This window comes from Odontesthes bonariensis, chromosome 5 (genome assembly GCF_027942865.1).
Source record: "Odontesthes bonariensis isolate fOdoBon6 chromosome 5, fOdoBon6.hap1, whole genome shotgun sequence".
NCBI lineage: Eukaryota > Metazoa > Chordata > Actinopteri > Atheriniformes > Atherinopsidae > Odontesthes > Odontesthes bonariensis.
The window spans coordinates 3,007,731-3,079,819 of NC_134510.1; the positions used below are offsets into that span (position 1 = coordinate 3,007,731).

Genomic DNA, 72,089 nt, shown 5'->3' on the forward strand with positions numbered 1-72,089 from the left:
AGAAGCAGCACCCTAAAGAAAATGTTGTTTTGATTGGCTGTGGTGGTCTGCAGACTCGACCTGAGGGTTTCTATGACTTGGAGATGCAGCTTTACGGCGTTCGCTGTGTCGTACCGACCTTAGTTGTGCCTGGTCAGCATGACGATCTCATCTTGGGCTCAAATATCATCAAACACGTGATTCGTGCTCTGAAGGGTGATAATGACTATTGGAACATGGCATCCAGACCTGAGCATCAGACTGACCCCGATATTGAACAATTCTTGTCGATGTTCACCAATGTTGAGCGCTGGAGAGGGAGTGAGGTTCCTGACAAGATAGGCACTGTCAAGCTCACCCAAGCAGTGACACTCCTACCCAGGCATGAACATTTAGTTTGGGGTAGACTTCCTGCTAACGTGCCGATGTCACCTGGAAGCACAGTTGTTGTAGAGCCAACCAACTCCAAAGCCATGCCACGAGGTGTTCTAGTGGGTCGTCTTGTCACACCTCTCTGGGGTGATAGATGGGTACCGATGACAGTTGTGAACCCATCTGACAAAGCTGTCACATTGAAGAGGAATAGCAAAATGGCTGATGTCTTTCCATGCTTGGCAATCGAGGATCTAGACGCTTTCCAGGGCCTACATGTGGCTTCAGAGAAACAACCTGACACACTGAAACAGCAACCCGACACCTCGCCTAGTGCCTCTCTTGCCGATCAGTTGGCGAAGAACCTGTCAGAGTTAGGCTTAAGTGACATTGACATAGACTCATGTCAGGTCAGTGAAGACTGTAAGTCTCGGCTCACACAGCTGCTAATTGAATATCAAGACATCTTCTCCAAGCACTCGTTGGACTGTGGTGAGGTCAGGGGTTACACACACCGCATTCATCTCACCGATGATCGCCCTTTTCGCCTGCCATACAGGAGGGTCCCTCCTGCCCATTATCAGAAGCTGAGGCAAGTTCTCACTGAAATGGAGGAAAAAGGGATCATCAGGAAGTCTTCAAGCGAGTATGCTTCGCCACTGGTGATGGTATGGAAGAAAGACGGTGGGTTACGGATCTGTACGGATTTCAGATGGCTGAATGCCCGAACCTTAAAGGACGCCCATCCCTTGCCGCACCAGTCCGATTGTTTGGCTGCTCTTGGTGGCAATTGCCTCTTCAGCACGATGGACCTCACTTCCGGCTTCTTCAACATCCCAATGCATGAAGACGACAAGAAATACACGGCTTTCACGACTCCCCTTGGACTGCATGAATACAATCGCATGCCACAGGGACTGTGTAACAGCCCAGCGTCCTTCATGAGGATGATGATTGGGATCTTTGGGGACATGAACTTCACGAAACTCCTGTGTTATCTTGACGATCTTCTGGTCTTCGCATCGTCAGAGGATGAGGCCCTATCCAGACTCCACACAGTGTTTCAGAGGTTGCGAGAGAACAACTTGAAACTGGCCCCTAAGAAGTGCCATCTGCTTCGGGAACAAGTCGGGTTCCTTGGCCATGTCATTAATGGTGAGGGTGTTGCCGTCGATCCTGCCAAAGTGGAGGTTATCACAAAGATGACAGTGCGAGACCTCATGGAGGATGATGAGTGCACGCCTTCTCTTCGGAGAATCAAGTCATTTCTTGGCATGGTATTTTACTACCAGCATTTCATCCCAAACTGTTCCTCCATAGCAAAGCCCTTGTTCGCACTCACAGCTGGACAGAAGAGACGGGGACGGTCAGCTAAGGATAGGAAGCTTCTAGGTGCTTATCGTAAGCTTACCCCTGCAGACTGGTCAGCGGAAGGTGAAAAGGCTTTTGATGAGTTGAAAACCATGCTGTTGGAATGTGTTGTGCTGGCCCATCCGAACTTTGACGAGCCATTCATCCTATCAGTTGATGCGTCATTGGACGGACTTGGAGCCGTGCTCTCTCAAGTGCCACAAGGAGAGTTCAAGGCCAGACCTGTTGCTTTTGCAAGCAAGACCCTCAGTGCGTCACAACGGAAATATCCAGCTCACAGACTGGAATTCATGGCTTTGAAGTGGAGCGTATGTGAAAAGTTCAGTCACTGGCTGAAAGGCCGTAGCTTCACCATCTGGACGGATAATAATCCACTCACTTACCTCCTAACGAAACCAAAGCTTGACGCATGTGAAATCCGCTGGGTGTCTAAGCTTGCATCTTACTCCTTTGATCTCAAACACCTGCCCGGAAAAAGAAATGTGGTGGCTGACGCCTTGAGTCGCGATCTCTTTGCAAAACCCATCGGTCAGAGACTGCTGAAGGAATCATATCCCACTCTGATGCAGGAAGCTAATGGGATAGAGGAGGTCTCTGTGCAGGATGTTTTCAGAGTCAGCTGCCAGTCTCAAAGCTACAGATCAGGGAGCCATCCAGCACCTATGGTGGCGTGTGATTCAGCCGAGATCAGAGCTCTTTGTCAGGCACACTGTGACTGGCTTGATGCAGCGGAGTCCAGAGCGCTCTGTCTGGCCCATCATGTCCAGCAGCTGTCGAGTGGTCAGGAAGCTTCAAGTCCTATGTTCTCTGCCCAGGAGCTGCAGCTGAGCCAAGAGCAAGACCCCTGCATCTCTAAGGTGCTGCCCTTCGTTGCAGCCAGGAAGCGACCATCCAGGCGTGAAAGGCATGGCGCTGACTCGAAAGTCCTCAGGTTGTTCAAGCAATGGGACAAGCTGGAAGTCCATGATGGAGTGTTGTATCGGGTGACAAGAGATCCCGTATCCAAGCAGAGAAGATCTCAATATGTGTTGCCTCTGAGTCTAAAGGAAAAGGCACTGTTAGGCATTCACAATCTGGCAGGTCATCAGGGTCAAGACCGTACTCTTTCATTGGCAAGGCAGCGATTTTACTGGCCTGATATGGAGAGGGATGTGAGGGCACATGTCAGATGCTGTCAGAGATGTGTGTTTGGAAAGTCACCAGAACCTGCTGCCCGTGCACCCCTGGAAAGCATCAAGAGCTCTGCCCCGATGGAGTTAGTGTGCATGGATTTTTGGTCGGCGGAGGACAACAAGCAGCGGTCTGTGGATGTCCTAGTGGTCACCGATCATTTCACCAAACTTGCTCATGCATTCCCTTGTGCCAATCAGACGGCGAAACAGGTTGCCAAAAAGCTCTGGGACAATGTGTTCTGTGTTTACGGTTTCCCTCAGAGACTACATTCTGATCAGGGCACCAATTTCGAGAGCAACTTGATTGCAGAGCTCCTTCATCTGGCCGGTGTTGCAAAATCTCACACAACAGCTTACCATCCCATGGGCAATGGGGGAACAGAGCGATTCAATCGCACCTTGGGCAACATGCTTCGTACCCTTCCCCTTAAAGAAAAACACCGGTGGCCACAACAAATCCAGACCCTCACGTTTGCCTATAACGCCACAGTTCATGAGACTACGGGTTATGCGCCCTTCTTCTTGATGTTTGGCCGTGTACCAAGGTTGCCGGTGGATATTCTGTTCAAGCAGGTTTTGAACGATCCAAGAGTTGCTGACTATGACTCATACGCCAAGTCCCTGCTTGCCTGCCTCAAAAGTGCAATGGAAATCGCTCAGAAACATTCTTCCACTGAGCAGCAGCACCAGGCCCGGCAATATAACAGACGTGTCAAGGGTACCTACCTGTCCATGGGAGATCGTGTTTTGGTAGCAAATAAGGGAGAACGAGGGAAGAAGAAGTTGGCCGACAAATGGGAGGATGGAGTGTACACAGTTGTTGGTGCAAACCCCAATATCCATGTCTACAAAATACAGGATGCAGAGGGACACACAAAAGTTGTGCACAGAAATCTTTTGTTGGAAGTCAACTTCTTGCCACTACCTGGGATGGACGAGAGCCAGGATGCCCATGCAAATGATCAGTCTTTGACCAGCGACGAGTCTGATCAGGAGGACTGCGACTGTGGTGATGATGCAGCCTCAGTGTCTGAGATGTTGACTCAAGACGACAGTGCACAGATCCTGTCTGATCCCAGAGATGGAGAAAGGCTTGGAGTTTTGTCACCTGAAGCCCCACCTGAATCTGAGTCGGCTGATTCAGAAGAGCTGGTCCAGTCTCAATCAGTGCACGATCCTGCTGGTGCCAATGCTGACTGTCCATCCATCTCACCTGCACCACAGTCAGATCCCTCACACTCACCGCATGCTAACGCTTTGGTTCACACTGACCCGCACGTACACACTACAGCTGATGGTCATGTTAGAACACGTGCAGGGAGAGTAGTGAAATCAGTGAACAGACTGATAGAATCCATGGTTCAGAAACCACTTTTGAGGGGTTCAAACATTTTATTTGGGAGCCGTGCTCAATCTCTCCTTGCTTTGCAGAGATGAATTTTGATGGTTGGGACATGTTTTTTTATTTTTTTTGGACTGAGTTATGAGCATTAAAAACGTGCAAATGTCTATGGGACAAGTATTGTGGGCCAAGTGTTGTGTGGCGTACCAGGCGTCGCATTAAGCTAAGGGGATTCAGAGGCCTGATCAACCTCTTTCTTCCCTGAACCTTGTATGTGAGGTAACTTTTAAGTTGACTGTGGACTAGGTCCTTTGGTTCATTTGTGCCAGATTGTCAGTGTTAGACATTGTACGCTCTTTTTAGTCTTGAGACTTTCCATTATCAGGATGTTGGTGAATTTTAGGAGGGGTGTATGTAACCAGGTTGAAATTATATATTTATGTTAACATATAAAATGTCACCAAATCCTGATCAATATTGTTTTCTATATGGTTTATATATGTTTTATTGCCCATATCTATGCCTAGGTGTTGTATTCAGACCACAGTGTTAATACCTGTACTGTCGCTTTAAGAGGTCGCAGGCTTTATGCCGTCATTACGGTGCTTCTCTCAGTTCGCGCCAGACTAGCTGAGAGGAGGTAATGTATTGTTTTGGTCCTCATTTTTGAACATTTATTTCGGTTTTTGAGCAATGTAAACTTGTTTTATGCGTGTATAAATGTTAGGTTTTAGGCTGTGAACATGCAGTTAATGTGTCGGTCGAATATGAACTCTGTAAACAGACTTTTTACAAGTAGACAAAGTTTCCACATGCCAGTCTACAGGGTTTTCTTATCTGCTAACAGGAGCTTGAGACCTGTGTGCTATGTGGAGGAGACTGCATGTTGCAGCGCCTTATGTGCTTTTCTGTTGACTTGTACAGGTATGTGCGTTATGTTTATTATAATTCATTGGGCATAGTGTTTACATGTATTTACACTGGTTGCATTAGGCTTGTTAAAGAAATTCATATTATGAAATACATTGAGTATTTTATAATTCATGTAATTCATTTTCATATTTTTTATTTAAAAGTATTTTTGCTGTTGATACTAAAAGAGTGTATCAGTCATGTATTTATATGCAGTTCGCGCCAGACTAGCTGAGAGGAGGAGCTTGAGACCTGTGTGCTATGTGGAGGAGACTGCATGTTGCAGCGCCTTATGTGCTTTTCTGTTGACTTGTACAGACAAATCCATCATCTTGCCTCCAGTAAAAGAGCAACCAGCAGCTGGTCGTGGTCCGAGTCTTTCTTCATTCAACACAACAGAACACAACGCAGAATATACAAGGGTTAACGGACGTGCATGCAAACTAATATAAAAACTGCAAAGGAAAATGCACGCCCGTTACATACCCATAGAAAAAATACATACCCAACACACAACCTGACTATCGGCTAACAACCATGATCAGTAACCCACACAAACCCAGACACATAATGGCTCGGCGGCCAGCAATCGGATAAACCAATGAAGTGAATCAATCCTGTGAAAGAATGAAAACAAGTGAATGAAACCTGCACTCACCCATTATGAAGTTAACTCTGCCAGCCCCATACTGTTGCCCCTGCTCAGCCAACTCCTTGACGTCGGGTATGGTTGGTAACGTTACGGCGGCTAGCATTAGCAACGAGGCTGCTAGGCTCGCTAAATCGGTAAGCATTAGGTTACTGAAGAAAGCTAGTCTTTTTAGTTACATTATACTATTATCTTTCTTCTCGGCTATAACCTTTGTTTACGGCCACTGGCCCTAACCTGACGCGTTAGCTTAGCTGTCAAATCACCGGTAGTTTTCACCGGAAGTACTGGCGCACACACAAAAGCTCTCTCCAGACATATCTTTCTTTCATTCCGCCCAGATGAAATTTAATGCCACTCTTCGAAAATCAGAGAAATTTAAGACATTTTAAGACCTTAAAAAACGTATTTTTTATTTAAGACTTTTAGATCGTGTCCCCTCATGCACTGCAGTGTTTGAGGCAATCTCCGGTCAAACGTCAAAGTGAACCCAGGGGGGGCAATGCCCGCGAGTGACCCCCGTGGCACCGGCGCTGCTGTAAAAGCACAATAAACGTCCGTTTTCAAAATAATCAACTCACCGGAGTGGTTACTGGTGTGCACTGGTAATCCATATCAAATTTCGTGGCGAAAAGTTGCTTCTGTCGTGTTTTAGTTAACATTTTGTACTGGATGTTCGTTGATATTACTCCGCCACCGCTAAGAAAATAGTGCGAGCATGAACGAGCTGCCAAATAAAGTACTAAAATAATAACTGAGGGCGCGAGCCTGACACAAGATCAGGGGTACGTTTCACGAAGCAGGTTTAGTGAAAACTCTTGAGTTGATTAACCCTGAAATGAGAGAAACTGAGTTTTCCGTTTCACAAAGGGAGGTAACTCAAACCCTAGAAAGAGGGGTAACTAGCCTGTTTCACAAAGAAAGGTAACTTAAGCTCTCGGTCAGTTACCGTAGTAACAGACTCTCTGAACCTAACCTGGTGGGGAACAGGTTTTAGTCAAGAAACCTCGAGTTTCTTTCTGTCTCCGCCCTCTTTCAGCCACACACGCCATTTGATTTCCTCATTCATTCAGTCAGCAGAGCGAGTTCTTCTACTTCTAGAAGTCCATCAGGCACAGTAGGAGGCGACTTTTTTCACCAACATGGCAACATGTCCTTCTGACAACGATCCCGTGGATGAAGGTGCAGCATTACTGCCCAGAGAATTAAATATTCGTCGGGAGATGGTTATCAGATGTTTTAGCATTTACAGACAATTATCTTTTTGAGCGGCACCATCAGAATCTGTTGGGACAAAAGAAAAAAAGACATAAAAGACAAATACATATTTGTATGAATAGGCTTAAAAAAGATATATATCAGAATCAGAATCGCTTTTTATTGCCAGGTGTGTGGACACACACGAGGAATTTGACTCCGGTTACACCTCACTCTCTTTAGTGCAACAAGTACAAAAATAGACATAGAACAAGATTAAATCAGAAGTGCAAATTGGTGCATGGTGCAAGGATGATACACTGAAGTCCGGTTTTAGCTGTTTAACACAGAGACAGCCTGAGGGAAGAAACTGTTCCTGTGTCTTGTTGTTTTGGCGTACAGAGTTCTGTAGCGCCTTGCAGAAGGGAGGAGTTTAAACAGTTTGTGTCCAGGGTGTGATGGGTCTGCAGAGATGTTACCAGCCCGTTTCCTGACTCTGGACTAGAGATGCTTAACTCGAATCTTTTGGGCAATCCGGGCTGATCGGATCATTTCAAGGAGGGAATTCGAGTTATACGGATCACTTGAGTCACTTATTAAAAAAAAAAAACCTTTCTGCCGTTTAGTGGCTATACGCCTCGCCTTTTTTTTGTCCCATTTATCAATTCATTTTGATAAATCAAAGAGCAGCCTACGGCTTCAAGTTCATTCATTTCTTTTTGTCAAGTAATAATTCAATGCCATTTTATCTGAAAGCCAGACACAACAGCTAGTGTGTGCATTTACACAGCGACAAATGTGGTAGCATTAGGTGAGGCAATGCTGAGTTTAGACCTACAAGTAAACAACATGGAATGATCTTGCCCTCCCTATATCACTAAATGATTATTTTTCAACGACTGTACAAGATGCATGAAGCCACGCTAACCGAGCTTGTAGCGAGGTACAGAGGCTTCAGCAGTCAGATGGGTTGACGAGTCGACGAGTCGACAATCCTTGCTGCCGGCAGAATCGAAACTTAAAAAGATCCGAGTTGGCATGGATCCGCTACTTGCCCGTCTGACCGCTGAATCGCTGGCTCTGGGTGACTCAGCGGTCAGACGGGCAAGTAGCGAATCCATGCCAACTCGGATCTTTTTAAGTTTCGATTCTGCCGCGTGACTCGACTGGCCGTGAGTCACCCAGAGCCAGCATGATTTGCCAGACTCAGGCACCCGCTTCCTTGACACAGAAACAACTCAATATACGATCTGACCGAGCAAGGATCCGTCATGAAGTGGCGCTGGCTTAACTAGAGAAAAAAATGCAACGCTACGAAGTTGGAACATAAGTCGTGTTTTTATTGAATAATAAGAGCCGAGCGCGAGCAGAGTGAGCCGTTCGAGCGAGCAGTTACGAGTCAGCGGGGATTCGTCCCGTCCGGACGGATCGCAAGTCAGGACGGATCAGTAGCCTAGGGGGCATGGCTCACTTAACCAACAAACGGGCTCGTGACAAACGGGGCGGGAGTTAGGTTTCGTTTCACTCAGTGTGTGTCTGTGACTGTGTGTTCGTGACTGAACACCATGCTAGAGAATGACTGTAGCCTAGTAGGCAACTAAAGAGGGATATATATTCCAGTTTCATCATTTCTCTCACGACAAAGGTGCAAGAGCGCTGTAACTGCCATTTGTTGACATAATGAAATGCTGTCTGGCTCAACTTGGGCGGATAATTTTTTTTTATTTTTTTATTTTTTTAAGGCGGATCAAATGCATGCCACCATCCAGTCTGCCCGGATGACGTATTTATCCGGGTTGAAAACCGGATAACCCGGATTTTGTTACAGCTCTACTCTGGACAGGTACAGATCCTGGATGGAGGGCAGGCTGACACCAATAATCTTCTCTGTAGACCTTATTGTCCGTTGCAGTCTGTTTTTTTCCTGTTTGGTGGTTGATCCGAACCAAACGGTGATGGATGAACAGAGAACAGACTGAACAATGGCGGTGTAAAACTGGATCAGCAGCTCCTTAGGTAGGTTGAGCATCCTGAGCTGCCGCAGGAAGTACAACCTCTGCTGGGCCTTTTTGATGGTAGTGACTGTGTTGGTCTCCCACTTCAGGTCCTGAGAGATTGTGGGGCCCAGAAACCTGAAGGATTTCACAGCAGACACTGTGTTGTTGGTGATGGTGATGGGTGGCAGAGTGGGGGGGCTTCTCCTAAAGTCCACTGTCATCTCCACTGTTTTTAGCGTGTTCAGCTCCAGATTGTTCTGACCACACCAGCAGACCAGCCGTTCAACCTCCCGTCTGTATGCAGACTCATCACCGTCCCGGATGAGGCCGATGACCGTTGTGTCATCTGCAAACTTCAGGAGTTTAACAGACGGGTCTCTTGAGGTGCAGTCGTTGGTGTAAAGGGAGAAGAGCAGTGGGGAGAGCACACACCCCTGGGGGGCGCCTGTGCTGATGGTCCGGGTGCTGGATGTGATGCTCCTCAGCCTCACCTGCTGCTTCCTGTCAGTCAGGAAGTTTGTAATCCACTGACAGGTGGAGGAGGGCACAGTGAGCTGGGTGAGTTTGTTGCGGAGGATGGCTGGGACGATGGTGTTGAACGCCGAACTGAAGTCGACAAACAGGATCCTGGCGTACGTCCCTGCAGAGTCGAGGTGTTGCAGGATGTAACTGCATTAGGCTGGTTTAAGTCATATTTATCTGATAGATTTCAGTTTGTTCTTGTAAATGAAGAATCTTCCTCACACACCAGAGTAAGTCATGGAGTTCCCCAGGGTTCTGTGCTTGGACCGATTCTTTTCACTTTATACATGCTTCCATTAGGTAACATTATTAGACAGCATGGCATAAATTTCCATTGCTATGCTGATGATACTCAGCTGTACTTATCTATAAAACCAGATGAACCCAATAGGTTGGTCAGACTACAAGCATGTCTTAAAGACATAAAGACCTGGATGACTCAGAACTGTCTGCTGCTAAATTCAGACAAAACTGAAGTCGTTATCTTTGGACCTGAGCGTTTCAGGGAGAAATTGTCTAGCTATATAGTTACTCTAGATGGTATTTCCTTGGCTTCTAGTTCTACAGTGAGGAACCTTGGAGTTATTTTTGACCAGAATTTATCATTTGACTCGCATATAAAACAGGTTTCTAGGACTGCCTTCTTTCACCTTCGTAATATTGTTAAAATCAGGAACATCCTGTCTCAGAGTGATGCAGAAAAACTAATTCATGCGTTTGTTACTTCAAGATTGGACTACTGTAATTCTTTATTATTGGGCTGTCCCACATATTCTCTGAAAAGCCTTCAGTTGATCCAAAATGCTGCAGCCAGAGTTTTGACGAGAACTAACAGGAGAGATCATATTTCTCCAGTTTTAGCTTCTCTTCATTGGCTCCCTGTTAAATTCAGAATAGAATTTAAGATTCTTCTCCTTACATATAAAGCTCTTAATGACCGAGCTCCATCATATCTTAAAGATCTCATTGTAAGATATTTTCCTAACAGAGCACTTCGTTCCCAAACTGCAGGTTTACTTGAGGTTCCCAGAGTTTCGAAAAGTAGAATGGGAGGCAGAGCCTTCAGTTATCAGGCCCCTCTCTTTGGAATAAGCTGCCAGTAAATGTCCGGGAAGCAGACACCCTTTCCACTTTTAAGACCAGGCTTAAAACTTTCCTTTTTGATAAAGCTTATAGTTAGGGATGGCTCAGGTGATCCTGAAACATCCCATAGTTAAGCTGCTATAGGCCCAGCCTGCTGGGGGGCCTCATCTGTCACACCTTTCCTCACTTTACTCTCTTTATGTATATGTGATATTATTGTGGTCATTAACTCGTGTTTCCCTGTTCCAACAGATATCCTTTGAATGGTGTTACAGTGCCGCCGCCGCGGCAGCCCCCTCCCCCCCCTTTCTGTCTTCTCAAACCCCAGCTGGTGGAGGCGGATGGCCACCCTTCCTGAGTCTGGTTCTGCCAGAGGTTTCTTCCTGTTAAAAGGGAGTCGTTTCTCTCCACAGTCGCCTCAGGCACGCTCAGGCCGGGAGATTGGACCGAAAAACAAAAAGTTTTCAGTGCAATCTGTTGGTTTTCTTAGCTAGGAAATTGTTTTTGAATTGGCTCTATATGAACGAATTGGATTATTTTATGAATTATGATTATTATTAATTAATTGAATTCCAATTGGCTTGAATTGGACTTACTATCTAAGTGCCTTGAGATGACATTTGTTGTATTTGGCGCTATATAAATAAAAAAATGAAAAATGTAGTGCAGTCCCATGTTAACGGCATCATCCGCTGACCTGTTTGCTCGGTAGGTGAACTGCAGGGGGTCCAGCAGGGGGTCTGTAATGTCCTTCAGGTACGCCAACACCAGTCTCTCGAAGGACTTCATGACTACAGATGGGAGGGCAACAGGCCTGTAGTCGTTCAGTCCTGTGATGGTGGGTTTCTTGGGGATCAGGATTATTGTGGAGAGTTTGAAGCATGAGGGGACTTCGCACAGCTCCAGGGATCTGTTGAAGATCCGGGTGAAGATGGGGGCCAGTTGGTCAGCGCAGACCTTCAGGCAGGAGGGTGACACACCGTCTGGGCCGGGTGCCTTCCTGATCTTCTGTCTGTGAAAGACTGACAGAACATCCTCTTCACAGATCGTGAGTGCTGGTTGGGGGTCAGAGGGGAGAGGTGACAGAGTGGCAGGTGATGTCAATGGGTCTTTAGTGTCTGAGGGGGGGGAGAGGTGTGAATGTGTCAAACCTGCAGTAGAACACATTCAGCTCGCCAGCCAGTTGATGATTCGCTGCAGTGTTTGGGGATGGTCTCCTGTAGTTGGTGATGGTCTGCAGGCCTCTCCACACTGACGCTGGATCGTTGGCTGAAAGGCTGTTTTTAATCTTTTCAGCGTAGCTCCTCTTGGCTGCTTTCACCTCCATTGTCAGCGTGTTTCTGGCCTGGTTGTACAGGACTCTGTCCCCACTTCTGTAGGCCTCCTCCTTGGCCTGACGAAGTTGCCTGAGTTTTGCAGTGAACCAGGGTTTGTTGTTGCTGTATGTGCGGAAGGTTTTGGTGGGCACACACATGTCCTCACAAAAGCTGATGTAAGATGTCACGGTATCAGTCAGTTCATGCAGGTCTGAGGCTGCAGTCTCAAAAACACTCCAATCAGTGCAGTCAAAGCAGGCTTGTAATTCCACTTTGGCGTTGTTGGTCCATCTCCTCACCGTCTTGACTACAGGCTTAGCAGATTTCAGCTTCTGCCTGTAGGTCGGGATAAGATGAACCATGCAGTGATCAGAGAGTCCCAGGGCTGCACGGGGGACAGAGTTATATGAGTTCTTAAAAACAGTGTAACAGTGGTCCAGAGTGTTTGTGTCCCTGGTGGGACACTTAATATGCTGTTTATAGGCCTGTTATATTTTATAAAGGCACTTGTGTCTTGGGGGTGGACTCCCTCCAGAGATTCCCTCAGTCACTGGCCTTCCGTTAGAGGTGGCGATGCTGGGCACCACCCGTTTTACGCGCATCTGCCTTCTTTCTGTTGGCTGAGTAGAAGTCTGTGTTAGTTTAAATAGGCTTAATTAACAGAACATGATATAGATGAGAAGACATTTATGTGTGTGAAAACAGCATTATGTTGGGGATAAAATGACTGCACTGTGAAATAGCCACTTAATATTTATTTTACAGTGTAAAACATGATCAAAATGAGGTACCTCCATGCCGAGGTCTCACCTGTTTGAACAATGTTTTTATATTTCATCTTAAACTGCGCTTAAAGTGCGCTTCTCCCCCGCGGGATTGCACCTAAATGAAATAAATGAATTGGTTACCATTCAAGCAGTTTCCCTGTAATATTATTGTGATTGCAAAGGACTACATTTAAACTTACACTTTTGCTGCTGCAGCGGTGTTGCACTTCTTTCTAAAAACGTGTTGAAACTCGCCGTATGAGCGCATTAAGATTTCCAATTCCAGGTTGGTGAAAAACGTTGCCCGCCTCTTTCCAGTTGCCATGGTGACTCGTCGAATCGGGGCTCCATTGATGCTGGCTTTTTAAAGTTGTGGTGCATGCGCTACACTCAAGGTGAACCTACTCAGAGTTGATTAAACTCACTCAAATCAGCGTTTCTGGAACCGAAAACTCAGAGTTTTCTATCTCAGAGTAGATCAACTCAGAGTTCAGGAATAGACTCAGAAACGGACCCCAGATTATATGGTGTGTTTACGTCCGTTACCTGTCATCGAAACATCTGTTGTGTAATTCAATGCAGTAAACGCAAATATAACAAGGCTTACCCGTCAGTCATACCAAAATCCCTCCAGCTCTTTATACAGATAGAGATAATTATTCTGTTGATCTGAGAAAGAGCTAGTTTAGCAGTGTAGCTGTATGTTAGCTGCAGATGCTAGTAAACAATGCTTTCCTATCTGGACCAAGCCAGAGGGGTAGACAGCATGTATGAGAAACATTAATAACTGCATTTAAACATTTAGTTTATATCAAAGTCATTAAACAATTGTACTAGGAAACTAGAAACATGATGGTGTGAGCTAGAGAAATGATGTAATTTTGTAATGAAAGATAAGAATGGCTCCTGAAATGAGGACATTTCAAACAAAGGGGCAGTAAAATTAGATGTTACTGCTTCACTCTGTAGAAAAAACTGCCTTCAAACTACTCTTGAGTTACATAAACACACCAGTGGAACTTGATTTGGTAGATTTTGTTTTTTATTTTAGTACTGTATTTACCATGTCAGTGTTAATTCTGGGCTGCCAGTGTTTGATGTCAGTGTTTATGTAAATGTTTGTGATTGTAAGTGTAACTTGTATCCTGTCAACATGTTATATGTGTGTGTGTAATTTAAGTGTCAGTTGGTGAGGTTGAAAAACATCTATTTGTGCTACCTTTGTGATGTGAGTATATGATGGATGTGATACTTTTGTAATGTCAGTGTTGAATATCAGTGTAACCTTGATATATTGTATTTGATACTACAGTAATATTGCATTTGTGATGAGAGTTTTTTGCTGTGATATCAGTGTTTATTTTAGTGTGTGATGTCAATCATTCATGCTTTTTGCCCTTGTGCTTTTAACATGTTATTGAATTGAATAAATACTTAATTAATCCCAAAATGGGACATTACCTCTGCAGTATAAAGATTTAAAACAGCTATTAGTCATTGTAAAAAAGTCAGGAATGAGCTGTTGTAATGGTTTTTGTTAAAGTGGAGCTAAAGATGCCTCTGTGAGCACACCTTGAGTTTAAACATTGTTATGTAGAGGATCTGTAGCAGTGTTTCATAATGCTGAACAGCGGCCAGACTTCCGGCGACGAGGCGGCAGGAGCCGGAGACGGTCCGGCGACGTGGAAGCACGGTGCTGAGCAGTGTTCTACCAGATTTGAGCTCTGTGGGCTCTGTGCCCACCATCACTGGGTGGCTTGCCTTCTCCCCAGTTGGCAGTCCCTTCCTCCTCCCCAATCTCTCCTGATCACAGACTGCTCGGCTCTCCCCTCCTCACCCTCTCCAACGATACTCATAGTGGGTGACTCCATGGTGAGGAACATCCATTATCTTACTGCTGCCACAGGGCTTTCCTTGGATGACGGTACCAGTTATTCCACACAAGATCCTGCCATTGTTGCATTCTCTCCCGGGCAGCATGAAATCGGTGATAGTGCATGAATGAACTAATGACACAACTTGCCAACAGTCTGAACTGACCAAGAATGATTTTATAGGCCTCTTCAAAAAACAGACCTTTTAAAAAACTGTGGAAGGTCTGTTCTTATCAGTGGCCCTCTCCCCACTTTAAACCATGGTACAGGGTGTTCAAGCAGATCTGTGGTTTCAAAACGCCTGCAAAGCGTTTAACATGGATTTTATTTATTCTTATTTGTTTTGGAACCACCACTCATTTTTTAGCTTTGACAGACTGCACCCATATCGAATATGTTAGGTCACATATGTATCCAGCATCCAACCTGCAACAAGCTGTGGTTGGAGCAATCGGGGTTCGATTACTTTCCCCTGTGAGCTATTTGATCGAAGAAATTAGAGTTGTATTCACAAGACTTTGCACTCACAGCTTTTAGATTCATACTCACATAAAAAAACATTCCTAACCCGAACAATTTCTCAGACTCATGTGTAAGACAGCAGAATTTTGTGTACAACTTTATCAGTACGAATGGTTAGAATCATGGATACATCTTTTTGGAAGCGGTCTTACTCCATATGCAATTGGCTCCACCTAATTGACTATTTACATTACAAACCTCCTCAGCCCCATCTTCTTCTGTGTCACCACAACATCACTTCAATCTCCACACACTTGCACCTAATGAGAGCTGTTTGCGGCCGGCACTCCCATCACGAGTCGCACCTGTGATGAAATTTCGGCTTGAATATCGACATGGTGTACATTTCATCAATCTTCGTTCGTTACGTCGTGCCTCCAAGCTGGATGGGTTAGGAGTCACCTCCCGCCACGGGCAGGTGCACAGTGCGCCAACCAGCCGTCATTAAGGTAAAACCAGACAACCAGCAGCAGAGAAATTTCAAAGAAAAGATTCTACAGCCTCTGAGGGAACTCGTTGGAAAACCATCAGAAGCACCTGCAGGTAAACAGAGCAAAACAGCAACCAGAATATGAAAACATGACTGTGGATACTGATGATTAGAACCACAGGATGACACAGGAAGCATATAATAGGCATGTGAGACGGTGAATGTGTGTGTGCATAAGCATGCAAAATACATTGTATAGCTCTTTGTATTCTGTTTTTATGATTATAACATTTCGTTTGAAATTATTGTGAAACACTTTATGATTTGTGTCTGTGAAAAGTACTACATGAATGAATTGTACTTACTTACTTAGATGGTTAGTCACAAAGTCACAAATGTTTACAGATAACAGAGGGGTAAAAGAGGGTTTTTTCTCTGTTTTTGTGTCTGAAATTGTTCATTCATGTGATTGGTGTTAGTCATTTGAATGATCTAAATATGACAGTTTCTAAAAGCTGGCCTGTATGATAGTTGAATTAATCAATTTGAACCTTTCGTGTAAGAAGAGTGTGGAATTCTGGGAACAGCTGAAGGCTATTTAGGTCTCATAATGACAAACAAGAGTCATCTTCACTCATTTAGTTCAGAGGCCTGTGACTCATGTAATAGTCAGCAATGAAATACTATTAAAGCTTTTGCTGCACAGTTCATTGTTCAATTCAATTCAATTCATTTTTATTTATATAGCGCCAAATACAACAAATGTCATCTCAAGGCACTTAGATAGTAAGTCCAATTCAAGCCAATTGGAATTCAATTAATTAATAATAATCATAATTCATAAAATAATCCAATTCGTTCATATAGAGCCAATTCAAAAACAATTTCCTAGCTAAGAAAACCAACAGATTGCACTGAAAACTTTTTGTTTTTCGGTCCAATCTCCCGGCCTGAGCGGCGTGCCTGAGGCGACTGTGGAGAGAAACGACTCCCTTTTAACAGGAAGAAACCTCTGGCAGAACCAGACTCAGGAAGGGTGGCCATCCGCCTCGACCAGCTGGGGTTTGAGAAGACAGAAAAAGGGGGGGGGGGGGGGGAGGGGGAGGGGGGCAGGGGGCCACCGCGACGGCGGCACTGTAACACCATTCAAAGGATATCTGTTGGAACAGGGAAACACGAGTTAATGACCATAATAATATCACATATACATAAAGAGTGTAAAGTGAGGAAAGGTGTGACAGATGAGGCCCCCCAGCAGTCTAGGCCTATAGCAGCTTAACTATGGGATGTTTCAGGGTCACCTGAGCCATCCCTAACTATAAGCTTTATCAAAAAGGAAAGTTTTAAGCCTGGTCTTAAAAGTGGAAAGGGTGTCTGCTTCCCGGACATTTACTGGCAGCTTATTCCACAATTGAGGGGCCTGATAACTGAAGGCTCTGCCTCCCATTCTACTTTTAGAAACTCTGGGAACCTCAAGTAAACCTGCAGTTTGGGAACGAAGTGCTCTGTTAGGAAAATATCTTACAATGAGATCTTTAAGATATGATGGAGCTCGGTCATTAAGAGCTTTATATGTAAGGAGAAGAATCTTAAATTCTATTCTGAATTTAACAGGGAGCCAATGAAGAGAAGCTAAAACTGGAGAAATATGATCTCTCCTGTTAGTTCTCATCAGAACTCTGGCTGCAGCATTTTGGATCAACTGAAGGCTTTTCAGAGAATATGTGGGACAGCCCAATAATAAAGAATTACAGTAGTCCAATCTTGAAGTAACAAATGCATGAATTAGTTTTTCTGCATCACTCTGAGACAAGATGTTCCTGATTTTAACAATATTACGAAGGTGAAAGAAGGCAGTCCTAGAAACCTGTTTTATATGCGAGTCAAATGATAAGTTCTGGTCAAAAATAACTCCAAGGTTCCTCACTGTAGAACTAGAAGCCAAGGAAATACCATCTAGAGTAACTATATAGCTAGACAATTTCTCCCTGAAACGCTCAGGTCCAAAGATAACGACTTCAGTTTTGTCTGAATTTAGCAGCAGACAGTTCTGAGTCATCCAGGTCTTTATGTCTTTAAGACATGCTTGTAGTCTGACCAACCTATTGGTTTCATCTGGTTTTATAGATAAGTACAGCTGAGTATCATCAGCATAGCAATGGAAATTTATGCCATGCTGTCTAATAATGTTACCTAATGGAAGCATGTATAAAGTAAAAAGAATCGGTCCAAGCACAGAACCCTGGGGAACTCCATGACTTACTCTGGTGTGTGAGGAAGATTCTTCATTTACAAGAACAAACTGAAATCTATCAGATAAATATGACTTAAACCAGCCTAATGCAGTTCCTTTAATCCCAATAACATGTTCAAGTCTGTGTAATAAGATACTGTGATCGACCGTATCAAATGCAGCACTGAGATCCAACAGGACAAGCACAGACACAAGTCCGCTATCAGAGGCTAAGAGGAGATCATTGGTAACTTTCAGCAGTGCTGTTTCTGTGCTATGATGCACTCTGAATCCTGACTGAAACTCTTCAAACAAATTATTTCTGTGTAAATGATCACAAAGCTGAGCTGCAACTATTTTTTCAAGAACTTTAGACATAAAAGGGAGATTGGATATAGGTCTATAATGAGCCAACACTTCTGAATCAAGAGTAGGTTTTTTAAGTAAAGGTTTAATTACAGCAACCTTAAAAGTCTGAGGTACATATCCTGTCAACAAAGACAGATTGATCAAATCCAATATGGAAGTGTCAATTAATGGGAAAACCTCCTTGAACAGTCTGGTTGGGATTGGGTCTAAAACACAAGTTGATGGTTTAGAAGAGACTATTGCTGTTGTTAGTTCAGAGAGATCAACTGGGCAGAAGCCGTCTAAATACAAATCAGGTTCTAAAGATACTTCTAAAGCTGCTGTACTTGATGATACATCACTGATAATAGTGGGAAGGACTCCATCAATCTTCTCTCTGATAGAAACAATTTTATTAATAAAGAAGCTGAGAGTTAAAGGAATACCTGGCTCAGCAGAGCTCGGACTCTTAGTCAGACTGGCTACAGTGCTGAAAAGAAACCTGGGATTATTCTTATTCTCTTCTATCAATGATGAATAATAAGCAGTTCTAGCTTTACGAAGGGCTTTCTTATACATTGTTAAACTATCTTTCCAGACTAACTGAGACTCTTCTAAATTAGAGGAAGGCCACTGTCTCTCCAGCTTTCTTGCAGTCTGCTTTAAAGCACGCAGCTGTGAATTATACCAAGGAGCCAACCTCTTCTGACTGATTACCTTCCTTTTCAGAGGGGCAACATTGTCCAGTGCTGTACGCATTGAAACTATAGTGCTGTCAACAAGAGAGTCAAGTGCTGCTGGAGTAAAGTTTATGTAGTCGTCCTCTGTCATATCTGCACATGGCAGTGAAGAAAAGGATGATGGAATTAATTCTTTAAATCTGGTTACAGCATCCTCTGATAGACACCTTCTATATGTACATTTCTTCTCAGAAACTGTATAGTCAAGTAATGTAAACTCAAAGGTTATCAGAAAATGGTCAGATAAAACAGGGTTATGAGGGAACACTGTTAACTGTTCACTCTCAATGCCATAAGTCAGAACAAGATCAAGGGTGTGATTAAGGCAGTGAGTCGGTCCGTGAACACTCTGAGAAAATCCAATAGAGTCTAATATAGAATTAAAGTTCATATTCAGGCAGTCATTTTCAACATCTACATGAATATTAAAGTCACCCACTACAATGACTTTATCTGTACTCAGCACTAACTGGGATAAAAACTCTGAGAATTCAGACAGAAACTCAGAATAAGGGCCAGGTGGACGATACACAACAACAAACACAAGAGGTTTCTGGGATTTCCACTTTGCGTGGGAAAAACTGAGAATCAGATATTCAAAAGAGCTCAAACTAATCTTGGGTCTGGGACTGATTAGTAACCCTGATCTGAAAATAGCTGCCACTCCTCCTCCTCTGCCTGTGGTTCGAGGAACGTGAACATTTAAACAGTCAGAGGGAGTTGCTTCATTAATGCTAACATGATGCTAACATGATGCTAACATGATCCTCCTGCTGCAGCCAGGTTTCTGTAAGACAAAATATATCAATATGATGATCACAAATCAACTCATTCACTAACAGAGACTTCGAAAGGAGAGATCTGATATTCAGCAAACCACATTTAATAGTTTGATGTTTTTGTTCAGTTAAAGTTTTTGTTTTAATAATTTCTTTTTGCACAAGAGGATTTGCTCCTTTTGTGTTAATCGATTGGGTGGGTAGCAGCAGGTGGGAAGCTGCAGAGAAGTGTGTAAGACTACAACTCTGCATCCTGGTCTGAGCCCTGGGTTGTCATGTTTTAGGGTGGCAAATAAATTCATCCATATTTCTAGAAATGAGAGCAGCTCCTTCCAAAGTGGGATGGATGCCATCTCTCCTCATCAGACCAGGTTTTCTCCAGAAAGATTGCCAATTATCTATGTAGCCCACGTTGTTTGCTGGACACCATCTAGACAACCAGCGATTGTAGGACGACATGCGGCTAAACATGTCATCACTGGTCAGATTTGGCAGGGGTCCAGAGAAAACTACGGAGTCCGACATTGTTTTGGCAAAATCACACACCGATGCAACATTAATTTTAGTGACCTCCGATTGGCGTAACCGGGTGTCATTAACGCCGACGTGAATAACTATTTTACCATATTTACGTTTATCCTTAGCCAGCAGTTTTAAATAGGATTCTATGTCGCCCGCTCTGGCCCCTGGAATGCATTTGACTATGGCCGCTGGTGCCTCTAATGCCACGTTTCTGACTATAGAGCTGCCAATTACCAGGGTTTTGTCCTCAGCGGGTGTGTCGCTGAGTGGGGAAAATCTGTTAGAAGCGTGGACAGGTCGATGGTGAACAACGGGCTTGACTTTAGAGCTATGCCTCTTCCTGACAGTCACCCAGCCACGATGTAATCCCGGCTGCTCGGGTTCTGCCTGGGGGCGGCTAATGGAGCTAGCTACGCTAGGTGGCTCCACACTGGCAAAAGGGGCCTGGCTCGCTATCGGTTGATTTTCAACAGTGCAGAGCCGAGCTTCCAATTCAGATAACCTCGCCTCCAAAACTACAAAAAGACTACATTTGTTACATGTACCATTATCGCTAAAGGAGGCAGAGGAGTAACTAAACATCTGACACACGGAGCAGGTGAAAGCAGGAGAAGGAGGAAAAGAACCGGTAGCCATGCTAAGCTAGAGAGCCAGACACACCGCTAAAAAGTGAGAATAAAGATCTGTAGGAGTGTGTTAGAACAGAACGGTAAGCTATAGAGTTTAACTATGCAAAATTGTGTAAGTTATAGATCGAAATAAAGTGATTATCAGTATTCCAAGCGGAGCAAGAAATTCCACAGTGCACAAGCAAGGTAACAGGAAGTGATGCAACACGTCTTACCGCAAAGCGTCACAGCGTCAGCAAAGCCTCAGCTAAGACAGATCAGGGTCTGATCTTTGTTCAACTGCTAAACCTCCTTTTTGAGCACCAGAGAAAATATCCATCCCTATGGATGGCAGCATGTTTGTGGACAGGTCACAGCTCAAAAAGGTTCACTTCCTGGGTCACTTTAACAGCAATTGTTGGACCTCTATAAAATGTGATGACTGAAAAGTAAATTTGTACAATTAATCTTTGATTGAATCAATTGTTAACCGATTTAAAAAGAGATTGAAGAGAATTAATTGCAACCCAGAGTGCTTTTCTGAACTGGTAGTGCAGTGTGGTCTGATTGCCACCAGTTAGATATAACTTCTGGAACATGCTCTGCATGTGGGGGCAGAAGAGTGTGTGTGTGTGGGGGGGGGGTCTCATGACCGTGACATGCTTTTTTATTGTAGGCTGAACTTTTCTATTCTTCGACAGCCATTGTATCTCAAATGAATGGACGACTGATGGCTGAGCTATTATGAATACTATGTTGAGCTAATTACTATTGTTTATTTATTCTTAATTAGTTTTCCAATTATGCAAGCAACAATACGCATGAGGAGATTAGAGAAGCTGCCAGTAAATGTCCGGGAAGCAGACACCCTTTCCACTTTTAAGACCAGGCTTAAAACTTTCCTTTTTGATAAAGCTTATAGTTAGGGATGACTCAGGTGATCCTGAAACATCCCATAGTTAAGCTGCTATAGGCCCAGCCTGCTGGGGGGCCTCATCTGTCACACCTTTCCTCACTTTACTCTCTTTTTCCCCCGTTTAATTTCTCAAATGATATTATGTACATGTCGTTCCTCTCCACAGTCGCCTCAGGCACGCTCAGGACAGGAGATTGGGAGATTGCAATCTGTTGGTTTCCTTAGCTCGGAAAGTGTTTTTGAGTTGGCTCTATATGAATGAATTGGATTATTTTATAAACAATTATGATTACAATGAATTGAACTACAATTGGCTTGACTTGGACTTTATTATCTAAGTGCCTTGAGATGACATTTGTTGTATTTGGCGCTATATAAATAAAAATGAATTGAAATTGAATTGAATCCCCGAGTGCCATTGCAGCCAGGCCTCCACTGTGCATCTGATGTTAGCAGCAGCATAGTGAGACTCCTGGGCCATACTTTTAGATTAAGTCTTGACTAAAAGAGCAGTATCCAGGTGGAGATAAAATTATATTCTGCTCTGCTATTAGCATAGGATTTTATTTGTAAAGAGAAAAAAAGTTCTGTATTACTTTCAGGAGTGGAACCATCTCTTTTAACATTTCAACGTGAGGCTGTGAGTGAGTGTATGTTTGTGCCAGCGGAATCCTGACAGGAACATTAATCATTGACTGTGGGTAGACACAGATCAATGTGGAAAGGTTTTTGCCAAGCCCCTGCTGGGGACTTTCTCAGTCAGAGTCCTGAAGTGACAGGCTGTAAATCAGCCTTTGTTTGTCGGATCAGTGGCAAGTTTAGCAGCTGCTGGTGGCAATTGCAGCCACTTTTGAATGGAAACAAGAAATCCCTAAAACACACAACTCTTCTCACAGCTGACTGTTAATGTCATTGGTATATAGTGAGAACTTAGAGGATGTTAGACTGAGGCAGGAGTTTTATATGTTTCACAAATGGCGATCAGTAATAAACATTAGAAATGAGCCTCTGTATTGGTCCTTATTTTAGCAGAATAGAAAAACCCAGTTTTTTTTTTTTTAAGTCCGCATCCGTGTCCTACACCCCCCCGACAACAAAGGGTTAGCGTTCGTCTGACGTAGTCGAGATGTGCCAGCAGTGAAGCGGTGGCTCCATGAAGGGTGTAAGGTCTGTGTAGCTGGTGGGAAGTTAGGACAATTATAACCATCCTCTTCAGGTGAACCTGTTGAAAAACTAATGCAGCTTATTTGCACTGTCATGGCTTCCATTAACTTGATCTCCTTTATCCTTGAAGCCAGTGGCCTTCTCTAACTACACAACCCACTTGTTGTTCTACTGGAGCTTGCTTTCCAGGCTTTTCCCGTACATCTCCTTGTTCTCTCTTCGTAACTTTTTAAGGTGTTTTTGCACACTTCTCTGTGATCCTCCTAAATCCCTTCCTCCCTCCCGAAAGCTCTCTTCTTTTTCGGTAGCTCCTTGAGGTCTCTGGTGATCCAGGACTTACTATAAGGGGAATTCTCCATACAGATGTGCAGTCTTTCACACGCTCAGTTATACCACTGACGCCATCTTCATGTGGCTCAAAGAGTGCATCCCAGTCTATCAGTAAATCTATCCATCATACCTAGCGTGACCATAAATGGCACAGTCATATTCATCTGTATCATCAATTGTCATAATTGCAATTACAACTAATCTATTGTTATTAACTATGTTACAATTTTTATCCTTAAAATACTTTATTCAGAAACTCATGCTTAAAACATGAATCAATATGTACACAATAAAACAAAAAAACTCCAAAATTGGCTAAAATAAAGGGTTACTGCAGTCTTTAATGTGAAGTCATAAAATAATTGATCACATGCCTGATCATCACTTTCCATTTGTTTTCAAAGGAGAGCCACAAAAAATTTAGACAAAACTGTTCACATAGGGAGCCAACTCAACTCTTTGGCTGGGACCTTTGGGCAGGTGTTCTGGTCTTACACCATGAGTCGGTCCATTAACCAAGAAAACTTCTCCACAGAAAGCAACATAGAAGCCCTGCCTCTTGGTGGTGGAGTGTATGCATCCCTAACAGAGTAAAAGTTTCAGTGCCATCATCAGAGATATGCTGTCAGCTGACAGGAGCAACATCCATCCATCTATCTGTTCATTTTCTATACCCACTTAATTACACCCTTAATTACACCAGTGCAGCAGCAACACAGTAAGCTATTGTTGAGCTCTAACTTTGAGAAGGGATCCAAGGCCACCAGTTTCCTCTAACCTGAACCGGGAGAATGCTGGTTGGCAGAAACAGAATTCCCTTTTGAAACCCCAACACTTCCAAATCTGGATTGCCAGGGATGAGATCGTAAGAATCCTTAGATAAAAGAACAGAATTGTTGAAGTAAACTTAAGCAATCCTATGCTTAGCCATGTTCACTATTCCTATGATCAGCCCATTTGTGTGTGCTGGAAAGAAGAAATCCTAGAAATAAGAGTCCATGTATTGATTATTTTCATAGAGATGTTATCGTAGTTATGTTTTACGATGAGGTTATTACATTGATAAGTTTGTTATTTGTGCTTGATGAATCTTACATGTAGACTGATCCTCTTATTTTCCAACTTAGCATCAATAGCACAGAGGTTGCAGATGCATTTAAAAAAGAGAAAAAAGTTGACCTTTTGACAAGCCTTATTATACACTGTGTTTGAATGTATATCAGTGTACTCACTAAGCCCACACTTAGGACTGCCAGTTTTCATACGAGTTTGGAGTACGGAGCATGCTGGCTGGATCATAGTAAAGATGACATAGGCAGGAGGAAGGAGAGTTTTGTCTTTTATTTCCATACAACTATTACCACAGGCACCAAACGGCAAGATACCTGCCCTCTTGCTGTCAAGAAAGAAAGATTCAACTATTTTCAGGTGGACCTTCTTGATTCTTTTTAAATAACAGATAATGTGGAGAAGGAGAAACAGAGTGAGAGATGAAAGCATGTGTATGCATTCACGAACAGCATGACACAAACACTTTGAGCCTTAATTTCTATGTCATTGGATATTGGGTTATCTTGCAGATTTATAGTATTTAGTCTTCTTATGTGCAGGAAACACAGCAAGTGAATATACATTGCATTGTGAAGCATTCCCCATATTAGTGCTTGTAAACAATAAGTAGAATCAGAAATAATGCATCTACAAACTCATCACCCAGCCAAACTGCTGAGCATTATTAAGAAGAACCTGCGGTTTCCTCTCACATCACATGTGTGCTGTGTGGGGGATTAACAATTCTGCTGTTTAAAGCCCTATTCGGACGGGACTAGTTTAATGGGGGGACCTGGAGTAAAGTAATAATAACCGGGAAATCTAGTCCCGTCCGAACGCGCCATGTCAGTAAAGATAGCGGAGTATGTCGGTAAACTTTGCCGAGAATTCTACCTCCTGTGAAACGGTCCGGAGTATCTACCATAGGTAATACTAATCCCGTGCGAATGCGACCTTCGGTAATAAGTACGGAATATGTCGTCACATCCTTTTAAAGAGAGAAACAATTAGGTGTGTCTGTTTGCAAAGATGGAGGTTCTGGATGAAGCGCTACTTGCAAGCACGCATGGTCGGCGCCATGTCTGTTTACAGATGGGGTTTACAGAAGTGAAATGAAGACGTGCATGGCATCCAGGATGTGACGGTTGTGCGTAACCAACAACTCCTCCCATGTTAGATGAATAGTACAGGGATTTCTTGTCCCGTCCGAATTGGTCATTTCTTCTCCCTGGCGTCATCCGGTTAACCAACATTACCATACGTCCCCCCCATTGAACTAGTCCCGTCCGAATAGGGCTTAAGAAAGAAAAGTGAGACAATGAAAGTTGTTCCCCACCACTGGGAGTGTTGTTGCAGAGATAAGCCCATGGCTATTATAGCCCTGCCCTGCATCCAGCCTGCGGGACCACCTTATCTCCTCCTGCTGTAACCCAATCACACCATCAACCTCGACATGGGTAAAAGTGTCAGTGTAGAAGAATGTTCCTGAGTAGGATTCAACCACCCTAAAACTGAAATTAGTGGAGGGTGAAGTACCGGAACATGCATACATGTAAATTCATACATGTAGATACATATCCGTCCATCCATATCAATTGTCTTCCATTTGTTTGAGGTCAGGTCGCGGGGGCAACAGGCTCAGACGGGAAACCCAGACATTCCTCTTCCAAGGTTCGCCTCACTGCAGCTCCAAGTCGCAGGAGGGCAGCTTCTGACTGTTGTTTGCACACATAAACACAACTGTTCACAACTTTGCTCCTTGTGACCATCATACTATTTAAATTGCCTTTCAAGAACTTTTGGAGAACAATATTGTAGCTCTGATAACTGAAAAATCCCCATAATGTTATCCCTTTTGCTGAAAGAAATTGGGCTTTAACTGTTAATTTGGAAAATTTAGTAGCAGACCAATGTCAGCATATGACTATGTGTTTCCATCAGCAGTCCTCTCAAATCAGTTTGCAGCTGGAGTCGCTCATAACTGCCGAACAAGGGATTTATAAAATGGAAGCTGCAAAAACAGATGTCCTCATGAATTAGTGAGACACCAATGAAAAATTAACAGCCGACTTAGGACATAAAGCCAGGGGGCTTATGCTCATTTAATTCTTCCTTCACCGTGCAATATGCTGCCTGGAGTCATTGTTTTCACTGTCTGTCGCTGTCCGGCTGCAACAAGCCTGTTTTTAGATGGGACAAATTAATAGTGACAGAAATGTGTCTGTGGAATAAACAACAACACGGGTTCTGGGAGAACTGCCATTTGTGTCAGTATGGTGTTGAATATATATATATATATATATACATTTTTAAATCTCTTTTTCAATAAGTTGACTGAATAAGTTGGTGCAATCCATTTTGATCACTTGTCAGGTGCCAACATGCTTAATTGCACATTTTTACTTCCCATTGCAAACTGCACAACCACATTCAAGTAATTTAGTCTGTATGATATGTTAAGTGGTCTACTGTAATAGATAGTTTTTCTTTTTTTAATTCAGCATACTTTGTTGTATTTGGAAGGCTTCTGATAAAAGCATTGTTGTTAAAGCGGCACAATGCAACTTTTTCATGGTCATAAAATTGCTTGGCAATCATCAGATAGCTTGGCTGACCCGTTCTGATGAAAACGGTGACATTTCCATCTCCATCTGGTGGCCCTAGACCGAAACAGCGCATGCAACTTTGCCTGTGGCGCCGCGTGCTTTGTTTACCTCTGGAAGTCTCGCGACACACGAGAGCCGAGAACTACTGCTTCACGGCAGGTCGTAAAGGGCTCTGAGCCGAGCCAGGTAGCCTGATAAGACACACCCCCTCTCCATTAGCTGTCGACGGCTCTCCAAATCTCTGCCAGTGTCTTGAAAAATAAACCGTAAATTGCCTCTGGTGGGTTTACGACAGTCTGGCTAGACTGTCGCCTTATTTTCTACGGAGCTCCCCCTACAGCTTTGGGGTATGTATTGCATGGTAAACAAACCCCGTATTACTGAAAGTTGCATAGCGCCGCTTTAAGGTCAAATATAGACAGATGGATTTAAACTATTTGGTTCATGAGAAAGCCATCAGGAAGCCTGCAGACAACATGCTTTATGTCAAAACAATGTTCTGGAATATAAAGTAGAGCTAAAGTCATGATGAAGTGGATAACAATGAATGGTACTGAGAATGGCAGTGTCAAATGTTGCAGAGTGATGGATTTAGATGTTTATGAGAAACCAAATGCAGATGACAACTGGAGACCAAAGGATGGTTAACTGGAAACTTTATTTAAACAAACAAAAAGCGCAGCCAGGCTGGATAACCCGGAACATCTAGGACCACAATGGAAATAAGCTTCCGAGCTTTATTGTGTTATCCTGGCGCTCTGTTTTTTTTTTTTAATTTAAGTATGTGGTGCGGTTTATATGGAACTTAATCATGTATTTATTTATTTTTTTAATATGAACGGAGAATGTCAAATAAAATCAATCAATCAATCAATCAACTAAATTCATGAAAAAATAAACGACCATACAAACCGGAAGATGACCAGGGGCCCGTTGCACAAAAGTAGGATAAGGGATTAAGCCGGGATATGTTGGCTATCCTGGATCAACTTATCTGTGATCCAGTTGCACAAAAGTGGGATAGAGGGAAGTGGGATATGTTCAGACCTAAGTTACCATGGAGATTTATTCTGTGAAGCTAGCCTGCTCCAGACCAGGCTAAGTTCCTTGATCTATTTAATCTCATTCCTTATCTCAGTCAGCAGTTGCCACAAATGGAAACCAATATTTATTCCACTGCCTACATATTGTTAAAACATTTAACTATACCCACTATCATTATTGAAACATTTGTGATCATTAATTACAATCATTTTAGATTGAACCACTAGATAATTTAGTTTCCCACAGACTACACATAAAGTACATCACCATATAAATATAAATACACATTAGAGAGTACCATGATGTTCCTTTATTGAACAAGGATGAATCAAAGCAAGTAAACCATCAGCTCCTTTAAAAACTGAAGTCACACAGTGCTCTACAAGACAAAAAGCACAGAATCAAAGCATGCTGTTTGAGACAAACTGTTTGTAAAAATGGCCTACACAAATAAAATTGCCTTGCCTATACAGCACAAAAACCTAACAAAAATTCCTCTGCCATTGCAGGCCCAACTTAAATAAACATGCAATATTAATTAAAATAATTTAACACATATTGGTCTCTGACCAGCCGACCACAGTCGTCATTCGGGAAGATGGCAGGAATGTCCCAGTCCATGAGAGCTGGCACTCTGGGGGCCCTCTCCTTTCTCAGGCAGGCCACATTCTGGAGGACAGCACAGGCCACAATGATATCACATGCCCTGTCTGGGCTGACTCTCAGGTGGGTCAGACACTGAAAGCGTGCCTTCAGTAGGCCAAATGTCATTTCTATCCGGGCCCTTGTTCTGGCATGGGCATGGTTGTATGCCAGTTGTGCCTCCAGAGGGTCTGCAAATGGAGTGAGCAGAAAAGGCTGGCAGGCGTACCCTCTGTCACCCAGCAATACACCCAGGAATTCACCTGTGAATACAAAATGTTACCATCACAACCTCATAAGTAGAGACATTCTTAACACAGCCATGATGTTAAAAGTGGTTATCAATAGAGGTTCTGTGGCTCACCTTGTGATAGGCGCCGATAGATCTCCGAGTTCCGAAACACTCGGGAGTCGTGGACCGAGCCGGGCCACTTTGCCACAACATTACTGATCACATAGTCAGCATTGCAGACCATCTGAAATGATAAGATGTTAAACCAATTAATGCACAGTACAGGCAATGTGTGGGCAGGCACATTCTTAATAAAAAGTACACTTGTTAAGTATTTGTCAGGGGACTTACCATTCTGCAGGATGTTCTTATATTTTACTTTGACTTGCTGCCATGTCCGTTTTGGCCCAGTCATGTTAAATCTACACACACAAAAACACACGCACACACACAATGAAACAGTGGAGGAGCATGGAGTTACATTTAGATAGTTTCACTCAGAGCTATAGAGTAATACAGAGTTGCGACACGCTTTGAAGTCGCCGCTAGGGCTGTCACGTGGTTCATGTGAGCCTCCGGAGTTCCAAACATCACAGCGCTGTCAGTCAGTTTGAACGGGTTTTAGCGGGACGGAGCACAAAAACGATAACTTTAACATTTACGACGCAATTTTCGGTAAATATTGACCCATAATGTGCATTGATCACTTCACCGACTATGTATTTTAATCAACGTTTTTCTTTTTTGGAGCACAGAGACACATTTATCACCATTTTAAATCGTAGAGGGTACCCCTGCATGCTAGCAGGGGGCAGCTACCTCGTCCTCCTTTATACTGAATCATGCCAGTGGTCCAGCTTACCTTCAGATCTACATCCTTCAACAGAGCATGATGTTACTGTCTGTTCCCAGGATTTACTCCTGTTGTCCCAAACACTCTATCTGTAGAAGATGTCATTCAGTCTGTCTGTTCTCTCTGGTGTCAGATGGACAATGAGCCCCCCCCTCCCGCGACCCGATCGACGGATTCAGCGGGTATAATGAATGGATGGATTAAAATATGAATTTAACTTTTTTTCTGGTTAAAACCATATTAATGACAAAATAAATGTGTCAGTTGTGAAAAAAATAAACAAAACAGATTTAAACCAAACATTTTATTATAAAATGTCATCATAGAACATGTAAAACAAGCCTTAATAAAGAAGTTATTTTACTGCTATCTCTACTGTTGGGTAGATTAATCTGCAACAATGAACTGTATTTGATCAAATTCAAGGGTTTGGACATTGTAGAAAAGTTCTGAAGTCCTAAGGGTTGATCCATGGCAGCAGCGAGCACCACATCTGCTGACCTCCCTGACAACAACAGAGAAATTAATAAATTTATTATCACAGCTGCAAAGTCATGCTGAAAAAAACTTACTTAATTAAAGAACAGTCAGCTAATGCCTCACTATGCCAAAAATGTAGTAATTTAATCAATTTACCGGAGAAAATACGTCAGAAATACCAAAAATGTATTAAATATATAGTATTTTGGTAATGTTTTAAAACCTAACAATCAAAACAACTTTACACAATGTCACCTGACAATAAAAAGTTAACGGACTTTAGTGAAATGATCACGTTAATTACCTCACGTTAGCCTCCGTTACCAAGCTTTAAGCTAGGTCCCTAAATCCATTCCATTTTTAACATCAACATCGACATTTCATGCTAACCAAATGTAAAAATAACGATGTCTAAGAGTATACTTCTGATAGATAATGCTTAAAAATGTAAAAAAAACGTTTAAAATGCTGTTATTTTATTAACTTACCAGTAATTGTTCTTGACGAGCAATTGAGGTTAACGGAGCTGCGTCCGTTGTTTGGAACTGTGGCGTCTCCGTGACCCACGTGACTTCCGCATTCCTTTCTTTCAATAGAAGTCTATGGGAGTGTCGCCACTCTCTTTTTACACCACTCTGGTTTCACTCACATGCAGTCAATTTCAACTTATTCATAATCAAAGTAGGCTACAAATATCTTTTCAAATATCGTCACCGTCCTAAAATAATCGCATAAGTCATTTTTTCAGGTTTTTCAGGAAACACAAAAAACTCCCCCCAAAAGTTAAATTATAGCATAAAATAATAATTTCAGTCAGTAAGTATGTATCAAAGGATGCTTGACACAAGAACACTTATTGTTTTTCATAAAAACTAAGATTAAATAAATGACTTAGGCATTTTTTGGACCACACCTTTGATGCCAAAAAATGACTTGGGCGATTATTTTAGGAAGGTGACGATATGTTAATTAACATTTTATTTGGATTGTAGCCTAATTGTGATAGTTTCAGTTGAGTGGTGAGTGTGCATTTGTGCACTACTTACGCATTCAGGCGGTCATAAATGGTTTGCCACGCTTGCTCCCTTTGTTTTTTGACTGTGGCAGTATTTCCTTTTTGTTTTATTTTCTCCTTCACCTCTTCATAGGTTTTCATTAATAATTCTTGCTCCGCTGGGGAGAAATACGCCACCCTTGTTGCCATGATGAATCAGTGAATCTATGATCGATCGTGGGGTCTATTTATGCAAGCCGTGTGCAGCACTTATCTGAGATCGGTTTCACCTGGCTTAATGAATCTGTGTCTGCTCATCCTGGCTTGGCCTTTGTGCAACCAACTAAGCCTGGGCGCCCATGTTTTGGATTCCTTGAACCTGGCTAAGTAGCTCATCCTGGATGTCTAAATCCTACTTTTGTGCAACGGGCCCCTGGAGACAAGGCAAGGCAAGGCAAGGCAAGTTTATTTGTATAGCACAATTCAACTACAGGGCGATTCAAAGTGCTTTACAGATACATTAAAACAGTAGAAATAAAAAGCATGATTTAAATTTTAAACAAAAAAAGAAAGAAATAGAACAATAGATAAAATCAGTAGTTAAAATGTGATTAAGCTTTGAAACTCAAGTTTCAGATTTGGAGCTTTATTCAAACGCAGCTGAAAATTGGTGTGTCTTCAGCCTGGACTTAAACACACTGAGTGTTTCAGCTGATCTGAGGCTTTCTGGGAGTTTGTTCCAGACATGTGGAGCATAGAAGCTGAATGCAGCTTCTCCATGTCTGGTTCTGACTCTGGGAACTGATAGAAGACCGGATCCAGATGACCTGAGGGGTCTGGAAGGTTCATACTGGGTCAGCAGGTCACTGATGTATTCTGGTCCTGGACCATTCAGAGCTTTATAGACCAGCATCAGAACTTTAAAGTCTATCCTCTGATGGACAGGCAGCCGGTGTAAAGACCTCAGAGCTGGACTGATGTGGTCCAATTTTTTTGGTCTTAGTGGGGACTCGAGCAGAAGAGTTCTGGATAAGCTGCAGTCGTCTAACTGACTTTTTAGGTAGACCTGTAAAGATGCTGTTACAGTAATCAAGCCTACTGAAGATGAATGCATGGACTAGTTTTTCCAGGTCTTGCTGACACATCATATCCTTTAACCTTGATATATTCTTAAGATGATAGTAGGCTGACTCTCAGATGTAAAGTTACCTATTGACACAAAGTACTTCCTGTTCTATAAGTATGTTTTGAACCAGTTTAGTACAGTTCCAGAAAGACCCGCCCAGTTTCCCAGTCGTTTCAGTAATATATTGTGGTCAACTGTATCAAATGCAGCACTGAGATCCAGTAAAACTAAGACTGACATTTTTCCACCGTCTGTATTCAGACATATGTCATTAAACACTTTGGTCAGAGCAGTCTCAGTGCTGTGGTGCTGTCTAAAACCTGACTGGAAGGTGTCATAGCAGATATTTTGTGTTAAAAAGTAATTAAGCTGTTGAAAAACCGCTTTTTCAATGATCTTACTTAAAAATGGGAGATTTGAGAGGGGCCTGTAGTTGTTCATTTGTGTCTTGTCAAGATTGTCCTTTTTCAGCAGAGGTTTGATTACAGCTGTTTTTAGTGGCTCTGGAAACACACCCGACATTAAAGACAAGTTCACCATCAGTAACAGGTCTGACTCCAAAATCTTTGAGACCCTTTTGAGAAAAGCTGTTGGCAGGATTTCTAAACAGCAAGAAGAGGAGTTCAGCTGATGTAAGATGTCCTCCAGGTCTTTGCTGTTAATGGGTTGGAACTGTGTCATGGTGTTTAAATGGGTTTTCAGTGGAGACGGTACATATGTCTAAATTTCTTGAAAAAATAGTTTCAGCTCAGCTTTGTGATCATTTCCACAGAATTAATGTGTTTGAAGAGTTTCAGTCAGGATTCAGAGTGCATCATAGCACAGAAACTGCACTGCTGAAAGTTACCAATGATCTCCTCTTAGCCTCTGATAGCGGACTTGTGTCTGTGCTTGTCCTGTTGGATCTCAGTGCTGCATTTGATACGGTCGATCACAGTATCTTATTACAGAGACTTGAACATGTTATTGGGATTAAAGGAACTGCATTAGGCTGGTTTAAGTCATATTTATCTGATAGATTTCAGTTTGTTCTTGTAAATGAAGAATCTTCCTCACACACCAGAGTAAGTCATGGAGTTCCCCAGGGTTCTGTGCTTGGACCGATTCTTTTCACTTTATACATGCTTCCATTAGGTAACATTATTAGACAGCATGGCATAAATTTCCATTGCTATGCTGATGATACTCAGCTGTACTTATCTATAAAACCAGATGAACCCAATAGGTTGGTCAGACTACAAGCATGTCTTAAAGACATAAAGACCTGGATGACTCAGAACTGTCTGCTTCTAAATTCAGACAAAACTGAAGTCGTTATCTTTGGACCTGAGCGCTTCAGGGAGAAATTGTCTAGTTATATAGTTACTCTAGATGCTATTTCCTTGGCTTCTAGTTCTACAGTGAGGAACCTTGGAGTTATTTTTGACCAGAATTTATCATTTGACTCGCTTATAAAACAGGTTTCTAGGACTGCCTTCTTTCACCTTCGTAATATTGTTAAAATCAGGAACATCTTGTCTCAGAGTGATGCAGAAAAACTAATTCATGCATTTGTTACTTCAAGATTGGACTGCTGTAATTCTTTATTATTGGGCTGTCCCACATATTCTCTGAAAAGCCTCCAGCTGATCCAAAATGCTGCAGCCAGAGTTCTGATGAGAACTAACCGGAGAGATCATATTTCTCCAGTTTTAGCTTCTCTTCATTGGCTCTCTGTTAAATTCAGAATAGAATTCAAGATTCTTCTCCTCACAAATAAAGCTCTTAATGACCGAGCTTGTTTTTGAATTGGCTCTATATGAATGAACTGGACTAATTTTAAATTGAATTAATTGGATTTGATTGTATTATGATTACAATGAATTAGACTATAATTGGACTGAATTGGACTATATTATTGAAGTGTCTTGAGATGACATTTGTTGTAATTTGGCTCTGTATCAATAAAACTGAATGGAATTGAATTATAGAAACATATGTACTAGGTTATTTTGCTGGCTTTACTGTATATCAGTGGCATGGATGCACAAGAAGCTTGTAGTTTAGCTGCATTCATACAATGCAGTCTGGATATATTATGAGAAGATATGACATGTTATTTGAGCTTTAGGACAAAACCAGCTGGGTGGGAGACACCAACTGTTTGGCCCTGAACTGTGAAAATGGATTTTGATTTGGTGCCGCTCTCTAACACCTAATAAAGACGAGCATCTAAAGAAAGAGGGAATCCACTAGTATTTGGAATCATACTGATCATGTCTTCACTGAGGATGCTAAATTCACCAAAACTGTTTTGTCTCTCTTCAGCCTTCCATCCAGACTAATACCACATGATTATGTCTGCACTTATACTTATACTTATACACGCACTTATCAAACAACATTTTTTCAGAATTTGGGGTCTGAGGACAGTGTGCCTGGCTGGCTGCTGGCTGTGTGTGGAATTTCAGTTGAATTATGCTTTGAATGGAAAAACTGAATTTGCTAGGGAATAAACACAGATGTTAACACAGGACTCATTAGTATACACATTGCTGAATCTCTTTTACTCTGGCTAATAAATATTTTGTCTTATTAAGTTCTGTATTTACACTTTTACTTATAAATAAAAAAGTATTATGGTGTTTCTTCACTAGACATCTGGCATGCAAACAGCAGGGATGCTTTGTGGGCTCACTGTAACAGTTGTAGATTCAGATCAAGACAAGGCAGCCACATAGGAAACTAGAAATTCTTTACATATCTGTTCATACTTTGTATACTACAGGCCTTTTAATCCAGTATTCTATTGTATTTAAATGAGAGAAACAAACAAAAAAACAACAACGATTTCTTCAAATCCTGGATTCCTCTTTTCTTTCCAAAAACAGATTAAAAACGAAAAAATAACATAATATGGTAAAATAACAGAAAAAAGTGAAATTTTTCAACTGCAGGACAGTAAGTGTAGCCTGCCAGATGTTGCTTGATCAAAAACCTCATTCTGAAATACAATGACTTTTATTGGGCACATTCCTGGACCTGAAACTGCCCCAGAGCACCTAAGGGTTGGGATACAGCAGTTCCTAACGTTGGTTTCCAGCCTTTGCTATATGCTAGCTTAAGACTTATGACAAAAAGGTCATATGTATAGCTGCACATTTGCAGGGCTCACACTTAGGGAAAATGTCATATGGTTAAGGAAAATACGATAAGGAAGAATTCTTAAAGAACTAGGGAAAGAAGCTCACGCTGCTATGATAATTCAACCACTTAAACTAAGCTGTGATATTGGTCTGCAGCACTGAAACTACAGACGTTCAATAAGATTTCTACAAAATGTGCTTTGGATACTTTGTCTATTGCAGTCTTATCATGTTGTAACTCTAAGGGTTTCTCATATATTAGAGATAATATAAAATATTACTTCATCAATGTTTGTAATTAAAAAAGGACAGAAAATTCAGAAAAGTGAAAGATAGCGTTTCCACAAATGCTCCTGAGCTCCTATTTATCCACGAAAACCATAGTTTGCACAATTTGATGAAAATAGTTGACCGTCCCAATGATGGTTGCGGCCATCTTTTATCATCTTTCTTTCATAAAGAATCGTCCAGTCTAGGAAACTTCCTAAGCATAAAGTATGATTTTGTTTTTATGACAGTAGCGTTACATCCCACAACTGTAGGGGAGGCCAAAGAGCAAAAAAGCTGCCACATTATCCAGTGTTACTTTAATATAGGTGCATAAGCCTTGTAGCATAAGTCGATGAACCACAAGGGAAGGTCGGCAGATGTAGATGTGGACTTTTGAGTAAGCTACAGCAGGTTAAAGATAAGGGTTTGAGTGTTTTCTTTCATTAAACACAGAAAAAATATGTGTAAGTTAACTTCTTACTTGTACTAATACCTCAATTGGCTGCCTCCTTGTGTCTCCAGCCATCTTCTCCATTGTTTTCCTGGCTCTAGCTTCCGAGAGTTCGTCTCAGCATTCAATGTGGACGCCACGACTATCCACCAGCCACACCTACCTGCCTGTTCGGCCCACTGCGGACTCAAGACTTCTGCACCACAGCCAGCTATACCCACCTGGATTCTACAAGAGCAAACCTGATCATTATCTGGATAAACTCTCACACTCAAACTCTTACTAATCATCTTCCTGTCCTCAGAGACTCCAGTTCACCTGGATCCTCCCTCTAGCCCCCAACACCAACCTAATTTAACCCATTGAGGCCGGGAAAGCATTGCCGCATTTCTACCTTCAAAGCCGGGGGCGCTGTTGCGTTATTCTACCTTTAATGGTCCCATGGCATGAAATTTTCACTTTTTAAGGTTGTTTAACATTAATATGAGTTCCTCTAGCCTGCCTGCGGTCCCCCATTGTCTAAAAATGACGATAGACCTAAACCATGCACTGGAAATTATTCTCCGCCTTTGGAAATGTGACCATGCAGAAGGCCTGATCGAGAAAGCCGCCGCTTATGACGTGGAGGTTGTTTCCACCCAGAGCCAATAAACTGCCTTTCCCCGCCCACAGCTCTTTGGCCAGCTCATTGTAAAATCAGTTGAAAGTCTGCGCAACGCCATCTTGATTTTTCTGCGTAGGATATCTAACACACCATGGCTGATCGAAAGCATAACATTTGCTCTGTACATGGATGTACAACGGATCTAAAAAATCTTTTTAAAGCTCCTGCATCAGAACCCCTAAAGAGCCAGTGGACAGATTTAGTTTTTTCTGGGAAAGTGACAAAAGAACAGAAGAGTGCGCCAAACATTTCACGGAGGATTGTTTCCAAAACTTGGGCTAATACCGAGCTGGCCTTGCCGAACGTCTTAAAATTAACCCTGGATCAGTACCAACTCTCTTTGGCCCAACTACAGACCTCGGACAAGTAAGTAATTTAACGCTCTATAATTGTGTTGCTTTTATGTATGTACAGTATAGTTAAATAGCTTGTTACCACAAGAAAGTGTCTTGAAAGTATCGTTAGCTCTGCAGCTAATAGCTCAGTCATTGTCGAAATAGCATGAGGTATGCGAGTGGACACCTCATTTACTGTAATGCGAGTGTTGTGTACTTATTTGTTGTTTTGATAGCCGTCCTGCTGTTGGTGTTATGGCGCGCACGATATCTGCCTTTCCCCTGATTAAAATGACTAGCGCTACGTCCATCTTTGCAAACCAGAGCAATCAGCTGAGAATGTCAAAATCGCGATTAGCATAGGGCTAAGTCTTCAAACTTGCATACAAAGTAATAACTTGTACTAATTTGACCTTGTTGTATCTACACAGGCCAGCACATCAAGTGCTTTTATTCAGCTGCCTCTCTCAAGGGATGTTGCCTGCCAGACAGACCAACTGGAAACACATACTGTAGCCACACAGCTATCCTTTAGGACTTTGAAGGCCCACATCAGAAGTGAAGGTATTTTGACCCTGTATTTATTTTGCTTGAGAAAACAACAGAACAAAACTTTACTAAAGACCAGTGTTATATTTTGCATGTCTTACTAATGATCCCAAGAAAAATTATTACAATGCGTTGGATGCAGCCTGAGCCTCCTACAGTGGCTCAATGGAGACAGAGGTGTAATCAAGTCCAAGTGATGGAAAATATGACTGCCATCCTACAGTTAAAATTACCCCTATTCCTTAGGAGATGGACACCTGTCATTCTTTATATTGGTTAAGCATATAATTTGTATAAGACGAATGTAACATAAGCTTGCAATCAAGGTGAACCTTTTTTTTTCTGTATTTTTATTTTAATTTTTAATTTTATTTGTATATGTGTGTTTTATGTATAATATTGTTATTATTATTATTTGTCTGTTTCTGTGTGGTGTGTTTGTTTGTATTGCCTATACGTTATTGGCAATAAAGTAAAAAAGAAGTGAAGGTATGTTCTAGCCACCTTCAATAAGATGAGATTAACTTTATTGTCCCACATGTGAAATTGGTCTCTGGTTAGAAGAGTGCTGTCACTGTATGAATACATCATATGTCATACACATGTATGACTTGACATATCAAACAAACATACATCCTGACGGTACAATGGGGATATTTGTTGCAGGTGTCCAGGCAACTGTCTCCTGCAAAGACTTTGGTGTTGGGACGTCCAATGTAGACCCTTTGTTCCTGTCATCAACACCAGTAAAGAGACCATCCAAAAGACCTCGATTGGATCTTGAGGAGGAGCAGGAAGATGATGCATTGGAGGGAAGCTCTTTAGTGGATACCCCAAAGGGACAGGATTCCACTTATGACCCTGCAGACTCTGTCACAGCGTCCGAAAACTCTACACTGAGGCTGTAAGTTATCATTATCTGTGTGTGAGTGTGAAGAAAATGTAGGGATTGTGAGAACTTTCATAATTTTTATTTAAATTGTATGGCATTCCAACATGAAGGATTGGTCTCAGTGAGACTGTTGTTGTTTATACCATTACTTTTAGGATTATTTATGTGCATACAGATTATTCATCCGGCTTCAAGGAGTGTGCTGGTTTAAAGTACTGTCCAGATGAAAGCTCAATCTGATTAACTCAAAATGTGTTTTGCTTTCTTTGTGGTTTTATATAGAGAGGAGTCCTCCACTTCCACACACATCAAAAAGTACATAGTGTACGAGAACTGCATCATGCAGTTGTTTAATGCATGTCCGGTCTGCACACGGGCATGTGATGTGAAGACTCAAAGGCTGGGGACATTCCTGTCTGTAAAGCAGCGGTGTCCCCACTGCACATTTAGAAGACAATGGAATAGCCAGCCTATCCTGGGTAGCACGCCAGCTGGAAACCTGCACCTTTCTGCCGCTGTGCACCTGAGTGGTGCATCTTTCATACAAATAGAAAAGGTAAAGTATGTGCAACTGTAGATACCATAACTGAAATACTTGTATTCATATCAAATTACATGTATTATTTCTCTCCTCCACACCCAGGTCTTCAAGGCAATGAAGCTGGAGTTGTTTCGGTATGAAACATTTCGCCGGCATGCCAGAGCCTTCATTGAACCTGCAGTTATTCACCACTGGAAAGTCACACAGGATGTGAATCTGCAGCGGCTTACTCGGGAGGAAAAAGTCATACTCGGTGGTGACATGAGGGCTGATTCTCCAGGTATTGTTACTTGACTGAAGTATTGTATTTTGTACAGTGATATTGTTTGAAGTTCAAAGGAATGACAGCAGGCAGGGGGTGGTTTTATCAAGGTCTTTAGCTCCAACTATCTGTAGCCAAAGGCCAGCAATCAGAGTGTAATAGTGCTGGCTCTGAGACACACAAAAGCCAGGGACCAGGTCTGATGGCTCTAAGCAGTGTGTTGTTATGTGAAGTTATGAATTACACCTAAATATAAGAATACATAATATGTATTGAATAGTAATTCCAAGTGTCATTATTTAAACCCAATTTTTAACAGGTCACTCTGCAAAATATGGGAGTTACACCATGATGGATCTCCAAACACCGTTGTGGACATTCAGTTGGTCCAGGTGAGTTGTTGAAATTGACTCTGTAAAGGGGTTATTGGTTGTAATTTAAAAATCAAGGTCCATAATACATTGTCTACTAATGTGTTTTTTTTCTGTGGTGACAGAGCAACGAGGTTGGTGGTAGCTGCTATATGGAGAAAGAGGGCCTGACGAGGAGTCTGGCCTTGCTCGAGTCGCGTGACGTCAACCTGGATTGCATTGTCACCGATCGTCATCCTCAAGTGCAGAAGTTCCTCAGGGAGAGAAACATCACCCAGTACTACGATGTGTGGCACTTCGCAAAAGGTAACTTTTCAGGTTTTCAGGTAACCTAAAGTACTTATGGCATCTGAGGTGGAAAAGACGCTGGCGTTCACTAGTGAATCAACATGTTTGGTCAAAGTCAGATGTTCAGAAATATCAACACCAAGATCTACTCTTTCCACCTCAGAGTCGTTAATCTGGACTGGTTGGTAGACTTTCTGCTGGTATTGCCTGAAATCTATATATATCTCCTTAGTCTTGGTAACAATAGGAGTAGGTTGTTGTCTTGGCAACAGTTTGAAAGTCTATCTACCTCATTCAAGTAAGCCTGCTCATTGTTCTTAGAAATTAGGTCAACTACTGCTGTGTCATCAGAAAAATTGACAGCAATGATGTTGGACAGTCAAATGCTGACATTATGTCAATATTATCAAATGCTTTGAAATTGTTTTTGAATTGCTACAGCATAGTTGTCACTCTTACTCTTTACTAAGTGGAATGTTGTTTGCTTTCATTTTAGGAATTTCAAAGAAACTGGAAGTCCTATGTAAGATGAAAGACTGAGAAACTGAGCAAGTGGATGAAAAGCATCAACAACCACATATACTGGACTGCAGCTAATTCAACCTCAGGGCCAGAGAGAATTGCCAAGTGGAACGCGATCCTCAACCATGTGCAAGATATCCACACGCATGAGAATCCTCTTTACCCCAAGTGTGAGCATGCAATCCGCACAACAACGGACAAAAAGAAATGGCTCCAAGCAGGTATCTCAACCAATATGCAGGCAAAATGTTAAAACAGCAAACAACGAGGTCATTGCTGTGATATTTGTTACTGTATTGTTTTCTAATAAGATATTTTGTTATTGTTTGCAGCAACTAAAGCTTTCTACCAGTTGGAGTCTCTGCTGACAAAGAAAAGAACGCTGAAGGATGTGGAAAAACTGAGCCCCCACCACCAAACGTCATCTTTGGAGGATTTCCATGCAGTCATCCTTCGTTTTGCTCCAAAAAATGTAGTGTTTCCCTTTATTGGAATGCTGTGCAGGTAAAACAAATCTTTACTCAATACTTTTAGGAATTTTAGTTTAAAATATCTGTCAATATGAACAAATATTTTTATCTTGTACTTCCAGACTCTACCTGGCTGCTATGCATTTCAATGAAAATGCGGATTGACCACAGGCCGAAACGGAGGAAGGTGTACCCCTCTTTAAACTCTCCTTTCCAAAGTCTCAGAAGGGAGAGTGCAGAGCTAAACCAGTAAAGACAAAGGCGACCTTTGGTAATGGTTCAAATCAATTAAAATGCACATTGTTTGGAATTTGAACATATATTTCTCTCGAAGAAAAATGGATTACATACAAATGCACAGTAAAAACAAAACTCAACCAATTAAATGGAGATACTGCTTGTGCTTTATGATACAGGTTATGTTTCTGACATGATGGACCTAATCTTCGATGAAGTCTTTTTTTAACCCGACACCATACAACGATGCGCTGTTGGCCATCTCTGTCCCAGAAGACCTATCAGCGCAGTATGAGAGGCCAGACAAGGAGGAGGTCATTGCCATGGCCGTTTAAACCCAACATAGTGGCCTTCCTCATCAGGAAACTCCGAGCGGATGCGCAGGACCACACGGGCTGGAATTACAACCCGGATTCTGCGTCCCAAGAAGCCCCAGCACCAGCTCACAAAACAGCGATAGGAGAGATACCTGTAGCGACTGAAAAATTGATTCAGATATTTTAGATAGTAAATTCTGAATGTATCATTGTGTGTGTGAAAAAAATATTCTATGCACCAATGGATCATATTTGGTCTGTTTTGTGTCCCCCCCACCCCATCCCACGCTGTAAAAAAATAAATAAATTATTGGAATAAAAAGTCAAAACTCTAAACTTCTGTTATTAACTTATCTAACAATGCACAATTTACCGGTGTATTTCTCTGAACTGTAGAGGACCATAGTCTGCTCTGTATATTTGGCTGGCATTTTGAAGTGAGTAGATGTGATGCGATGTAATGTTCATCTGTCATACGCACAATATTGGTTACGTCATTACGTCATTACGTCATTACGTGAAGCTTGGACTTCTGGGAGTTAGTTGTATTCGTGAAGATGCTAGGTTAGGAGCATGTCAACGAATGTGTTTGAATGAGTTGTTAATAAAAGACCTAAACGTAAGACCCAGCCTGGCATATTCATGACATGGTGTCAGAAGTGGCCCAGTGACTGCAGCAGTGATCGACCGCGAGGAGGAAGACCCAACTGAAGTGACGACGAGATGGCAAAGTTTCATGCTCCGGAATCGTTTGACTTCACCCAACCGTCCACATGGCCGGTATGGAGACAACGCTTCTCCCGCTACAGAATCGCTACGAAGCTCGACAAAGAGGATGGTGAAATTCAAGTAAACACTCTACGCGATGGGGAAGGAGTCTGAGGCAATATTCAGTACGTTTGCTTTTCCGGAAGATGTCGAGGATTACTATGGGGAAACAATGAAAAAGTTGGACGAACACTTTAATCCCAAACGGAATATTATCCACAAGCGGGCATGCTTTCACAGACGCTCGCAGAGGCATGGTGAGAGCGTGGAGGCGTTCGTGAGACACTTGTATGAACTGGCGGAGTATTGCGACTTCGGGGTGACTAAAGACGAACAGATACGGGATCGTATTGTCATCGGATTAGTGGACATGGAGATATCGCAAAAACTACAGCTGGAGCCGGACTTGACTTTAGAGAAAGCCATCAACATGGCACGTCAGTCAGAGCTCATCAAGGCACAAAGCCTCACCGCCCGATCCCCAGAGAGTGAAGTCAGCGCAGTCACACGTAAGCCAAAACAATGCAAACATACAGAAAGAAAACAAAGTTTTGCTAAAGCTAAAAGTGGGCAACTGAAACAAGGAAATGGATGTCAGAGATTTGGCAGAGTGCACGAGTTCGGGGCGTGTCCAGCAAACGGCAAACAGTGCTGGAAATGCAGTAAAAATGGACACTTTGAAGCTATGTGCAAAACAAAAGCAGTGCGAGCAGTGGCAGCGGCAGCGGCTAATAGTGATAGTGACGAGGGCAGCTCTTGGTTCTTAGGAGCCGTTACTGAGAACAACGATGTCGACGAGGACAAGTGGTTCGTAGATCTGCAAATTAAAGGGACTACCGTGCAATTTAGGATTGACACAGGCGCAGCTATTACTGTGATTTCAGAACAGACATTGCTCAGCCTGCCCCAGCGCCCTGTTTTGAAAGAAACAAATGCAGTTTTCACTAGCCCTGGTGGGAAGCTCGACTGCAAAGGCAAATTCTTAGCAGAGACTGAGAAACGTGGCGTGAACCACAATTTCTGGATATATGTGATGAGGGGCCCATTCACCACCAACCTGCTGGGTAGGTGAATAGCTTCTGAAATGGGGCTGATTCGCAGAGTGGATGGAATCGAAAGTTTTGAGGATGTCTTTGGAAATATTGGACTTTTGAAGTGTGAGCCTGTGAAAATTAAGCTCCAGCCCAATGCCACTCCTTATAGCCTCGCCACACCCCGCCGCCTTCCCTTCCCGATCCTGCCTCAGGTGGAAGAGGAGCTGAAGCGCATGCAGTCTTTGGGCATCATAGAGGAGGTGCACGAAGCCACAGACTGGTGCGCCCCCATGGTGCCGGTGATCAAAAAGAACAAAAAGCCCAGAATACGTGTGGACTTGAAAAAACTAAACAAAGCAGTGAAAAGAGAGCGGTTCATCCTGCCCACGCTTGAAGACATCGCACCAAAGCTCTCAGGCGCCACTGTGTTTTCAACTGTCGACGCTTCCAGTGGATTTTGGCAAATACCACTGGATGCCAATAGCAGGAGGCTCATGACATTCATCACGCCGGTGGGTCGTTTCTGTTTCCGGAGGCTGCCATTTGGCATAACCTCGGCCCCGGAAATTTTCCAGCAGAAGATGAGTGCCCTCCTGAGAGACCATGAAGGCACCGTGGTGGTCATGGATGATGTCCTGATCTTCGGCAAGGACAGACAGGACCACGACAAGAATCTGCGGAAGGTGCTGGAGACCATCAGAGCGTCTGGACTGAAGCTCAACCGGAGTAAGTGCCAGTTCGGAAAATCTGAGATCCAGTACTTTGGCCATGTGATAGGGAAAGACGGCATTAGGCTGGATGTGAGCAAAGTTAGAGCAATAACAGAGCTACCAAGCCCCACCAACACGGCAGAGTTACACCAGACCATTGGAATGATCAACTACTTGGGGAAATTCCTCCCTGCCCTCTCATCTGTCATGCACCCCATCAACAGCCTGCTGAAAAAGGACACTGCTTGGGTTTGGGAAGAGGCACAGGAGGAAGCGTTCAAGGAGGTAAAGAAAATGCTGACCTCCACACCAGTGCTGGCGTACTACGATGCATCCAGACCTACCGTAGTCAGTGCTGATGCCAGCAGCTACGGTCTGGGGGCTGTGTTGCTACAGGAGCAGGAGAGCGGACTCAGACCAGTGGCCTTCTGTTCCAGAACGCTGACGGAAGCCGAGCGACGGTATTCCCAGATCGAGAAAGAGTGTCTCGCCAGTGTATGGGCATGTGAGCGGTTCACCAGGTATCTGCAGGGAATGGAGAAATTCTGTTTACAAACTGATCACAAGCCGCTCGTCCCTCTCATAAACTCTTACGACCTCGACAAGGCACCTGTGAGATGCCAGCGGCTGCTGATGCGTCTCATGAAATTCAACGCTGACGCCGTGCATGTCCCAGGGAAGCAACTTGTCGTGGCAGACACATTGTCACGCAATCCTCTGCCAGACAGAGACATGTCTGACACGGAGGACAAGGTCAAGGCCTACGTACAAGCTGTGATCGGAACAAGACCAATCACAGGGGACAGACTGGACGCGATCAGGTCAGCCACTGGCCGGGACACTGATCTCCAAACTGTCATTCGCTACACCAGAGCCGGCTGGCCAGGTGAGTTAGCACGCACTCCACATTCACTACACGGATTCCGTGCTGCCAGGGCACAATTGTCAGAAGCAGAAGGACTTCTCTTGTATGATGACAGAATTGTCATTCCTCGCTCTATGCAAACAGATGTACTGTCCCAGCTACATGATGGCCATCAGGGGCTTACAAAGTGTTGCAGAATGGCCAGCATGTCGGTGTGGTGGCCAGGGATTGGCCACGCCATCACCGAAACAGTGAGAAAATGTGGATTTTGCCTTAAGAACAAGCCTACGCAGAGGCGTGAGCCACTGATGACCACGCCCCTGCCCGGTGGTCCGTGGCAAAGAATTGCCGCTGATCTCTGTGAACAAGATGGTAAGCAGCACCTCATTGTTGTGGACTATTACTCACGTGACATTGAAATAGCACAGCTGACTACCACAACCAGTCAGCAAGTGATTGCTCGCCTGAAAAGCATGTTTGTCAGGTGGGGCATTCCCCTCGAGCTGGTATCAGATAATGGTACCCAGTTCACTTCAGCTGAGTTTCAAGCGTTCAGTGAGCAGTACAACTTCACACACACAAAGTCCAGTCCCCATTATCCACAAGCCAATGGAGCAGCAGAGCGGAGTGTTGCCACAGCTAAGCGTATCCTGCGGCAGTCAGAACCTCACCTAGCCCTTATGAGCAACAGGGCTACTCCAATCACCGGAACAGGTCAGAGTCCAGCACAACTCGCCATCGGACGACAGATCAGGACAACAGTTCCCGTGCTACCTGCACAGCTGGCTCCGAGTCCTGTTGACAACGATGCTGTGAAGATTAAAGACCAACAAGCCAAAAGTGCCTATCGTTTCTTTTACAACAGACGGCACTCAGCACGTCCCTTACCTGTACTACAGTCAGGTCAACACGTCAACATCAAGTTGGATGGAGAGAAAGGCTGGAAGACTCCAGCAAAAGTCATCGCGCAGGCACCTGAGCCCAGGTCCTACTACGTCCAAACAGACCATGGGACACTCGCCCGCCGGAACCGCAGACACATCCAGGAAGTGTCGGGGTCATCAGAAAAGGTCACTGCATCAGAGACTAGTGACCAGAGCCAGGCCAGGTCCTGTGACCCGGGCTCCCCTTGAAAACATTGAAAGAAAAAAAAAAAAGAGAAATGTAACAAGAATGCAAAATGAGTTTATGTTGCAGTGTTTTGACAAGTGACAACTTACTTGAGTTAATGAGTTAAACAGTTCATTAATGAGTTCATTGGTTTAATGGTACCTAAATGAAAGAAGCAAGAACAACAGTAACAAAGATTTGAAGTAACAACCAGCCATTTATGTTGTGCTTTATTACAGATTTATTTTTAAAGTAAATATGCTGGGAATTTTAGTTATAAACAGGTGATTGATTTTATGGGAATGATTGACTTAACTTAGGGGTAGATGTGATGCGATGTAATGTTCATCTGTCATACGCACAATATTGGTTACGTCATTACGTCATTACGTGAAGCTTGGACTTCTGGGAGTTAGTTGTATTCGTGAAGATGCTAGGTTAGGAGCATGTCAACGAATGTGTTTGAATGAGTTGTTAATAAAAGACCTAAACATAAGACCCAGCCTGGCATATTCATGACAGTAGACATTTAGGCAGACAGGCTCCAATCCAGGATGGTCTACCATGCATGGGAGCTGTTCTTCGACCTCCCGAAGTCGTGTAGTAACCTTTTTAGAATTAGAAACGGTAAGTGACATTTATTAGCAAAATTAGTTGCCTAAAGAAGAGACCAATTATTTTCCAGTGAGGTGGTGAGAATGTTACCTGTGGTATCTCAAGGCAGCAAATATTCTCCACTTCTGTGGGCATAGTTGCACATTTTCCACAATGGCACCTATGTAAAAAATGTAGGTGGATATAAACAACATAAAAAGGTATAATGGCTTGTTAGTGTCTAGCTTGTGGCTGTTGAGTAAGTAAACATCAAATGTGCTCTGGAGTAAATCAAATATTTTTTTTCATATGGTGAACATTTATCTTCAGGAATAAATCATGAGTAATGTGCAACATGATTTACATGGATGTGAAGGCTGCATAGCTCTTTTTTATGACAAAGATTACTGATATAAGCTAAGCCCACATGATAATATCTGTAACAACACATAAGCAAAACAAACTAAATTAATGGCGAAATACTTAACTAACCATTCAGAGACGTCCTGCTGTAGTCGCTGATTTTCAACTTCTTCAACTTCTTCTCCATCTGGATCAGACTCTGGGTGAAATTGAAAAGCTTGAACGACTAGAGCTGTAACAAAATCCGGGTTATCCGGTTTTCAACCCGGATAAATACGTCACCCGGGCAGACCGGATGGTGGCATGCATTTGATCCGCGGGGGGGTCGCGCAAGATGGCGACTGCAGCAGACGTGTAAGTGCGAAGCTCTGCAGCATTAACGAGTATCTGATGATAATTTGACGAGGCCAACGGTTTGAACGGCTTGTTAAACGGCTAAACACCAACCAAACAAGGATAGAAGAGTTTTGATAATAGGTTGAAGATTCTGACGAGTGACGACCTATGGACATTAACTCTCCTGACACGTGCGTCAACTAAGCTACAAGCTAGCCTACGAAGCTAACACCAACATTGCACCAGTGAGCCGAAATGACAAAGAGAGACGCAAAAAAAAAAGAAGTCACAAAAGGAAATCTGGTGATGGACATGGAGCCAGAGGAGAGTTTCTACGGCTTGTGTTCTCCTCTTCCCGAGACTCCCAGCAAAAGTCCAAACCCGAAGAAACTGTGTGGAGAAAACAAGGAGAAGGACACGGTTTCTAACTCCGACATCCTCCAAGCCATACGTGAGTTAAAGCGGGGTTTTTCCGTCTTTGAGCAGCAAATGAAACAAAACACTGCGGACATTAAAGAGGCAAAAGAAGTAATGAAAGGGCTTAATTTTCAAGCTAAAGAAACGGAGGATAAAGTGATAACGCTGGATAAAAGAGTGGACGAACTGAAAGAAAAAACCGAAGAAGGAGAAAGATACAGCAGAAGATGGAATCTGCGCCTCATCAACCTCCCAGAAAAAGAAAACGAAGATGTGAGGCATGAAGTCCTCAAAATATTGAGCCAGATTGCACCGGATGAAAAAAGTAAGATGGGGTTCCTGGTTGACACGGTACACAGAGTGGGACGCCCGAGGGATGATAACAAACCGCGTCCAGTCATCATCCAGTTCAACATGCGGACCTTCAGGATTAAGATTTGGAGAGAATCACGCAACGCTGACATCCTGAAGAAGATGAACCTCCGTATGGCCGAAGACCTGACCCGCTTCGAGAAAGACTGCAGAAACAAACTGTGGCCTTTAGTCGAACAGGCACGTAAGGATGGAAAGAAAACCAGATGGCAAGGGCCGATCGTCTTCATCGATGGGGTAAAATTCACTGCGTGAAAAGCCAGCTCTGAAGACCATGATGCTTATTAAAAGTAAAAAAAAAGAATATTAAGAAAGCTCATTACAAGTAATGTTATGGCCTCAAAACAGCACATTTTATATGCCTGATACTCATAATGTTCAGAGTTTTTCTAACTTTTTCCAAAGGTAGAGAGTTTTTATAAAAAGCTCTTTTCTTGTTGTTGTTTTCTTTTTGATTGTTCAAGTTAGTCGGCATCCAGCTATTTTTATTTTTTTTATTTATGGCGACCAACAATTTCATCAACCTTAAAGTACTTTCTCTTAATGTCAATGGTATACGCAATATTACCAAAAGAAAGGCAATTTTTTTGTTTTGCAGAAGGTCTAACGCCGATTTACTTTTTCTACAAGAGACACACTCCTGTGAAGATGATCGTAAATTCTGGAGAAGTCAATGGGGAGACCAGATTTATTTAAGTCATGGTTCTAACAACTCAGCAGGAGTAGCTATTCTGTTTAATAAATTTAAAGGGGATGTTATAGAATCTCACTTATCTGAAGAAGGTAGATGGATTATTTTAGTGCTTAGAGTAAACAATGTGATTCTGGTGGTGAATAACATTTATGGTTATAATTACAATGCTCTAGCAAAAAATATGATTGTCCAACTGACAGCAAAACTTTTGAAGCTCAAAGAGAAATATAAAGAGGCCCACTTAATAATTGGCGGTGACCTAAATGATGCAGCTGATGACTTAATGGACAGAGTACCAGCAAGAATATCTTCCAATTCAAGATTTAAAGTGATATCACACTTAGGTGAGCAACTTAATGTTATAGACGCCTGGCGATATATCCACCCTTACCAAAAAGAGTGTACATGGAGTAATGCTAGTGGTTCTTTACAATCTCGAATAGACATGTGGTTAATATCTTCTTACACTATGCAATATGTTTCCGAAATATCACATAGTTATGCCCCCTTTTCAGATCACAAAATGATAGTCATTTCCTTTACTAATCCTCTAAAACAAAAAGCAACACTGCGTGGTTACTGGAAATTAAATTGTAATTTACTGAAAGATGAAGCTTTCTGTAACTCAGTCAAAGCAATTGCTGGGAATATTTTCAATGAAAAAGAACTTAGTAATATACAAAAATGGGAATTTTTTAAATTTAAAATCAGAGAATCAGCTATTAGACACAGTAAAGAAATGAAAAAACGCAGCAATCTTAAAGAATCTGAAATCATGAAAGAACTAAATATCCTAATAAACAAAAGTTCCCCTACTCCAGAGGAAGAAATTAAACTGATAAAATTGAAAGATGATTTAGATAGTTTATATATTAATATGACCAAGGGAGCCTTTGTACGCTCCAGGGCTAAATGGTTAGAGGAAGGTGAGAAGAATACAAGCTACTTTTTCGCCCTAGAAAAAAGGAACTACAAGAGGAATAATATCACATCTCTAAAAATAGATAATTCTGTAACCTCCAACCCAACTGATTTAGCAAATCACGCTTTTCAATTTTATTCTGACCTATACAGCTCTAATTATAATTCAATAAAAGGTGAAGAATTTATTAATAATGTTAAAGAATTTACTCCCAAAATATCAGATAATTTTAAATTGGATTGCGAAAAACCTATCTCTAAAGTTGAAATCCTTGAAGCTCTAAACAAAATGAAAAAAGGTAAATCTCCAGGAATGGACGGTCTTCCTGTCGAATTTTACCAGTGCTTTTGGGAAATAATTGAAAGACCTCTTTTTGAAATGCTGAAAGAATGTACAAATAATGAAGAAATGACCACAACCATGAAACAAGGCATAATAACTTTGCTTCCCAAACCAGACAAAGACCACCTTCTATTGGATAACTGGAGACCAATAACATTGCTCAATGTTGACTATAAAATACTCTCACTAATTTTCGCCAGGCGTTTAAGAAAAGGTTTAAGTGAAATCATACATGAAACTCAAACTGGCTTTATGAATAATCGCCACATAAGTTGCAACATTAGGTTTATCCTTGACTTAATAGATTACTCTGAATATGTTGATTCAGACGCTTTAATTTTATTTTTAGACTTCTACAAGGCATTCGATAGTGTAGAGCATCAATTTTTATTTAAATCTCTTCAAACCTTCGGTTTTGGTGAACATTTTGTATCCTATATTAAAATGCTCTATAAAGATATTAGTAGCTGTGTCATGTTATTCCCAAATACCACAAAAAGATTTTCAGTGTCTAGGTCAGTCCGTCAAGGATGTCCTTGCTCCCCATTTCTCTTTCTTATAGTCGTTGAATTGCTTTCAATACAAATTAGACAGAGCAATGTCTTTCGAGGGTTAAAGATTTTTGAGAGAGAGATTAGGATAACTCAATTAGCGGACGATACAGTCTTATTTTTGGAAAATAAACAACAAATAGAGACAGCACTTAAGGTAATAGACACCTTTTCTGTTGCTTCAGGTTTAAAACTTAATTTAAAAAAATGTGAAATACTATGTCTCTACAACACAAATGAAACTCTTATATGTAAAATACCAATTAAAGAAAATATTAAGTATCTTGGAATTTATATTTCTAAAAATATAATTGAACGTCAAACAAAAAACTTCAAACCTAAAATACAAAAAACTAAAAATATTTTCAATATGTGGCTCCAAAGAGATCTGTCCCTATTAGGTAGAGTTCTTCTGAGTAAAGCAGACGGTATCTCTAGATTTGTATATCCTACTCTCTCTCTTTTTGTTCAACAATCCCTTTGTAAAGAAATAAATAATACCCTAATAAGTTTTGTCTGGAAAAACAAATGCCATCGTTTAAAAAAAGAGATCTTGGCAGCCCCAAGAGGAGATGGTGGTATGGAGCTGTTAGACTATATGGATGTGAACTATACCTTTAAGACAAAATGGATAAAAGAATATTTGAAAAAGCCAGAATCTCTTTGGTATTTTATACCTCAGAATATTTTTGGGAAAGTTGGAGGGTTACCTTTTCTCCTAAATTGTGATTATAATGTTTCAAAATTACCCCTAAAATTATCTAAATTTCACCAACAAGCCATTTCAGCAGCAAAACTATGCTTTGTCCATAACTTCTCTCCACATAAAACTATTATATGGAACAATGAGTTCATAACTAGGAAAAATAAATCACTATTTCTGAAACATTGGATTGAAAAAGGAATAATATATCTTAAGGATTTACAAAATGATGTAGGTGAAATTTTTAGTTATGAAGAATTTCTTAGATCTAAAATCTTCCCTGTTACCTATAAAGAATTTCAAACAGTGATAAAAGCTATTCCCAGTGGCATTCTCCAATTGATAAAAGGTCATTTTGAAAGGCAAGAGGCAGAGAAAGTTGACTTTACCCTCTTTATTAATGGTATAAACATTATGAGTCACCATTGTAACAATAAACATATAAGGAATCATTTTTTCAGGAAAAGGAAAATTACACCTCGAGGAAAATTTGTATGGTCTTCCTCTTTCTCTGACATTAATTGGAAAACAACATGGCTCCTTCCACATAAATTTGTTATCTCCAATAAAATCAAAGAAGTTCAATATAAAATTATACATAACATCTACCCCACTAACAAATTTGTGTCAAAATTTGTCAATATTGATGCCAATTGTGTATTTTGTAATGCCGAAGTGGAAACGATTAGGCACCTTTTCTTTGAATGTAATTTTTCCCAGATTTTTTGGAAAAAAATCGAAGCTTACATCACATCACATTCCAACATACCAATTAATTTGAATGCCAAAGATATACTGTTATACTATAATAATAAAGATAGGAAAATGCAACACTTAATTAATTTGATTATTCTAATTGCAAAATTCCACATACATAAAACCAAATTTTCTAAAGGTCGACCTTTCTTTCCTGTTTTTGAAATTGATTTCAAGAACTACCTCGAATGTATTAAAAGAATTGATAATAAAAAATGTATACACACTGTTAACATAATTGAAGGAATATTTGGAGAAATATAATATGTCCTGCCATTTTCTTTCTTCCTTTTATTTAATTTCATTTATTTTATTATATTTAGGGTACCTATGTAATGACTATGCACCTTATCCACTTTATGTCTCATATTGTATTTGTTTATTTAAATCCTTGATGCCTGACTGTTTTGTATTGTCCACAGTCAATGTTCTGATTGTGATTGGAACTTTTAAATAAAGTTTGAAGGAAAAAAAAAAAAAAAAAAAAAAAAAAGACCAAAAAAAAAAAAAAAAAAAAAAAAAAATGATCCGCCCAAGTTGAGCCAGACGGCATTTCATTATGTCAACAAATGGCAGTTACAGCGCTCTTGCACCTTTGTCGTGAGAGAAATGATGAAACCGGAATATATATCCCTCTTTAGTTGCCTACTAGGCTACAGTCATTCTCTAGCATGGTGTTCAGTCACGAACACACAGTCACAGACACACACTGAGTGAAACGAAACCTAACTCCCGCCCCGTTTGTCACGAGCCCGTTTGTTGGTTAAGTGAGCCATGCCCCCTACTGATCCGTCCTGACTTGCGATCCGTCCGGACGGGACGAATCCCCGCTGACTCGTAACTGCTCGCTCGAACGGCTCACTCTGCTCGCGCTCGGCTCTTATTATTCAATAAAAACACGACTTATGTTCCAACTTCGTACCGTTGCATTTTTTTCTCTAGTTAAGCCAGCGCCACTTCATGACGGATCCTTGCTCGGTCAGATCGTATATTGAGTTGTTTCTGTGTCAAGGAAGCGGGTGCCTGAGTCTGGCGAATCATGCCGGCTCTGGGTGACTCACGGCCAGTCGAGTCACGCGGCAGAATCGAAACTTAAAAAGATCCGAGTTGGCATGGATTCGCTACTTGCCCGTCTGACCGCTGAGTCACCCAGAGCCAGCGATTCAGCGGTCAGACGGGCAAGTAGCGGATCCATGCCAACTCGGATCTTTTTAAGTTTCGATTCTGCCGGCAGCAAGGATTGTCGACTCGTCAACCCATCTGACTGCTGAAGCCTCTGTACCTCGCTACAGGCTCGGTTAGCGTGGCTTCATGCATCGTTGAAAAATAATCATTTAGTGATATAGGGAGGGCAAGATCATTCCATGTTGTTTACTTGTAGGTCTAAACTCAGCATTGCCTCACCTAATGCTACCACATTTGTCGCTGTGTAAATGCACACACTAGCTGTTGTGTCTGGCTTTCAGATAAAATGGCATTGAATTATTACTTGACAAAAATAAATGAATGAACTTGAAGCCGTAGGCTGCTCTTTGATTTATCAAAATGAATTGATAAATGGGACAAAAAAAAAGGCGAGGCGCATAGCCACTAAACGGCAGAAAGGTTTTTTTTTTTTTAATAAGTGATTCAAGTGATCCGTATAACTCGAATCCCCTCCTTGAAATGATCCGATCAGCCCGGATTGCCCAAAAGATTCGAGTTAAGCATCTCTATGAACGACTGCTGTTCTACGTGCCATAGCGATTCACAACACATTTGCGCATGGTACCAAGGGCGGAAGTAAGGCCACACCCCCACCCTCCGCTTTGCCCCGTCTTTCTCCTCCTAATTTGCATTTAAAGCTGCAGGCCCTAAACAGCTCATTCTGAGGATCCTAAGAAAAACTCATTTTGGGACTGGCTGTAATTCTGCACCAAGGCAGAATGTTGCCTATATACAGTATAATACAGTATAAGGGGACCACTAAAGCCTCTAAAAATATATAAAAGCCTCCATTTATTTTCATGCCACGGGAAAGCGTACACATCTTTTTTCATGTATAAGGTTGTTTTGCACCAATTATTGACCTCTGCGCCAATGAAATGCATTATAATAGACATGTGAGAGTGTCGTCATGTTCCTCGTGTCATTGTTTTGAAGTTAACTTACATCGAACAAGCATGGAGGACTTTCAGTGGGAAGACATTTCAGACTGGAGCGATTTTGAAGAGTTTCTTGGCTTTGATGATGCTGATGAACGTGCTGACCCAATTGATCGAGATTTATGGCTGGCACATATGTTTGAAAATGACGATAACGGCAAGGATGATTTTGAAGGGTTTGAATGTGAGTGGAACACTGACAATTACCACCGTAATCGACGGAGAGATTTCAACCGCACACCAGGGGTGAAAGTCGATTTACCTGCAAATGCCACACCGTTGCAGGCATTTAATCGTATTTTTACTGAGGAGCTTTGGGCGCATCTCGTTTCCGAGACGAATAGATACAGTGACCAGGTACATCAGACTCCAGCTCGAGCAAAGATGGCAAGGTGGTCACACGTAACTGTGCCGGAGATGAAAACGTTTATTGGAATGTATATGGGCTCCTTGTGCTGCCAGTACGAAGAGATTACTGGCGATAAAATAAATAGATAAATAAATCATTTAAATATAAAATTAAATTAAATTTTATTTTATTACTGTTTTCTAATTGAAAATAGCGCTGTTCCTGCACTTTACTTTTTATTTTATTTTATTACTGTTTTTTTTTTTTATTGAAAATAGTGCTGTTCCTGCACTTTACTTTTTACATTTTCTATTTTCGTGAAGGTGTATGTAAATAAACTGAATTTCCAAAGAAAGCCACAGGTGTAAGCTCGCAAATACTTTTTGAATTTTCTTTCTATCTGCTACAGAGGCTGAGAAATCAATCATTTAGTAGGCGTTGACACAATTGCTGAATTTCCAGAAAAACTTCAGGTTTTAGGGGGTCTTTCTGAAATCGCCCATAAGTTTTACAAGCATTCTTTTCCAGGCGTTTTAGGCCTAAATGGGTTAATAAACCTTTTCTACTCAAGCTCTGTTGTTTCAACGTCTGCTCTTGAGTCCTTTAGTGAGTCGGCTAGGCACTAACTCCTGCCCGAGCCGAAATCAGCCCGCCTGAAACTGATTTCGCTTAAGCTATACACTCTGTAAATATATAACTTTAGCAACATTTGAAACATTTTCAGGCGAGAAAGTAGTTGTTTTGATCCCCAACGTGTTGAAAATCTGACAAAATACCGGCTATTTACAATTTTGTTCCAAGGAATTCGGCGCTACTAAAGCTAGCCGCAGTGAGTAACGCACTTCCGGTTATTTTCACAAAATGAGCCTACCCTCGTTGTAGCTAGCTTGAAACTGCCGTTTTGACAGGAAATGACGATCGGCGACGTCAAGTTATGTTGCATCTTGGGTATTTTAAGTATGACAAGTAACCACATGATGCATACTCAACATTTCGGCGAATCTAGTATGCATCCGGGAACTTAAAAAAAGTTAAAGTTAGTAGGAGTAGTAGGGGAAGTAGGCAGTTTCGTACACAGCCATGTAGTACTTTTCTTGCTAGGTCTTTTGGGTCTGTGCTGGTCTGAGTCCGGGGGCTTTTTTAGCTGCCCTGATTATGCCTGCTATCCCCACGTTTACTTCATCTCATCCATTCCACCACAAGTACTGCTGGATGAAGAAGCAGCAACACCAAAGAGTTTATCATTTTGAGACACTTGATGGATCTTCCTACTCTCTTAACTCTTGACTTTTGGCATGATAAATGATGAACTAATGACTAATTTTATCATGTTTCACTGGAAACTTTAAAAAAAAGATTATTTGATTTGTGGCCTTTATTGGAAAGTTTTTTGACAAGAAATTAGGGCAAAGAGAGGGGTAGGACATGCAGCAAGGAGCCCCAGGCCGGGACTAGAACGGGGGACAGCTGTCAGAGAAGCTTCAGCCTTTGTATGAGATAGCTGACAACCCTCAACAAGATTTTGTATAAAATGTCGTATATGAAATACTAACTTCCTTAACCTGTGCAGATTGTTCATCTTGGGAGGAAATGACAAGTCAATTAAAAGTGTTATTATGATCTTAAACCCCCTTGCATGAATCAGTTGTATGTGCAGGAACAAAAAAAAAAGAGGCTGCTTTGAGGAGCATTCCTAACATAAAACATGGATTGAAATGATTTATTGGATCTTCAAGGACCCTGTTGTTAGGGCTAGTATAGATATAGTTTAATGCCCCTTAGGCTACCTTTACACAGAAACGATCTGAAACCAAAACGCAAAAGTGGCGTTTCGTTTTCACTTTTAAATCTGCATTTAGACGAGCGTTTTAGGGTGAAAATCTGCGTGCATACAGAAACGCAAAAGTGTGTGACGTAGACTCCTTCGACATGCGAAAATTTTCATGCCACGCTTGGTCGTCTACCACTGAAGTTATCCCACCACTGAGAAGTCCTCCCAGGTCTCACCCACAGCTGTCTAGGTCGCCTGCTCTCTCTATGAACTTCAAGAATTTCGAGAACGTAGTTCATATTTTTGGTCTGTTCTTTACTACTCTCGCTCATCATTGCTGTTATCTGATGAAATGACTCTTGAACGTCAATCACCGCACCTAAGGCGAGTTGAAAGTCTGCAGGGACGGACATGTTGATAGCCTACTGATGTGTTTCCCACGGTTTTCTGGCGCCTTATTATGCTTGTCACGTCATTTCTATGTGACGAGAAACGCAGTTTTGCGTTTTCATCCTTTACACGGTGGCGCGACAGTGAAGCGTTTTCAAGAATTCCACTCTGGAGGGCGGTTTCACTTTTTTACGTTTTCATGCCCCTAAAACGCCGTTACCATCTAAACGATATAGTGCATCCGCAAAAAGGTTTTGCGTTTTTAACCCGTTTTTGTTTCCGTGTAAAGTGCCCCTTAGAAAAGCTCATTTGGCACTCAAATGGTACAGCGTGTGTGAAGGTTCAGGCTGGTGGACTCTGCAGCTGTTGCTATTCATCAGCATCTTGCTTGTCCCCCTCCATCACCCACAGCCACATACAAGTAGTTGAAGAGATCAACAAAATGTCACCATTAAAGTGCCAGTCCATTAATGCCCATTGTCAGGCCCTTGTAGGATGAGACACAAGTGGAGCCTAATGTCCTTTGATGGTCTAATTAACGACATGAGGTTAATGTGTCTAGATGGATAGTAATGATGTTACAGGCCACTTTTTCCTCACGCTACATCACTGCACCCCTGAAAGCACTGCAGTCGAGAAAGGAGCCTCAGAACTGAGGGAAATCAAGTGAAGTCATTGGAGCTCAAACAGTTATTAAGCCCTTAGTCAGGGGTTCATGAGTGATAAGAGAATATGTGGGCGTGTTTGACACAGCTGTCATGACAGGAGTTGTTGTTTGAAACAAAGTGCTGTGAATTCTCTAAAGGTCAACCTGCCTTCATTTCCCTGCAGAGTCTGTCATGTATAGGTGGTGCGATTATGTCAAAAGGGTGAACTGAAAAATTCATGTTATTGACAGTCGTCAAAACTACTGTAGTTTCATCATTTTTCTAAAGCTGTAAGGTAGTAGCTGAAAAAGTGTTCATGTTTGTGCATCATTAGACACTTATGAGTTAATTCATCAAACAGTGTTACTGACCTTCCACCATGTTGATATGATGAGCTGATGCCTGCATTGTGTTGTGTTGTGCTGTGTCCCTAAGCTAAACTGCACACCAGTGCTCACCAAGTCATACGTCACTGTCTACATGTTCTGCGTCTGGGGTCTGTTTATACCCTTGCAAATCAAGTTTGAAGTAAATCTCTAGAACATGCTATGGGGTGGAACTATAATACAGTCCCATTTATGTGATACATATAGGTGACAGTTCTTCGTTTTTAATGATACATAAAGACATTATTTTCTTTATCCGTGCTATTGTAAGATTATAGCACATATCACATTTATCACAATACCTAAAATTGTTGTAAGAGAGTGTAGTGCAAGATCGCTTGTGCCAAGAAGATGTGCCGGATGATGTGCCAAGCTCGCCTCCAGGCAGCTGTTATGCAAATGTTCTTGACAGGGCAATTGAAAAGGCGTGTCTTATACAGGAAAAGTATAACTCTAATTGGATTTTGGATTTTGTAACTTGCAGAGCTTTTGCATACACAAAGGGCTATACACACGAACTCCAAGGGAAAAAACCGAGACAGCTTAAAGGTGACATATTGATTTAAAAATTACAAGACTCCTCTAGTTCAATCCACTTCCTCTGCTAAGACTCGACCTCTGAGACCTGCTCACATCCACCCTGCTGGACGGATAAAGGAGGGTGGTAGTGCAATGAATCCCGGAGTGGCATGCAAACCTGGCAGTATGGACCCAGTGGATAACAGCGGAACGAACAGAGGCGGGTCCCCCTTCATCCGAGGACCAGATTAGGTCCAAGGCCAATCCCTGACGGATCCTGTTGTCTATCTGCCAAGAAAAGCACACCCACGAGACAGGTTGAGGAAAGAATCCGGGCGGGTTCCGTACATTCATCCTCTGGGGCGAACTATTTGGACAGGGCGTCCAGCTTGACATTGCGTGAGCTTGGATGATAGGAAATAGAGAAGTTAAATTGGCCAAAAAACAGTGACCAGCGGGCTTGACAGGAGTTAAGACTCTTAGCACATTGAATATAGGAGAGGTTTTGATGATCTGTCCATACAATAAATTGTTGGCTAGGAGCTCTCTGTTACCAACGTCGTAATTCTGCTCAGAAGGAGACAGTCGTCTAGTTTGCCCTCAGTATCATACCTTTGTGACAGTGCCACTCCCACTCCAGAGTCCAAGGCATCCACTTTCAGGACAAATTGTTGACCTGAGTTTGGTTGAGAGAGGATGGGTGCTGAGGTAAACCTGTCTTTAAGTAGCTGGAAGGCTTGAGCTGCTTCAGAGGACCAGAAGAAAGGTGTTTTAAAAGAGGTTAGTCTAGTTAACGATGAAGCAACGATACTGTAGATGCATATAAAGCGGGGATAGAAATTTGCAAAATCTAGGAATATTTGTAGCTTCTTATAATTAGTGGGAGTGGGCCACTCAGCCACTGCCTTTATTTTCTTCGGAGCCGTCTTCACCTGCCCGTCCTGGAAGATGTAGCCGAGGAAGGACACCGATGGGACTCACATTTTTCGGCTTTCACAAACAGGTGGTTCTCCAGTTGCCTTTGGCGAACCCGACTGACATGTAACCTGCTGGGGATTTAGAGAAAATTAGAATGTCATCAAGGTGCACAAACACAAATTGATTCAGGTAATCCCTCAGTACATCATTGATTAGTGCTTGAAAAACTGCAATTCGTCAGCTTCCCAAATTTGTACCAAGTGATAAGCATTGCGGAGATTGAGCTTGGAAAAGATGGGTGCTCCCTGAATGGGTTCAAAAGTGGAGGTTATAAGTGGCAAGGGTCAAGAAAGATATTTCTCACGGTAATCTGATTTAACCAATAGTTTATACATGGTCGCAGGGACCGGTCTTTCTTTTCTACAAAGAAAAATCCTACTCCAACTGGGGAAGATGACGGTCTAATTATTCCGGCTTCAGTTTTTCAAGAAGTAGGGAGGAAAGTGTAAGCATTGTTGTTCCATTTGCATTTTGCATTTAGGGACATGGAAATTTTGTGGCTAAAACATTACTGATTCATGAAACATTACTGAATTACCCCCCCCCCCCCCCCCCCTTTTTGTTTAATGATTTTAGAATAAGATTGGTTGTTTCTTTGAAAAACAGCATAACCAGCCATATTTTCAGAATTCTAATAAACAAAGCTTATGACTTGGAAGTTGACTGGCTACTTCAAGTTATTTTCTTATTCTTATTCAGCATCTCTGACAAATAAGCAATTTCAAAATCAGAATGGGTTTTTATTGCCAAGTTAGTTTGCACATAAAATGAATTTGTCTTGGGGTGAGCAAACACAATGAAAGAGACAGGACAGAGAGCGGTGTTGGTGTGGTGGAGGTGGGTTGTTTCTGAGTAAATGATGACAAAGTTGAGCTGCAACTATTTTTTCAAGAACTTTAGACATAAAATGGAGATTGGATATAGGTCTATAATTAGCTAACACTTCTGAATCAAGAGTAGGTTTTTTAAGAAAAGGTTTAATTATAGTAACATTAAAAGTCCGAGGTACATATCCTGTCAACAAAGACAAATTGATTAAATCCAATATGGAAGTGTCAATTAAGGGGAAAACCTCCTTGAACAGAATATAGTATAGCAACACTTATACTACAAAAGCGGTAAACCACCACACAGTCTTCTGGCATTTCACGACTCACTTAGCTAAAATGGAACATGAAAAATTGGAAAACCTGGAATTTAAAAGTAACTTTCATTTCTCATATGCAAAGGGGCATGCTTGGGGAGTTACAATATTTATTTCTAAACACGGTTTCTTTCCTGTTCTCCCAAATTACAGAACAGGAAGGGCGTTATATTCTTGTAAAAGAAATTCTTGATTCTAAGGAAGTGACATTGTTTAATATTTACAGAGCCCATGGCAGGACAAATTATTCATTGGAAATATATTTGACTTAATTGTTACAGAAGTTTCTGGAAAACTAATTAGAGGTGGGGACTGGAATGTACAATTACACCCTACCTTTGACTCCACAGATCCAATAAGAGAGATGAGTCCTGAATCACTGTATGTGTAAAAAGCGTAATCAAGTTGGCTTGATTGACGTATGGAGGGACCTTCACCCTTCTGGAAGAGATTACATTCTTCTCCCATTCCCGTGCTTTTTTTTCCTTAGGATAATTTTTTTCATATTTGAATATGAGAGATACTGAATGATAGACTGCAATATTAGAACTAGAGATCATCTAGGGGTGTATTTAGATATCAAGCCTAAAAACACTGTCGGGCGACTTAACACCAGCCTCCTGAATGACCAGAAGGTGGAGGAATTTGAGTTTTTGGAATTTCATACAGTAGTAAGGAAGTATTGCCAAGTCTTTTGTGAGAGAAATCATAATGTGGTCATCTAGAACTAAGAGCGAGATGGAGAAATAAGCTTATGTGGAATAAAACCACTTGTATATTTGTATGGAACCTGAATAAGAAACAAGCTGTTAGAACAATCACTAAAAATAGAAACCCCTACACCAGAAAAATTGGTTATGAACCTATACAATAAAAGTTTAGTGTTATAAGAGGCTATATGCTCAACCTAAAACTATTGATCCTACAATATCTTAAAGTTTTCTGGAATCCCAGGATCTGCCATCAATAAGTGAGGAAACAAAAGAATTATTAACACGTCAGGGCCATTTTATCCAGTCATCTTGACTTATTTGTTTATTTTAATAGCCCACAATCATATGCATAGTTCTGGTATTTACTTATATGTACAAATTCTCTAGGCATTGTACCTCAGCTAGAGCTTGCACATTATCAACTGTGATCATTTTCAAAGCAGAGGTTTTTATACCACAAGCAATGAGTGATCCACCTCTACTTCTCAGAGCATAGCACTTTGTCTTTGCTTCAGAGATGTTCTGAAGGAAATGCATTTTTGGTTGTAGCAGCAAGTTAACCCCCATCAGTTTCTCTAAAGACCCAGCAATCTTCAGAGGATTCAGTTTGTTTTTCCTCGCCAGCAATGCAGTCGCGAAAATGTTTGGATTTGTTTTCTATATTTCACGGACCATAGTTTTATGATTCAATTTAATTCAGTTTATTTATATAGCGCCAAATTACAACAAATGTCATCTCAAGGCACTTAAATAATATTGTCCAATTCAAGTAAGTACCAAGATTAGGAATTAAATGACAGGAAACGATCATGCCATGTCCACTTTAATATAAAACTTTAACAATGTTCATTCTTCTATTCATTCAATGGCAAATGAAAAAAAAAATCCAAGCAGGTTCCATCTTCAATGGTGATATTGTTCTCTTGCTTGAGGTGATTTGTTCAGTTTATCCGTGTGTAGCGCTGCTTGTGTTACACAAAGCTTTTAATCAGTTATACACTTTTGAAGTTGGGTCATAGCTGCTTCTCTATTTATCAGCAGACTCCCACCAGCATTAAAAGTGCAAGTGCTTCCAACTGTGCACGAGGACAAAAGCCAACGCTATACTGAATAGCTTCATACTGAATGTAAACCTTAAGCTGGGCATACACTGTGCGATTTTTTCAATCGCGGTATTCAGCTGCTGCTCATACTGTACGAGTGAATCGCAAGGGTTAAAACGTCACAGCTCACGATTCCTGTTCTCACACTGTACGATCCGATGGTCTGATGCGATCTGGCTGCTCACACTGCACGACACGTCGGACTCGGTCGCCGGTCGCTGCCATGCTGTTCTGTTGTCTTCTTCTTCTTCTGTTGACAATTTTCTCTTCCGTACCTATGTTTGCGCATGCGTAGTGTGACAGGATGAGGTAAATCGGCTCGTCCAGCTGCTTCAACTGTGCGAGAGCCTCATGAGCGGCGACCAGGATTTCAAACAAGTTTGATTTTCATCCGATCGATCGGGAGGTGGTCGGGAGGGCTTAATCGTTTGTCGTTACCCCATGTATACTACACGATGCGAGACGCACGATTGAGACAAAACTCGGCCCGATCTCCAAAATAGTCGCACGAGTGAAAATCTTGTCGACATCGGGCCAAAAATCGCACAGTGTATGCCCAGCTTTAGTGGATGCTGTTCTGGTGGGTCAGGTTGCAACACTCAAATCTTTATCACTAACCTGCGCTTTGGACAAATAAATACTGAGTCTCAAAACAAAGAGAGTAGCCCTAAACAACTGCCTCCCTGCTGATTTTGAGAGATTCCCTTTCAGCGACATTGTTTCTTTTTTAGATGAACCAGGCCTCTTTGAGTGTGAATGACTGAATCTGTGTAATTAGTCTTATTTTATTGGCACATATATCTAGAATTTTTTGGTTCAAAACATGCATACGGATTTTTAATTTGTGTACTTCATGTAAAACCTCCATTTTGAGCCGCAGATTGATATCGTTTCCCTTCTATAGGCACTAAAGGGCACTCACAACATTACATAAACTATCTTTACTCATCTGTAAGATGGCAGCCAGCTGCCTGGTAAGAGTTACAATTGTGGAACAAAACTAAAAGTCTTGCATGCACACACACAAAAAAGAAAAAAATACTTTCCACCACTCAAACTGATATTTTTAAGAAAGAATGTGTACTAAAAATGCACGCACCTGTATTATTGAGACCATTCATTCGGGTACCTTTGCCCTGAATTTAGAGAGCTTATCACTTGTTATTCAGTCGGCAAAGGATTTGCGCACGTCCTACTTTAGGTATCCTAAAGCTGTTTTAAAAAACAACCAAGCCGCTGCTCCTCTGCATGAGATGAGGGGTTTCGGAGATCTGGTTAGGATGTCTCCTGGTTGCCTTTGAAAGTTTTCCGTCGAACTGGAAGGAGGCCCCGAAGCAAACCCAGAACTCACTGGAGAGTTACATGTTCCTTCAGGCCTGGGAATACCTTGGGATCATCCAAGAGGAGCTAAAGAGTGTCGCTGGGGAGAGGCATGTGTAGGGAGTAGATTTGAATGCATTTTACTGAAGGTGTTATGGTCCCCTTGCCCTCTTAGGTGCTGGCCCTCCTACCTTATGTCTTTCCTACTCTCTCCTCCCTCTGTTTTGCGTGAGCACCAACTCTGTGTACCCTCCCATAAGCAGACGTGGCTGCCCCAGTTACTCCTGCACACCTGACCATCATCATTCATCTACCACAGTATTTATGTCACAATGGGTGGGTGAGGTAGGACATGGATGCGGACTTTCAAAAAGGCAAACTAGATTTATTTTCACAAAAAACAAAGGACAAAACAAAAGCGCCGCTGGGCTGGATGACAAAAACCTAAACTGTGGAATAATACTTAATACAAAACAAAAGACTTGACATGGCATGGATAGATACTTAACTTAGTGAGACAACGTGGCATGGCATGAGGGATATCACAGGTGAGTAGGTAAGGATCTGACAAAAGGACAGGGGAGACTGGAAACTAAATGGGGAACTGGGAGTGATTGGTGACTGGGTGCAGCTGGTGGGGAATGAACAGGTGACATGAGTGAAGCAAATGAACTGAACATGGGAAGTGAGGGGAAAACAATGGCAAAACTAAAAACAAGAACTCAAAACCAAGACATGAAACCTTAAACATGGTGAAACATAAAAGTAAAAACATGGCAGAGTCCTGTGGGCGTGACAAGTTAAACTGGACTCTCCTTCCACTCATCGCCTGATTGTTAATCTACATCTACGTATGGCAGTGTGATCAAGGCCTCAAACTTTGGATCTTGCTTTTGACCTAACCTTGCCTGTTTTTTCATGTGTCCTATTCTCCTCTGCCACAGACCCAACTCCAGTGTGCCTGCTAGCTTACATGCTGACAAATCCTGCGGTGTTCTCACCTTCAAGCCTCATTAAAAGAAAAGATTCTCTTTGCCATGTCCCATTGTGTGTGTGTCCTGCCATTGAGTCCTTTTGCAACCACCCCTTGTGACAGAAGGCAATCCTAATAACAGTCAGCTTTTTTGCCAGTGAACAGCGATATATCATTTTCTGTACAATTCGTAATTAAACAACTAAATATTTCACTACTCTTTTGGCCATTGCTCCCAATCACAAAGTGTGTAAACATAATAAAAAAAACTGAGAAGTAAAAAAACACAAACTCTATCAATCGACCAATGCATATCTTGGGCAGATTGCAGCTGTGTGTGTATGGACTTTGCAGATATATTTCTCACATCAGCAGCAAACAATGTGCATTTCTCAGTCCTTCTTTGGCAGGCTGAACTGACATCTCTTCCTCTTCCCTGCTCCACCCGGGGCGGGGCAGATATAGTCTCCCCCTGCTGTGCAGGGGACATGCTTTTTCCTTTGAATATGTGGATTCACAAGTGATTTTCCCAACAGCTCCAGTAACACCCTCCTTTTTACCGCTTACCAGACATTCCGGTAGGGTTGATGTAGTGGCCATTTGTCCATAAAAAACAAATTAAACTTAAAGCAAACAAAATCAAAAGACCCCTGATGCACCATGGGGATGTGGTTTAACGCAGGCAAAAGAAGATGAATGTCCAAAAATTAATTCTTGCGTTTTTCTGAAGATTTATTTCCAAAACAATAAAACAAACAAAAGAACAAAGAAAACCTGCTGCTCTCTCCCTTTCCCTGGTAAAAACCATTGGCCCACCCCAGTGCATGCTGGTACTCCAGGTGCCTACCTACATAAATAGACTCAGGTGCCCAGTGTGACCCAATTAACAAAATATTCAAAACAAATAACTAACAAAGAATATTAGCAAGACAAATCTAATCTAAATAAAGCACTGAAATGAATCAAATAAAGTTACTCATAATTAGTAAATTAAATTTACAACTAGAACCAAAAAACAAAAGCTAACTCTACAAATAGCTCCTACATTCCGGCCCCTAATTGTGCATAATATCACAATTACAGTTCTCTACAAAAAGGAGCTAATTCTGGATCTACAACTACAAGACAGATCTATTCTATACGTCATATAAGCTCTAAATGGACCATCTTCCTGATGAATCTGCAAAATAAAGCACATATTAATTAGAGAGAAATAGAGATAGAGAACGAGAGTCATGATGTTAGACTGCTGCTTCCATTAGTAGACAGAGCTTCGTCACAGGTCTCTCCAGAATACTGGTCCTTGTTTGAAGACGCACAGTGCGTACCAGGCCTTTTGCATCTGGTCTGATGTCCAAAACTTTCCCCATGATCCAAGATCCTCTTGGAGCTGAGGCATCTGCGACAAGAACAATGTCTCCAGGAGCGAGGCTTTTCCTTGGCCTTGTCCATTTTTGTCTCTCCTGAATCATGGGTAGATACTCCGAAAGCCATCTTTTCCAAAACAATTCAGCGATATACTGTGCTTGCTTCCATCTCTTCCTTACGTACAGATCATTTTTGTCAAACAGTCCTGGTGGCATGATTGGTTTTCCTTTCAACATTAAAATGTGATTTGGTGTGAGAGCTTCCAGGTCATCTGGATCATCCGAGACTTTTGTGATGGGTCTGTCGTTGAGAATTACCTCAACCTCACAGAAGACGGTCTGGAGCCCTTCATCATCCAGAGTTTGTTGTTTCAGTACTGAGCTGAGAATGCTTTTCACTGAACGAATCAGACGTTCCCAAACACCACCTTGATGGGAAGCTGCTGGTGTGTTGAAGCTCCATTTTATGCCATCCTGAACAAAAGCTTTTTGAATTTTGCTATGATTTAGAGCAGCCAGATTTTCCTTCAGTTCCCGGTTGGCTCCAACAAAATTTGTGCCATTATCCGATCTGATAACTGAGACTGGACCTCGTCTACAGATAAACCTCCGAATTGCATTAATGCAGGAGTCCGTATCCAGTGTATAAGCTACTTCCAGATGCACAGCACGACTCGTTAAACATGTAAACAGCACTCCATATCTTTTAAGATGACTTCTGCCCCTCTTAACATCAATGGGGCCAAAATAATCAATTCCCACATTTGTAAAAGGAGTTTTTTCAGGCAGCACCCTCTCTTCAGGCAAGTCAGCCATCTTTTGCTCAATCAGCTTTCCCCTGTTGCGTCTGCACACAATACAGTCAGATATTACCTTCCTGGCAGCAGAGTTTGCGTTAGTTATCCAGTATTTTTGCTGTAACCTGGACAGCATGTGATTCCTCCCCACATGCCCCAGTTGGTTATGGATATTGCGCAAAATGAGTGTGGATACATGCATATCTTTAGAAAGAATCACCGGATGTTTAGATTCTGCTGGCAATGCTGCTTTATTCAACCGACCACCAACTCTGAGGATTCCATCATCCAACATTGGATCCAGTTTGTACAGCGTGCTTTCTTTGGAGATGGTTTTAAATCCACTCTTGAGTGAGGCGATTTCAGCTTCAAACTTGTGCTTTTGAACATACAGAAAGATGGACTCCTCTGCTTTCACAAGATCTTCAGGAGTCAGATTTTTCCCTTTGAGTGTGACTTTAAAGTTCTGAACGTTCCTGTCCACTTCTTGTTCTTCATTAAGGCCTGCAGAAGCACTAAACTCCTTTCTCTTTTGTGCCAATGTCATGAGTGCTGCTTTGATTTTTAAAAACCAAGCTACAGACGTTTTTAACTTATTCCAGGATGAAAAATAATTGATCAGCTGGCTGGTGGCCTTTTCCACATCCTTGACAATAACATTTACTGTCAAGTCCCTTTTGACCTCTGGGTCATCGTCAGAAACCACATCACAATCTCCTTTCAGATTAGGCCATTCCTCCTCTGGTTTGGAGAGAAACTCAGGTCCACTTAACCATCTCCTGCCTGTCAGGAAATCCTGAGCTTTCATCCCTCTTGATGCTTCATCTGCTGGATTTTCTTTTGAAGCCACATATCTCCACTGCTCAACATCTGAGGCTTCTCTGATGACAGAAGTTCTGTTTGCCACAAAAGTGTGGAATCGTTTGGTCTCATTTGCGATGTATTTAAGAACTGTTGTGCTGTCTGTCCAGAAAACTGATTTCTCCAGCATAAGTTGCAACTCCTTCCGTAGCATTTTGTCAACTCGAACAGCAAGAACTGCAGCTGTGAGTTCCAGTCTTGGGATTGTGGTCTGCTTGAGGGGAGCAACTCTAGCTTTTCCCAAAAGAAATGCTACATGTATCTCATCATCCTTTTCCAGTCTCAGGTAAGACACAGTTCCATATCCAACTTGACTGGCATCAGAAAAGTGGTGAAGCTGTGCTGAAACTGGGACTCCAAAGTCTCTGGGTTTAATACAGCGTTCCACTTTGAATTCATCCATTTTTTGAAGATCCTGGAGCCATTCAGACCATTGTTTAGAGAAGGCATGGGGAATTACTTCATCCCACTTCAGGTTTCTCCTGCAGAGCTCCTGTAGCAACAATTTGGCTGGCATACTGAATGGGGCCAAAAATCCTAAGGGGTCATAAAGAGAGCTGACCACTGAAAGAATGCCTCTTCTGGTCTGTGGTTGTTCTCGAACTGAAGTTCTGAACTGAAACATATCAGTCCCAATGCACCATTGTAGCCCTAGTGCTCGCTCTGTTGGAAATTGATCAACGTCCAAATCCAGCTTCATCATTTTATTTGCTCTCCTCTCCTCTGTGACTGACAGCAGCACAGTACGGCTGTTGCTGATCCATTTTGAAAGAGCAAATCTTCCTTTTTCACAGAGAGCAGTCAAATCCTTGATCATCTGTACTGCTCCTACGTCTGAAGACATCGATTTCAGGCAGTCATCCACATAAAAATTATGTTTCACTGTATTGATCACTTCAAGTGGGAAATGCTGTGCATTGTCTTCTGCTGTTCTCCTCAGAGCATAATTTGCACAACTTGGTGAGGATACAGCACCAAACAGATGAACTCTCATGCGATGTTCCTGTGGAGACTGTGCAGTATCACCATCTGGCCACCAGAGGAAGCGGAGAAAGTTGATGTGTTTATCTGGGACATGTACTTGATGAAACATGGCTTTGATGTCCGCCATTACAGCAACATGTTCTTGCCTAAATCGAATGAGGACTCCAATGACAGTATTAGTCAGGTCAGGTCCCTGCAAGAGTTGGCAGTTCAGTGATGTCCCTTTATATGTTGCTCCACAGTCAAAAACAACTCTAAGTTGGCCTTTTCTGGGATGATAGACTCCATGGTGGGGAATGTACCACACCTTTCCCTCAGTTTGTTTTAGTTCATCAGCAGGCACCACTTCAGCATATCCTTGAGCGATCATGTCATTTAAGAATGCAGCGTATTCCTCCTTAAATGTGCTGTTCCTGTCAAATTTTCTTTTCAGGCTTTGAAGGCGCTGTTCTGCAATACAGCGATTATTTGGCAGGACACAATCCTCCTGTCGGAAAGGTAAGTCAATACAATAATGACCTTCAATCATCTCTGCTGTGCTGCTTACAACATTCATGAACTTGACATCTTCTCTGGACATTTCAGATTGCTCCTCAGCTGATCTCTCATTAAAATCGTGGTTATATTGTTGAACCAACATGTCTTGAAGATGTTCAGTGGAGATTTGGTTGGCTGTTACAGCAGGGCGGCCACTTTTACAGCTTGTGCCCCGAAGTGGACCATTAATAACCCAACCGACCCTGGTTCTTATTGCATAGGGTCCTTCATCTTGGCTGTTTATTACCTCCCAAGGCTCCATTACTTTGGGGGCATCGGTTCCAATTAGGAGGTCTACATCTGCCTCAATGTCATGGACCTTTACATCCTTCAGATATGACCATTGAACAAGATCCTCTTGTCGAGGGATATTGAGTGAGGAGACTGGCATGGATCTCTGTGTTAAAACATCAGGTAACTGGATGAAATCGTTCATGTCCACAGCAGACACCTCAAGACCTGACAAAATGTGGGCATTTACAATTTTCTTTTGTCCCATTGTTCTCATCAAAAAACTTGTCTTTTTACCACTAACATTTAATTTTTTTGCCAGGCTCTCTGTGCAAAATGTTCCTGAGCTTCCAGGGTCCAGAAAAGCATATGTCCATAGAGTCTTGTTACTCTTGGGGCTCCTAACTTTAACTGCAACAACAGAAAAGATAGAATCATCTTCAGCACCGGCCCCAATATGACCACAGGTCTGACACATTACGGTAGAAACACTTGGAAGGCTCGCAGTCTGTTGTGATTGTTTGGAGAATGTACCTTTATCCTGCCGCTCAATATGAAGGATTCCTGGGTGCTTTTGGTTACACACGCTGCAATCCAAGCGACTGCGACAGTCTTTGCTCATGTGGCCTACTTTCAGGCAACCAAAACATATTCCCTTTTCCTTGATGAAATTAATCTTATCCCGATGTAATTTAATTCTAAACTGAGAGCAGTTATCCAGTAAGTGACTACTTTGTGAACAAAACAGACAACTTTGAATTGAGGAGGGCTTGATTTTATTTCCTATACATTGAGTCATGTCTCCTTCCTTTATGGTGGTTACATTGGTAGCAAAACTGCTTTCCTTCTTCCTTTGCATGAAATGGCTGGTCTTGAAGGACTTGGATTTGGTAGGTGGCGAGTCTTGAATGTTGCCAAAAAGCGGATCAGAGGCAATTTTGACTTGCTTTTCAATAAAAGTGACAAGATCGACAAATAGTGCTCTCTGACCTTTTTGCTCAAGTAGGTTACAAGCAACATTCCTCCATCTTTCCCTTAGCTTGTACGGAAGTTTCATGATGATGCTTCTCATGTTAGAGGGCAAGTCCAGCTCTTTCATTTGTGTCATTTGCTCTGTTAAATTTGAACATCCTCGCAGAAATAGAGAAAACGACTGTAATGCTTTAACATCCTCACTTTTAACAGGTGTCCAGTTAAGAATCTTTTCCATATAAGCACTTGCAACTTTGTATTCATTTCCAAAATGCTCTGCGAGAAGAATTTTGGCCTTGTTGTATCCCATCTTTGAGGGCAAGTGTTGGCAACTGTGCACTAAGTTCCTTGGTTCCCCCCTGGTGTATTCTTCAAGAAAATGTAAACGATCACTACAGTTAGTTGTTTTGTCCTCTACTCCATTTTCAAAAGCTCTAATGAAAGCCCTGAAGTGAAGAGGGTCTCCATCGAACACGGGGATATTTCTTGATGGAAGCATAGAGCTCAGGTTTTGTTGAACTAGCAGAGCAGCGATGTCATTTTGTCTCTGCATAATGTTTACAATTTCATCTTGAGAGCCATTTGTCAGAGAATGATATTGAGGGTGTACCAGACCTGCTTGATTTTGATCAGCAGCCGATCTAAATCGAATTGGATCATCAACATCCAAAAACATCTCATCCCTTCGTGTTTCTCGGATTTGTTTAGGCCTAACAACTTGTGGTTGAGGTATAACAGGCACATCAATAACATTCATCCTTTTATCCAAGGTTACTGGTACAAAAATGTCAGCATCAGGCTTCAATACGTTTGATCTTTGAGAAATGTTCCTTTCAAAATAAGAGTTCATCCCGTCTGAACGTTTTGAGCCACACACAGATGAATTGTTCTCCAGAACGTTAAGTTTTGCACTTGTTGCAGCCAGTTCAGTTTCAAGTTCCAGTTGTTCCTTTTCTTTCCTCAGCTTTTCCACTTCAGCTTCGATTAAATGTTTCTTTTTTAGAGCAGCAACGCGCTGCGTCAGCGCTGCCTTTTCGGCCTGGGCTTTAATGCGCGCTGATGCGGTCGAGGAGGTCCGTGATAGCTGGGAGTGTGGTTTTACTGAGCTTCCCTTGACACTTGACACATTGGAAACGCTATCATCAGGATTTATCTCATCAGTGGCACCTTGATCATCAGGAGATTCAACATTTTGATACACATATGGGTGCCCCAGTTCGGAAAGCCAGTGTTTTACAGTTTCAGTAAAATCATTCAACTTTGTCATCTTTGCCTCGAAGTATTCACATTGTCTTTTAATTTCATCTTGTGGCAAAGCTAAGTTTATTAAAGATTCATGCAGCTCTTTTGCGTCTTGACAACACTGGATAAGATTTGCAAGCTCCAAATTCACAGAATTGACATTTTCATTTGATTCCATTAACGCAGTGATTGTTTCCACAGATTTTTTTGCTTGTTTGAATTTTACACTCCTTTTTTCCTGACTCATTTCTATAAAGAAGCACAATCCTTTAGGAGTGAGTTTTATATTCCTTTTAGCTGGCAACATTTCAGTCTCTTTCGGTGTATCAGACATTTTACTGATTCTTTCAATACTGCTTGTTGTGCGTAATGGTGACGTGCGGCAATTCAGCGCCGTTCAAACTTTTCCGGTTTGAAATGAAATACTGACTTTCAAACTCCACTCGTTTGTCTGTTGTCCAATACAGCAGTAGTATTACATACCAGTTTCCATGCAGTGTGAAGGCTGAGCACTTATCTGAGCCGCCGGCAGTGTCCCGTTAATGTTGATGACAAACGGTGTTGAACAAAGCAATCCATGCTGATCATCAGTCCATAATCCAAGGAAATCCAATCTGTCCAATGATTAGAATATAATCCTTCCTTTAAGTCCAAGGGC

At 42.0% G+C, this 72,089-nt stretch overlaps 1 protein-coding gene and 1 long non-coding RNA gene across 3 annotated transcripts; both read left to right on the forward strand.

The window, feature by feature from the left end:
* Positions 1-37,413: 37,413 nt before the first annotated feature.
* On the forward strand, positions 37,414-38,765 carry LOC142380634 (uncharacterized). The gene is made up of 3 exons (XR_012769841.1): positions 37,414-37,581; positions 38,233-38,470; positions 38,741-38,765. It is a non-coding gene; the product is annotated as an uncharacterized LOC142380634 (long non-coding RNA).
* An 8,468-nt stretch (positions 38,766-47,233) lies between these two features.
* LOC142379613 (uncharacterized) lies at positions 47,234-49,924 on the forward strand. Of its 2 annotated transcripts, none has more exons than XR_012769785.1 (2): positions 47,234-48,325; positions 48,634-49,924. XR_012769785.1 is itself a non-coding variant. In XM_075464663.1 (2 exons), the coding sequence occupies exons 1-2, from the start codon at positions 47,502-47,504 to the stop codon at positions 48,640-48,642; spliced, it is 780 nt and encodes a 259-aa protein (XP_075320778.1). In that variant the 5' UTR covers positions 47,234-47,501; the 3' UTR covers positions 48,643-49,924. The 2 variants fall into 2 exon arrangements, 1 of the variants encoding a protein (XP_075320778.1); XM_075464663.1 differs by having other exon boundaries at positions 47,234-48,272.
* The last annotated feature ends 22,165 nt before the right edge of the window (positions 49,925-72,089 follow it).

Coding starts and splice junctions, on each gene's coding strand:
- LOC142379613 (XM_075464663.1), top strand. CDS start 47,502: ATGACAAAGAGAGACGCAAAAAAAAAAGAAGTCACAAAAGGAAATCTG.